Below are 72089 nucleotides of genomic sequence, written 5' to 3'. Positions count from 1 at the left end.
CCTATTATTACGGGTTTCCTCTCTAAAATGTGAACGTAGGTGCAAAAGGGGGACATGACTTTCTTTTTATCAATTTTGCTTTTTTTTTCTCTAATGGCTAGGAAGCCATGAAAATTTCAGATAAGCTGTGTCAGTGTGATTTCCTGGGCAAAATATTGGCTTCAAAGCACTCAGCTTGTTTCTGAGCACGGGACTCAACACAGCAACATGACTTCAAACCACTGAAGTCTTTCATCTAAAGTCTGTACTCACTACTGGAACTCTCAGAAACCAAACCACATGCTAAAAACGTGAAGGCTTTAATTTCAGCACAGCTGAAATGGTACACTGTAAGCAATTTACTCCAGGTGACAAGGTAAATAGTACCTATGAACCTGAAAGGAAGAAAATCATTTTAGGTATTCTTTTGTGGTTTATTTTGTTTACAAGATGACAAATATAAACAAGAAGAACATGTACAGGGAATAACCTCTTTATGCCGTTGAGGAAGATATTTATACTTTGCAGAATCCATTAAAATAATACTTTGTTTATGTTGTGTCTTTGTAAATTCAACTGGTATCAACAACAGCAACAAAAACTAACATAGACAGCAAATCTGAAGAATGTGGATGCATTAGGCATTCCACACCAAAAAAAACACAGAAGCTAGGAGGTTTGTTGCGTCCAAACTACAAGACAAACAGTACACTTCTGTGGTTGTTCAGTTGCTCTGAACAGAAATATTTTTTTTGCAAGTCGACAAACCTTTCCTAAGGAAAGCTGTACTGACATTGGTATATGAAGTCCTTAATATTAAGTAGCATAATAATTACAGCTTCTTCTGTTTTACTGTCTTTGCATAGGAAGAGCTGAATGCCATAGAGCTGCATTTTGACAGATTTTTCTATATTTATATTTAGTGGTGTTGGAGGGTAGGATGTTTTTTTTTTTAGGTTCCGTCTTTTTGTTTGTTTGTTTTACTATGCACATACTCTCTGGAAATAGTAGAACTAGCATAAGTCAGCCTCTTCTTCAGATGGATTCTTCCATTGTTGCACAGATTTCCATCACAATGGAGAAATAAATGGTTTTCAGGCCTCATCTTGGTCTGTCTTCCAGAGCTTGATGATGATCTGTTAAGACCAGTATGGATATAGAACAAAATACATCAGCAGGCCATTGTGTTCTTGTGGAATGCAGTGCAACTTCCAGTGTTTGTTTCATATTCATGTGATATTGCTATGAACCAATATACAGGCTCACCACCTTCCAGTGGTAAGAAATCACCAGAAAAGTTAGGAAACTACATATATAAGAAGTGTTATGTGAGAGCAAAGTGTCAGTAAAGAATGCAAAAGAGCTTTTAAAGTTCTTTATGTCTGTCTGCGCATGCCCCTTAACTGTAGCATGAGGTGGAAGCACTGTTAAAAGAGTAATAGAATAAAGAACATCTGATCTATAAAAAGGTAGGGAAGGATGATTAATTAAAAGCTAAATGATAAAAATTTGGCAGAGATTAGGAAACTTTCTTAAAACATATAAACTTCACTTAATAATTGCCTTCACTATTGAGGAACTTGTCTGCCTTACATCTTATTGCTACTGCTCATTGTGTTAGCATTGCACTTAGGAAATTCAGTCATGAATTTATCAGGGCAATCAAATACTGCACTAGATATTTTGTATTTATAGCAGAAAGATACTGCTGTCCCAGAAGAGCTGGCAATATAAGAGTTAGACATCTAGAAGACAGCATATTTATGGGCTCAGAGAGAGTAGTACAAGCAGTAAGACATATCCTCCCACTCTTCAAAAATACTAGCCAATGTAATGGCAAAAAAAAACCATATGACACTAGCTTGCTTAATGTATGATTTGGAAAAATCAGAAGAACAAGCTTCTATGAAGTTCTTTTGACATGATGCTACAGAAACAATCTTCTGAGTAAGTTGGGAAAGTGTTTTGCATTTCAGCCTTTACCAAATTATTATAATCATGTATGTCTGTAATGAATACAGATCAGTTTTTGAATATGAAAGTTCATTCTTGGCTAGTGGATGTTCACTCTAGTTTGTTTCTGCTAATCTTAAAGTCTAAAAACTAAAAAACAAGATTGAAATAGACATGAAAAGGGCATCTAAATCACCCATCTGCTCCAGTATAGGACTGGCAGTCTATGGCTATTGTGGAGAAAAAGAGGGTGACAGTGGGGATTGCGCAGTCTCCTCAGCATTGTGTTCATGCTGGAATGCACTTGCTGTTAGGTTGCTCCTGATAGCAAATTCACACATTTTCTCTCACAAATAAAGCTCACCCAGGTGTTCTCATTGTTCCAACACAGTATATTAGAGTAAAGCTGCACTATTATTGGTAGAAAATGCAGTAAATTTTTAATTATGTTTTCCGTTAAGACCGTTATTATTTTGCCAGTAGGAACAGTAATGCAAGTAAAAAGTAGGAAGACTGTCAGAATTCTTTAAATTAACACTTTTTTTTAATTGAGGTGCAACTGAAAAATAGATCAGGAAAAAAGAAAGTGTAGCACTTAATGGTTTCTGCTGCTACTGTTAGGATAATTGCAGTACTCTAATTGCATTCTTCTTAAGTAATCAAGCAGAAGTATAGTTTTCCAAAATAATTGCTATTGGCTATAGTCATCTCTTCCCTAAAAATTATAGCTGCAGTATCTACTTAGCTGATTAGAATAGCATCAGGTAAAAGCAGATTTTTTTTTTTTTTTTACACTTTTTGATAACTTCTTTAGAAAATGTTAAGGCTGAAAGCTTAGTGGAACATACTAGATTGAAAACTAGTGATTTTTATCTGGTAAAATGTGTTTTTATACAATGCCCAAATATCTTGTATGTGTTCATTTCTGAACCCAGTATAAAGGTTTCTGCATGAATTTATAATTTACCATTTCATTTTCTTGCTGGAAATTTATAATAAATAAAATATTTAGAAATATGCAATGTAAGGTTGGTACTATACAAAAACTGCACCATCTCAGTGAATACTACAGATATATCAATTTAGCACAGCATTTAAGGATGTGCATAAAACCTTTGACTTCATTGGACATTAAACACTTTAAGGTACTTGCTGAATTGAACTCTAAATCTTAATACATTTATAATTTGGTTAATAGCCATTCTGCAGTAAGGAAAATCTTAAAAATGCCATTTAACCTAACTCGCAAAATTCTGCAAGCGCGAAGATAAATTGTCTCTTGCATCTATCCATGACTGTGATACTTGTTCAGGATAAAATAAAAATCTGCAGAACAGCAGAAGGTAAAAAACACTGCATCCTAACTGTCAGACTCTAGGTACTTGTTCTACAGTCTGGTAACTGTTGAAATAATGAAACAGATTGTGCTGTTCTCTTTCCAGTATTTCAACAGCAGGATAGGGAAATTAATGATATCTCAGGCTTTAGGTTGCCAGTGGGTGAGCCAACTTCAGTACGTTCCTCAGCTCCATGATTCCCATTTGACCTCAGGCAGATTAATTTTCCAGATATAAAACATCTCCCCATTCCTTGAAGTGTTGTGAAATATTGTATCAGAATCTCATTCGAATGAGGATGCCAAAAATATTTCAGAGAGATGGTAGGTAGTATGCCTTCTAGAAACTTAATGTTGGATGATAATTCAATTTAACATTCCAAAAACCATTTCTGTTTAGATATTTGAGGGGAGAAATGCATTAAAACAAAAAAGAAAAGTAGTTGGATTTTTATTGTAGCTTAAGCCACTGAAGAAAAGTATTCTTATCAGTAGTGTAATGCTAGTGGAGTGGATGTAATTGGTGAGCAGATCAAGCTTTCTAGCAGAATAAAGATTTCAGTTGTCCAGCTTTAAAAGGCCAATATTTGAAACATGATCCTCTAAATTTCACTCTGATTAGCGATTCAAAAGCAGCTAGTTGAAGGCATTAGTCCACCTTGAAAATCTTGGTCTTCATTTTAGAATTGATCACTGCATTCAGATGAATCTGTTGCATTCCAAGGGCTCTTCTTACTAACTCTCCTTCAGAAGTGTGGGACATGACAGCTAGTGTAAGCAGTTTCTACAACATAAGTCATGGGGATAGATTTCAGCTTAGACACAAATTCTGGTACTGTTAAAGACCTGAAAAATGAGCACAGAAGAGAAGAGCTGGCTCAGTGTTAACCTTCTGCCGTTCAATCAATACCGTAATACAGACCCTCTCTATGAGACAGCATCACAATTCCCGATTGCACCTACTTTCCGAATGCTGCAAGGCACTGAGTAAACGCTCCTATTACCATTACAGGAAAGAAAAAGGAATTAAGAAAAAGGAATTAAAAACAGAAATGAGATGGAGTGGTTACCTTGGGGCTATTTTTCTTTTCTTTCCTTTTCTTGTTTGAAAGGAGGTATGTTACAGTCATTAGAGAAAAACTTACCCATTCTTTCTTTCAAAATGCAGTGGATAAGAGAGAGATCTTGCCTTAGCCATGCAGAGTGAATTCTCACACTGCGGTGGTAAAACTCTGCTTTTCCTTTCTTCTTACAAGTTTAAGAGCCCTAAAGTAGGAGCAGACTTGCAAATTTGATGAAGAATGCAGTAGACTCCCTTCAGGCTCTGGGATCCCAGAAACTTACCAGGAAAGTTGCACAAATCATTGTGTGGTGTGTTCAGTGCTCAACCAAACAAAAACACTAGGTCGCTAAAATTATTTTTCTTAAACAGTTTTAAGTTTTTGGATTTCATTTTCAATTATTTTCCAACGTACAAAGCCATGTCTCTTGTTAATGCATATATTAGTCTTTTTAATTTTTAGATTTCTGCTTGAGATTGAATATGTTCTGACACTGCATGTTTGGTTTTTCTTACACATTTTTTATTAATTTTGTCCTAAAAATTTAAATAATTAGTAGAGTTGTTTCTCTTTATGAGTTTTTATTAAATATATCATTCATCTTAAAGCTGTGCCTCAGTCTGTTCAATGGTCTATTTAAAATGTGTGTGTTCTCTGACCAGTCTTTAGCATTACACTCTGCCTTACACCACTCTTAAACAAAAAAATCACTGTAAAAACTGATTCCATTATTGATAGTCTTCCTGAGCAGCTCAAAGTCTGAATGTACTGGTGGGCTGATTAGGATTCTAGAATGGTCATGTTTCTCATCTGCAAAGGTTGGCTCATTGGAAAGAGACTGAAGAGGACAAAGGATGTTAAAAAAATGCTTTTCTTTTGTCATACGCACTTACTGTGTTATTTTTCATTTCATGAAAACATAGAAATACACTTCATGGCAACATGGCATGGCAACACAATAAAAGCTATGACAAGATAAACCATGATATTTTGAAGATTTGAAATAAAATCCAGTACTGTAGATCTTATACTAACTTCTGATAAAATTGGAGATTTTTTTTTCATTTCAGAATTATTTTTGTAATGTTAAATAAAAGCTTAATGTGTAGTATTGATTTTTAAAATATTAAGAAAATTGTGCCTATTTAATAAAGCAGTATTCATAAGAAGCCATATTTAAAATCAATGTAGCCATTAAGGAAAATACAAATAATTAACTCAAGTAGATCATGTTTGTTTCTTTTTAAATTTTACTCTCAGCTTTAATAATTTCACCCATAGACATTTAAAATGCAGATTTTTGATTCTAAAATGAATTTGCTAATTTTCTCCACATCTCAATCTCCTTTCTGACTTCAAAGTTATTAAAGAGAATGTTCCTATTATTATAAGGATAAGTTCATTGAAACACTCTGTCTCTCCTTACACCTTCATCTCTGCTGCTTCAACTGATACACTTCAGTAGTTTAATGAAGAATACCTCATGTTGCTACAGAGCTGCCAAAGTGATTGTTTTGCTTAGATGGAAATCTCTTGTTTTCAATTATATTCTGATTTGTCAGACAACATTCTCATGTCTTATTTTGTTTGTTTTTTAATTCTTGTGCTAACTAATAGACTCCATGTAAGAAATTATTTTTTTATGGCTTCTAAGAAGGTCACCCATGTTACTTCACCAATTTTAAAAACGTATCTGAATAATCTGCTTTTGTGCTCACCATGTCTTTTCCATTTAAGAATATTCAACATCCTCCTGGATCCCATTGGAGACCTTAACTAGTTCTGGGTCCTAGTGTTCCATCTCTTACTCAAAGTTGTTTAATTACATGATTCAACACCCCATGCAAAGAATCTCATTAGTCCACTATTTACTTTCAGCTCAAAGAGCTGTTTGAGAGTAAGGATATAGCAGCAGCATAAGAAAGCCTGTTGTCTATATTGTTTACCAGCAGACAACATGATGTTCTGTTACAGAGGGGCTTTTTAAAGTCTCTACCCTTTGCCAACTACAAGCCAGGAAAGAATGTCTTGTCCAAAGTCAGTATGAGAGAAAAAATAGATGCATATTGTTGATATGTTTTTTTATTTACTATTTTTTCTGGTTGTATAATCAATGAAAATTATATAAAGGAATATTATATAATTTAATAATATTAAGATGTTATAATAATGAAATAAGCAAGAGAGTTAGACACAGCAAGACAAAGAGAATAAACAGGAGGCTTACCCGTGTTGTGGGCTTGCTCAGGAAAGACCAGTGAAGTGGATATTCCCAAGAGAGAGATCCTTCCCCACTGGTGGTCAGCTCTTAAATGGGTCTAGGAGAGGTGCAGCCAGGCTCCACCCCTTCCTGCAGCACAGGTGAATTGCTTTCACCTGTGCACTCAGGGATGACTCATTGCTCACCTCAGGTGACTAATCAGAGGTTCAGGCCGTGACTCAGCAGTTCCCATACACTGGTAGTGGTCCCAGTGACTTTGACCCAATCTATAAGCACTTTCTCAAAACCTGTGAATTATTTACTTAGTAATATGCAACATATGTATGCACGTATATCCACACACATATATCCATATGTATATATGTACATGAAACAAAAGGTATTGTATTAGTCCTCTAAAAATAATCTTCGTCATACAGGCTTCGCCATCATAAGAAATGCTGCAAGCTGTATTGAAATAGATACACAGAAAGCTATCAAAGTAGTTTCTTTTGAAGCAGTCTCATTTGAAATAATAGATTCTTCATTTCAAAAGAAAAAGATTCTTGAGTGAACTTAATGATGTATGATTGTATTTAAGAAATGAAGTGTTAAATTTACCTAACAGCAAAAGCTGTATTTATTACTCTTCCATTCATTTTGTCTTTGAAATAAGTAGATGAGGAGAAGAGCACAAAGTGGACACATCAAGATTCCAGACCTGTCTTTTTGTCTTAATCATGTCAGAAGTGTATGCTTACATTTCAACATGAAAAGATAAAAGATATTCTCAACGGTCTCCATCTCCAACTTAAAAGGTCTCATAAAGCATCTGTATCTCACAGCACTTATAAGAATATGACTGTAGGTTAAGCATACTTCATACCACAAAAAGAAGGCAAGGCTCTTTGCACCTGGGGAACTGACCATAGAGGAAGAAGCTAGACTTTGTTTTTCAATGCAGTAAAATATCATGGCTATTATTATCAAGTGTGCATTATTACTTCACATACTAATACTGGCTGTAAAGTGTGTCTGACAAAGTGCCACAGCTACAAACCATGTGCAATCTGTAATCTGTACTTACAGCTCAGCAGCCAGATAAAAACTCCATGACAACTCTGTGCAAAGAATCCTAAAAAAAAAATAAATAAAAAAATAAAAATAAAAGGGGAATTTACTCATTGAATTATCATCTAATAACAGGACATTTGAGTCCCCCTGCTCTGAATTGTATTTCAGTCACCCCTGCTGCTCTCATTTCATCTCTCCAGAGATACCACACATATTATAAATCCATTGCACACATTTTCAGGCACTGCAGTTATTCTGCTACAACTAAGTTTCATTTAAGTTTTATGATTTTCACACCCTCAGAGACAGCATTTTTCCAGTGAGAGAGAGTGCAGGAATAGACGTCAATTTCTACCTATGTTTAATGACTAATGAGTAGATGTAAAATCTATCTGACTAATATGAAAGGAATGAAAGACCAACTAACACTTTAATTCAGAATTACCATATAGCTGAGACAATACCTAGCTAGTAGTACAGAACTGACAGCTTTCATGTTATTCCTTTTTATATGACACATTTCATTCATCAGAATCATGGAAAAGAGTCGTGGAAAATTTTCCATCATAATTCCTACCATTTTAATTACCTTTAGTTTCTTGACTTTTTCTCTATGAGTAATGCATAAAATTTGATCTCAGAGAGAAGTGGTCAATAGCAAAACTCTAATATTCTTCTATATAATGAAACTTTTTGTTAAAAATAAGAATTGTTTGATTTATAAAAAGTACTGTAAAATGAAGTAAATAGTTTCTACAGTCTATAATAAAAAGCTTAAGACTGTTAGCAGAAGTATTCTGAAGATCTGTGGCTATTTTGAAGTGTTGAATAGTTTACTTTCCCTTTTTTAAACAAGTTAGTGATAGTTTTAGACAAGATGATCTTTTATTTTGCCTAAAAGAAAGAAAAATAAACTTGCACCTAAGAAAATACACGGCCCACGCTTCTTTTTGAAAAAGTTAACTGAGTAATTATTTCTGGAAATCTGAATTGTTTTAATGGAAGCTGGATCTCCTGCCATCATTCTATTTTCTCATTACAGAAGTCTGCAATATTCAACTTTTTAACTATGTACTCTGATATTTTTTTAAGGTATGTTTTAGCAAATGGTGTTTTAATTAATTTTTTCATTCTTGTTTTAGTCAAAGAATAAATATCTATTAAAGATCTGGACCAGTTCCTGTTTATATTGAAGTTCTCTGAAACAAATCACTTCCACATAATATACCACTACAGAGGTGCGGGATTCTACTGCTTTCCCTGGCAGGCTCTGAAAGGCAGTTTGCTTTGAAGGTGGGTGTGAAGATTTTCACACTATATGGGAGATTCCTGCTCTGCTTTGCTCATAGAGCAGAAGTCTTGTGAAACACGAAGTAGTGATGGAGACGCATTGAACAAAGCAAACATAAAGGGTTAAGGTCGGACTGAGCTGCCAATGAGAACTTAACAGGAGGTGGCTGGAGGGTTTAGAAGTTGAGACAGTTGTGATGGCTTTAGGAATCTCAAAATTTTTACAGCAGTCTCTGAGCACAAAATTCTAATATGCACTTGTAGCATTTTGTATTTGTCTTACTCAGTTAACACTAGTAAATGGTAAGTCAGCAAACTAAGAGGTGGAATCTGGCTCAGTCATTTGTCTTAGGTTACTTGTGGTTTTCATTAAATAAGGAAAAAGATACTTCTCCAATTGAGTCAAATTCTTTGCTGACATAAACAGTGAAAAATCCAGAGAGGTCATCTGGCTTAGTGACAATATAGGATAACATATCTTCCAGTGCTTAGAAAATTTTGAATCCCTGCCTAAGAAAGTTTACATCCCTATTTAGAGAAAAGAGTATACAAACAATATGTTCTCTCTTGCATTCCACTTTAATTAGGCTGGAATGTCTTCCCAGTGGCCATATGTCTGTGTGTACAGCTAGGCATCCTCCATCAGAGAATGAAGAATTGTTTATGTTATGTTATGGTCTGTTACAGCATAAAACTAAACAATAATTCAAAGTCCATAAAGGGGTAGGTGATACCCCTTCCTAAACTGGAATGTTAAAATTATGCCAAACTGAACACTGTTGAAAATTGTCCTGTATTTCTCAAGCCATTTCTCTCCACTAAGGCTGTTTGAAGAGGGAGAGAAGTAATTTTTCCTTTCATTCAGTGCTTTGCAAATGTCATTTCAAAGGGCAAATTAAGCATCTAAAAATAGTGAGTTTCAGAGGTATAAAGCAGCTGTGTACAGGAGGCTCAGCCTGAGGCCCAGGTGTTAGGACTGCAACAAGTGCCAATACTTCCTGCTCACACTCTGCACCATTTTATCCTTCATGTGAATGATATTCCATATACCTTAGGCATTTGAGTAAAAACTAGTACCTTTTCATTGCTATTTTAAACATGTTTTCAACTACTTCTACAATACAAATTAAGAGGATTGAAAATGATCCCAGTGCTTTTAGCTTGTGATCAGCAAATATTCTAGAAAGAAAAGAGTTCATGACCACAAAAAATAGAACATTGCTGAAAAGTAATTATTGTACTTTGCTCTCAGGTGAATTGCTTTTAAATCATATCCAGTTCACCCTGCTCTTGTCATTCAGCTGCTGACATCAAATGGACATTTTACAGTTAGTTACCTAGACTACGTCATAGATGTATGTGTCCCAGAAGAGGCTAGCCATACAAAGACAACTTAGCAAAACCAACAAACCATTTATAATTTGTCTCAAATACTTGCTGGCTTTTGTAATGAAAGTCCAACAGCAATCCCTACAGTTACAGGGAGCTGCAGAGTGTGTTTCTGGCTTGGACAGTAAGAAGGGTGGTTCATTCTTTATAATCACTGATGTAAAATCAAAGCACACTTGCAACAATGCTTTACCTATGTTTGTGACAGTATACTTTTTGGTTTGTTTGTTTGTTTTAATTTGTATTGTCTGTATGCATTTATGACCATTATAAGAATGCTGGATCTAACCCCCTGTTAGTATATGTTGAAATCAGTGGAGCATCTGACCTATGATTACAAGCCACTGAGTCTTATAAACAAACTTTTATATGTTTTGTAGACAGAAAGTTTAAGTGCAAAATTTTGAAGATATCTTCTAGTTAAGAATGAATCAACCACAGTTTTATGGTGCTGTCCTAATAAGGTTATTGCTCCTACCTCAACCTTCCCCACTGAGCGTGTGTTGTGTTCTACAGTGCTGAGATGCCCATGCAGTGCTGCTTCTCCCACTTTGTCTGGGCAGCAGCTGCTCAAAGCCCTGCAGCAGTGGCAGGGTGCTCAGCTGTAGGAGCCAAGGAAAAGTTTTCTAATACAGTGCCTACAGCTACATGCATGTAACTTGTGTTGTGCTGTTCTGAAATTTTATCACCCCAGCCCATATTCTTTTTCTCTCTTTCGTTGTCATTTTCTCCAAGAAAATTGAACCACGCTCATTTTAATTGAGAATGACTAGACTTCTTCAGGAAAGAAATAGATTCAAGGTGGGATTTCACAAGAAAAGCTCTGACCCTGTAGTCAGTCAGTTCTACTGACTGTATCAGCAGGAAGCTAATTTGGGTAAATGTGCGATTGCTTCTCTTTCAGGTCAGTGAATTTCAGCTACCACAGCTGTCCAAAACAGAAGTATCATTTTGTAAAAGGTGATGACCATAAAGGCACGTCAGCACGTAGCATGACAATAGGATGCATGTCTGGAAACCAAATCTGCTTCAGCAGTATATTACAGCACATACTGAAGTAGAAAGTCTTTTCATTTGTTCCTGATATTTTATACTGACAGTTATGTGAGCTCTGAGAAGTGAGTAATAGGAGGAAAATGAGAATGCTCTAAACAAGGTGGTTTGGTCAGTCTGGACTCTCAGATTAGAAAAAGATTGGCTGCTGTGAGTTCAACAGCACAGGAGTCATGGTAAGCCATGCAAGCAATGACTACGGCAATGACTGGGGCTAGACCACATAACTTTCTGTTCCTTACTTCATACTAATCACCTTGACTTGTCCTGTGCAGTAAATCATGATTATTCACATGTGTACACCATCTTTGTCTGAAGAGAACTAGATTCATGGTACTCAAACTGCTGTTGCACAATCACATGGCTAATGGTATTAAAATAACAGTCATGTTCAGAGAGACTATGACAGTCATAAATTAGTGGATAGCTGTGATATCTCTGGGTAGACAAAAAGCATCTCTGTGCCCTTTACAGTTGAATTCTGCAGTTGCTTCAAGGATTTCTTGACAACTGCTTTTTTGCTCTGACATTATGCAATGCCTAGCATATTAGAGAACTGATGCTGCCTCTTTCTGGCTCAGCTGCTACAAATAGCACAGTAATCTCTTTAAATATTATCAGCAGTAGACTACAGATTTCCATAGTACAACATGGTACATCAATACCAAAAGTGTGTGGAAAGAGGTGAGAGGCAGAAGGAAATGCAGTCACAATAGGAGAGTAATAAAGGAAAATGACAGGGTTGTAGTATTATATGTTGCCTTTAAAGTAATGACAATGGACAAGTCATTGACAATAAAGTGACAGAGAAGGGACAATCAGTAAGTTAACATGAGGAGATGAGGAGAGGAGAGGAGAGGAGAGGAGAGGAGAGGAGAGGAGAGGAGAGGAGAGGAGAGGAGAGGAGAGGAGAGGAGAGGAGAGGAGAGGAGAGGAGAGGAGAGGAGAGGAGAGGAGAGGAGAGGAGAGGAGAGGAGAGGAGAACTGTCAAATAAAAATAAAAAAATAAAATAAAATAAAATAAAATAAAATAAAATAAAATAAAATAAAATAAAATAAAATAAAATAAAATAAAAATAAGAGAAGTCTGAAGACTGAGATTATGGATGCCATTGCTAAAATATCTATAGGTACTTTGTAGGTACTGAAACCTTCTAAATTTTCCTCTGAGCTCCTCCTGCATTAATTAAGCTAATTACAGATAGGAGAACTAGCAAGATTATGCAAGCTTGATTTTGATTATTGCACTGTGCTCAGAAAGTATTGATTTTTGTGCTAGTCACAGAGGAATGTATTTAAGAAGTTTGTATGAGCCAAACAAAGCTAGAAAAAGGAATTCATATTTTTTCATTAATGCACGGGAACTGTGAAGCATCCTCCACTAAATGAAATACAGAAAAAAGAAATAACTGCAGAATGATGAAGAGTCACCCTGTTTTTAATTAGTCTGTCATTTGAGACAATGGCTGATATTACTGTTTATTTCCATTTCAGTCAAGTTGTTTTGCAAAATTCTGGTTGGCCATAAATAATAACATCATACAGGAACTCTATAACCCCAGAATTTATTTCTCTGCCTGTTACTCTTTACTGTGCTGGCTTCTTCTTTGCATTTGTGTAAGCACTTTTGGGCTCATTGTAATCTCAGTCACATGCTGCCAGTATTTCAACAAGTACCTCCCACAAAAATGTTCCTGTGTACTGTGCAGCAAATCCTGAGTCCCTCTAATGCACAGAAAAGGAGAAAAAAGAGGAAGAAAATAAGAAAATTGGAGCATTATGATTGTTTTTGGAAACAAGAGTGAAAAGTGATGTTTTGTGGAATGGGCCATTTAGTGCAGGGAAATAGTGTGCCTTTTGGGGGGCAGAGGGGTATTTCACTAGCATTTGCAAGAATACACTCTTTAAAATGTAACTCAATAAGTAAAACTCACAGAATACAGATGAATTTGTGTATACAACTGAGATATTTTAATAGGTCCAGTGAAAACTATTACTACTGTATTTAATGAAGGTCCAGACTATCCTTAGCTTGTACACAATTTTTAATGAGTCCCTATTGCCTTAATGAGAAAAAGAGAGGGCTAGGAGCAGTATTCTAAGCTAATGTGATCCACAAGGACACAGATAATTGGAGCTGAGAGGAAAAAAATATGCAAGGCCAGTCTCTATTTGAAGGCTTGTAGTTTCAAAATTTCTCCCTTAGATTAACTAGTCTGGGATATTATTTGCCTACACCAAAAGAACCATTCAGCTTATCTGAAAATTATAGGTAAAAGAAAGCTGTCTACATTGGGAGTGATCCAATTATATAGTAAAATATGAAATAATATTCCAATTAATAAGATGCAGTCAAAATTCTTGCAACTGCCCAACCTAGACATGCATCTCACATTATCTAGAAAAGAATCTTGAATTATTTAACTGTCATTTTTTTTTCCAAGACAAATTTGCTGACTGGGTGCTACAGTCTCAGGTCTTACTTACAGTTGCGTCTGATGCAGACAGACAGAGGGACTCTTTATCAGTGACTTTGTCAGCCAAAGATATTTCCCAGCTTTTATTTTTATTGGCCTTATGTACATTTCCAAGGCTGAAATAGAAGAATTACAGCAGTTAGGATTTCTGCAAAAACATCCTGTCTCTGAAGTCCACTCATAAGTGAACAAAAACAACTCTTACACAGTTTTACCTCATTATATTTTATGGGCTGTATTTGCAAGAGGCCTCGTCCCTCTGCCCTAAAGGTCCATCATGGGCCTTCATGTAATGTAACCGCTAACAGGACCACCCAAAACTCAAACCCTATGTCTGAAAGCATTGTCCAAACACTTCTTGAACTGTAGCAGCTTGGCACTGCCCTGGGGATCCTCTTCCATGCCCACCACTATCTGGGTAAGAACCCTTTCCTAATACTCAACATAAACCTTATTAACCATATTTTTTAACTAGCACACTAATTATCAATAAGCCAGATAACTACAAAGGCTGCAATGCTCAGTGAATGAGGCCTGAACTGGGGTTTGAAATGGATGTATCCTTTGAGTGACATTTAAAACAATTTTTCTATCCTCACTTTGCTGCTTGTGCTTTTTCTTCACTTTCTATGTTATCCAAAATCATTGTACAACAAATCTTCAATGCTTTGATGTCAAACAAACTATTGACACAATACTAATAGACAAAAACAGCAATCATCCAAGTAATAATAACATCTCTTTTTTTACCCTTCTCTCCTGTAGACACAAACTATGAAAAGGGCTTGAAATGTGTTAATAGGCTGTTAATATCTTCTGGTGGTTTTAATTACAGAATATTCCATGTCCTGCATTTTGTCATATTTTCTTTCTCTGGTAAAATAATGTGACATGAATTTCAGTACAAGTGCAATAGTTCCCGTAAGTTCCATCAACATCATTTTTAGAGTCCAGCACACTGAGTTTCTGTGCCATCAATACTTACCTTTATGGAACTAAATCTCCAAAGTATAATTGTACTTATAAAGTCCTTCGAAAAGACAAAAGCCACATGAGGATAAAGGCACTGTTAAAAACAGGAAACTGGCCTTAACTACTGTGATGTTGCTAAATTTCTTAGCTTAATTCATTAAAAATGTATAAAGTAGCAGGAAACCTGTGAGAATGTGTCTTTTCTCCAGAGTAAAAAATTCTCTCTCATCTTTGGCTTGTCTACAAAGACAAGAATATCACATGTCTGTGAAAGAGGAGAGCTTCACCGAGAAGGTTTTAGAGGGGTTAGCAAGCCAGGGAAGACAGGCAGCACAGATTGAAGAAGAGTCCACGTAACCAAGGTACTGTGAATGTTTCTAACCAGCATCTGCTGTGGAGGACATGCAGAGACAGCTCCTACACATCACTCTCTATCTATTTCAGCTGCACCATCTCTATTGTTTTATGGAGTAATATTTGTCCTTTATAGGCAAATAAAAATGAGGAAACAGCAAGGTCCATTTCATTTTAGTAGTTTGATACCAGTTTGATGTCTTGACATGCTGTGTATGCAGACTGCGACTGAAGTCAGCATGCTGGCTAGAGGTCTCCAGGTCAAGAGAGAGAGCTGTGTGAAAATGGGGCTTCCTTTCTAAAATCTTTCTAGATTCTTGCAAGCATATGGAGCCCATTCAGATTTCTGTTTCTATGAAATAATCCCCTGGTAATATGACTAAGCTTTGTAATTTATTCAGGAAAATTTCCCAGCTCACTCTTGCTTTGTAATATCTTCTTGCAGGAGCTGCAGGGCTTCAGGTGTTTTTTTTATTTTTGGTTTGTTTGGGTTTTTTGTTTTTTGGTGGTTTTTTTTTTAAGATTTGATAATCCTATTTAACAGTCTTCCAAAAATGACTCCAGAGAGAACTTTTCAGTTACACACAATTAGTTTTACCAGTAGCATTATTAAACCATACATTAACTGCTTTATTAAATCTCCTTTATTAATAATAGAAGCTTTTGTATGAAGAATAGAGGGTGGCATCATACAAAACGGTTTCAGACTCCAATACCAACATTTCCTATTTGTGAGTAGAATTATGAAATGAGCCTTCTCATGTGAGATTTCTTTTCAAATTTGCCTCTCCTTTTTCCCCTACATTCTCCAACCCCTTTGTGCTTTCCTCTCAGATGCAGGACATAGGACTATAGAACTGTGCTGGATCCTGAGAGAGAAAAAGACCATGGGGCAAGTCTGACTGGGTTGCTATTTCCCTGCCTAGACTTCAGCATCCAGGTCAGAGGATGGTAGCTAGTTCCAACCAGCTGCTCTTGGCATTTGAAGCAATGGACCAGGAAAGTGGCCATGATTATTGCAGAATAAAAGCACAAGCTATGTCCTGTATGGAGGCATAAGAGCAGTGTAAAGGAGTATGCTGGCATGCAATGGCCACGTAATGGTGGTGGCTTATTAGAGCAGCAGGAGCGTCAGGGTGAAAGTGGGTGCCTGCCTGCTCCAGCCCCACAGCCTCCAGACCAGAGTGTGGAGAATACAATGAGTGTGGGATGTGCTTCTCCCTGCTGCATTTCCACTCTCTGACTTCGCGTTGTACTCAGCTGGTGGCTGTACACAAACCAGCACCTCTATATGGCACTTTTTTCCATAAATTTGGCTGGCTGTCTTTTGCACCCATTTATGGATTTGTCTTCAAAAACTTCCTGTAACAACTCATTCTGCAATTCCTTGCTGTGTGAAAAGGCACTTCAGCTTATTTTTAAACCCACTGCCTCATATCTTCACTGTTATTAGACATGTGGAACAGTCATTGTTTGTTCACTTCCTCCCTGTCAGTCCTGATTTTCTTTTTTCTCAACATAATGTATTTGTCAAGACTACATTTTAGATCTTGTTCTGAATTTACCAAGATTGTAATGCTTAAAATGCTGCAGTTATGGAATGGAACTGAATGACCTTTGTATTTCCCTGTTCTTGGGACTATTGTGTTGCCCTCCTTCTTCTGTGCAGGCCAGTTCATTAACATTTTAAAACCTGGGATTTAGAATGAATATGTAAATGCACTTTCCAGTCAGTGTAGTAATTCCTGCCACTTAGTTTTAAATTAAAATCATGATTGTTAATTGAGCATTGGAGATACAGACTGTCTAACTGGACAAGGATATCCAGTAAAAATATGATTTGAGAAAAATGAGATAAATATATAATTAAATCTGAACAGTGGTATTATCTCTTTCTTCCAAATGTTCAGAAGCTTGTGCTAGTTTTGAATGGTCTTTTCAAAGATCCGCCTTTTCAAACTTGCCGGCATGATTCTACCACAGAAAGGAGCGCGTTCTGGGACACATCCCTGCGAGGGGAACAGGCTGCCCTGTCACCTCTGCAGATAGCCCTGCTCTCAGTAGTTGGTTCATTCTGCTGCCTCAAGGAGTGATATAAGCCAGTTACTTCTGCTTATAAACAGGCTAAAATGAGTGCACATCCATATTTTTAGCACAAAACTTTCAGATGAAGGAAAGTATATATGGGCATCACTCATTTCTCAGGTATTAACAGATCTGTAGCCTTTGACCTATCTTCCTTGGCTTACAAAAATAACATAAAATCCGTACAAGATTCCAGTGGATATCATCATCTTTCCTTGTTTATTTTGTTTAAAAATATATACTGTTAGTTTAAAAAAAAAAAAATAGATAACATATATACATCGGCAACACATACAAAGTGGCACATATGTACTAAGAACAATCTCCAGATTATTTTGAAGACTACGTCCCATACTATCTGTAGATATTACTGACAGAAGAAGAGCTATAAGGAACAACACAACTGGACTAACATTTTCTTTACACATCTACAATTGCTGTAGAACTTCTCCAGAGGCTTTAACAGACAGGATGCTCTCTCACATTAATGCGCAGAATTCCTTTTGCTACATGCTTTTCTGAGGGGGAAAAAATATCCAACCCTCACATTCTCTGTTGCATTATCTTTTAATGGGCATTCTTATAACTAGAACACAAACAGAACAAAACAGCAAAGCCTTCTGTTTGTATTTGGTTCAGCTGTTCATTGGATAAAGATGATGGGAAAGCAGAAAGATGAGAATGAGACCAAAATGCTTTAAGAATATGTCTTTACAGCCAATTCAACACACACACACACACACACACACACACAAAAAAAAAAAAAAAAAAAAAAAACAGAGTTGCTCCTTTGGAGCTGCTTAGTATTTGCTTTATATGCCACTCAGTTTAATAAGAAAAATACTGTGAAAAATCAGTATTTTTCACAAAAAGTGACTTAAAGGAGAAGCTTGCTCACTTCTTCCCATTTCTTTGGCCTCATCAGGAGAGGGGTAGCTGCTGCCTTCCCTTTTCCTCCCTCGATGAGTCCACAAAAAAATGTCCATACTCAGCCCACAACCTAGAGGCTGCCCTGGGAAGTAGCCCTTGCTTATATTTTAAAAGAAACTTCCCTATTCCTATCTATACATCTACTTTCAAATAAAAAAAAAAAAAAACAGTGAAACCTAAGGAACTGAGTCTTTCTAAAAACCCAAATGGAGAACAGAAACCCATTTACTTTTTCTCTCCTGTTAATTTAGAAACACGTCACTGCAGTGTGCCATCAAATGGCACAGAGCTGAGTTATCTCTGCACTGCAAGAACAGGAATGGCTTCTTAATTGAAAAAAAAAATAGCATTTCTAGTGCGAGTGGCAGCTGGACTTTCTTTACTGCTGCCCACCATGCAGTATGCCTACCCCTTTCAGGGGCAGACAGAGCTGCAGCAATTATTTTTCCAGTTTTCATTGTTAGGTGAAATCATAAAGTAATTGGGTGCTCACGCGTTTTTCATCTGTTTAAGAACCGTACCAATCCAGATGCTAGAAGAATAGTGAAAGGGTCTTGTCTGCCTACACATCCAAAGGGAAATGGAACGGAAACTGGAAACAGAGGGTCATTTAAGGCAAGGACTGGGCTTATTTTGCCTTGTCTCCTCTCAGAGAGCCATTAATCTCACCCGCTTTGCAGAAACCCAGGAAGGTATGTATGCAGGCTCATGGGAAAGCTGTTTTCTCTTGACAGAGTGGGAAGAAAGGAGAAAAGGTCAAGAACAGTGTGTTTACCAGACCCATGTGCTCCTCTATGCGTGCTGCTGCTGCATGCAGCTGCTTTCACTCTCAGCTGGCATTTTGTGGTTTTGAATACTAGAGCACTAAATAAAATATGAGATTTTAATACCTATTATTTCATGTATCCAGTGTGGGATGCTAAAGTAAACAGAATATTGCATGAGTGCACATTTCATTCATATGAGCAGAAGCTTAAAGCAGAAATGGGGAGAACAATTAACAGCCAAAGCCCACAGTATACAGATCGTGGGGTACAGAAAAACTACAGACAGATATAAATTTCCTTTTAAAGAAATATACTTGAAAGACCAGTTGCTTAATGTTGTAAGCTAAGGAGAACACTGACTCACTAAGTCAATATTTACTAAATCTACCAGGCCAAATTCAACTCTTGTTCTTAGCAGAAACAATTTTACTGTTGTTTCACATCAATGAAAGGAACTGGCCTAGAGACCAAATCTGGAAAATGTTCAAAAACCTTCATCAGGGCATGCAGTGCTATGTTTAAGGATTATTTTAAATAATTTATTTTAATTTGATTTCTATTTTTAAAATTTGTAATTTTAATATTTCAATTTGGCATTTTACCGATAAATAAGCACCTTTTTTCTTATCCAGCAGCACGGCAAAGCTGATAGATGCTTTTTCGTCTTTGGGGGGCTTCATAACTGCAAGCAGGGAAAAACAGCTGGTCTCTGCACAGAATGACAAGTTACGAAGAGAACGTGTTTTATACTTTCTTTGCAGCTCTTTTTAAAACTAGAGGAGACAAGGTACGAAATAGGTGCTAACAACTTAAACAACAGGAAATTCCAACAATCTATATCCTTTTTCTCCAGGTTTCATTGATAAACAAAGACAACTAATGCTCTGTAATCTGAATCCCTCAATCTATTGCAAATCAAGAGCAAGTCCACTGAAGCCAAATGACTTGCATGCATGCAAATTCAGTCATGCCTTCATGCTTAAGGGACTTTTGTTGAGCGAGTTTTTCAGTTACTGGAGCAAGAGTTCTTTCCTCAGAGTCTTTTCTGAGGTATGAATGCAATGAGAAAGCTTAAAGAAACGATAAAAGAAAGCAGGTTGGAGGGAAAAGGAGAGGAAGAAAAACGTTTACACATGCTATTTGGTTTTAGAATCACAAAACCTTCCTTGTTAGTAGAGGTCTTCTAAGAAAACAGCAGAAGCGAAGATTCTTAACTGTTGTGCTACTCCTTTGTGATACTCCAGAAAGAATTTGGCTTTGTCTTGTCAACAAGTGATGACAGAACCCAGATTTCTTTTCTCCCAGCTGCCATGAGTATATGCTAATGTTTCTGAATGAATGTTGCTAAAGATGCTTAAAATGGCTTTAACATTTTGAAGCTTCTACTTAACTAAAAATTTATTTAGAAGCTCATGATAAAAAATAATAATTACAATCAAGTCTGTAGCTATTATTCAGCCTGTATTTTCTGTATTTATAATAAGCTACCTAGTAATTGCAAGACTTTTACTGATGTCTAAGTAGGGTTCTTTATAGAGCATATGACTAATGAAAATTAATTGCTGCAAAAAAATTCTAGAAAGCACCTCACTGCTAACTTTTTTTTTTTCTTTTTTTTTGATTTATAGCCATCACTCATATTCCTCATACAGTAAGGTAGAAAAGAATGATCAACAGAAGAGGTTATAAACAGTTTACAGCCCTTATATCTACCAAGCCAGTCTTCCCTAATTAACAATAACAGAGGAAAAATATGCAAATGATCAGAGGACAATGTACACCAAGAAAGCTTCCTGTATTTCTAGACACACACAAAAAAATAACCCTTTTAGAGTTACATCAACAAACCAACTGACCTTGACTACTACATTGCCTGTCTCTTTTTAAGACTCCATAAAATGAACCAAAAGCTGTTTTGGAAGGAATGCACTGCACAAGCCTTTGCTTCCAAGTGTAAATAACTGCTGAATTACTCTTTTGGAAGAAGATTAATTTTGTCCCAGTTTAGGACAAAGAATCCTAGTTTTTCTAGGTTATCCTGTACATATTCTCTTAGAGTTGAAGATTTGGGACAGCTATTAAATTGTTTTAAATATTTAGATTTTAATGCCCCAGTGAAAACAATGTAAACATTTTGCCCCATGGGCTGCACTCATCCATACATGGCTCTGTTTCTAGAACTAATTCCCACCTATATATAAGTGCAATCAGAAATAGCTCCCTGTAGAAAGCCTGTAGTATTCAAGTCATTTTTGATCTCACCCTTTTCTTACTTCTCAGTAGCTATGAGTAAGGCCTGGCAATTTTGAATGGCTACAGCTGAGAACCATGGGGCTAGACTCAACACCAGCAGCATTTAGCCCTGCTCTGCAAGCACTGTCGAAATACAGATAACAGTACAGTTTCTAGATTTTCCAAAAATGTGTCTTGATAGTCTAGTTTTATTCCTCCATTCTGGAGAAAGCACTTGCTCTCAAAACTTCCATGCAGTTCACAAGAATCAACACTCCAGTTAACTCTCGCCACTGTTTTGTTACTGGATTTTTCATTTTATCCAAGGCTGATTGCAGATCTTGTAAGACATCCCTGTAGCTGTCTCCATAATGGGCAGCCCATGTGTAGAGAAAGTCATATGCAGGTTTCCACATCATCTGCAAATAAGGGAAAATTATGAGAAATCTTAATTGCAGAAATTGAACTATTGCAGGAAAAAAAAAAAAAAAAAAAAAAAAAAAGCAAAATCTTTGCAACAGTCAGAGAAAAGAGAAAGAAGAAAAATAATTATTTGATCCCTAGCTACACTGACATGCTTTATTATATAAGGCATATTCATTAAAAAATCCAGGAACCTTATGTACTTCATTGATATGAAATTCTAGAATACTTAGAGGAATAATAAGAAAAAGATAAAGTTTTCATTCATATAACTATCACAAAGTGTCTGAAAGTAAAACTGAAGGCACAAGGGTCGAAGGAAAATGCTTTTCCCCTTGATTATTTTTGAAACATAATCATCTAACAACAGTTACCCCATTTAGAGTTTGAGTTGTGCTTTTGGTGGTTGAAGATTCCACTGTCCCCCTATGAAGTCTGGAACATTTAAACATAGTTCTTATCTACACTAAAATATTTTCACGTGACATCAACAGAAAGATTTGCCTACTAATGGAGCAAAACAAAACAGAAGCAGACAAACAAATAAAACTGCTCAAAGAGCAGGAAAATCAAAAGTTTTTATAATTAACTTCTTAAAATTAGGGCATGCTATTTTAAAAACTATCCTTCAAAAAATAAAGGAAATAATAAAAATTTAACATATATATATATAAGAAAAAACAAGTTACCAGTGCTCCTTATTGCAAATTACAATATATGTTTAATTATTTTATGCCTAACGCATATGGAGTAGATCTTCCCCAGCTGTAATTTGTCATTTACCTTGTGGCATTAATGCAGATATGGAAGCATGATTCAGATACCAAGTTCGATTTGCATCTTTCAAAGTGCTGATGTACAGAGTAAATTTGCTCTTGTTTACAAACAGAAAGCTTTTCTTCCCATCTGCTGCTTTTGAAAATTTAACTTAGACAACTAGTTCCCTTTTTCTCATTGGCAAGAAAAGAGCAATTTAATTATCAGTTATATGGATGATACACAGAGCCACAAATAAACCCTTCACTTTCCTAAATGTACTGTCCTATGGTGTTTTGAGAGCAATACAACTTATGCACAGTAATAAGAGCACATGAACTGATGTGTACACATGTATATAAACAAACAGAAGTGATCAGAAGTCACTTACTTCTAAAAGGATTTTTTAAATCTTTTTCCCTTTTTTAATGGTGAGACAATTGCCATGTTTCTGAAGGATAATTCAGAAGGAAATTGGTTATTTCTTCAATATCCTGTCCTATGAATCTGCAATAGACAATGTAAAGCTCCACTTCCTTACTTTGAGCTCTATTTATTTGATCATTTGAGAAAACAAGTAGCTGGAGGAAATTCCTTTGCCTGTGGTTCTGAACTTTCCTCCGTATTTGGGCTAAGAACTCCTAACTTACTCAAATATTAACTCTACTGTAGTTTCTGTCAACATCTCCCTCATCTTCTACTGCTTTTCTCCTCCTTAAATGCAAAAATCCATACAATTAATCTCCCTGGTAGTATACCTCACAGGCTGATTAGTTTGATTTCTGCCTTTGGTGTAAGCCATAAGAAAGTGTCAGTGCTTTGGGTGAAGTTTGTCATTTAAACTTCTTAAGTTTCTTTATTCTTACTTCTAGCTTGATAAGCAACATAGCCAACAAGAAAACTGGGATTTCCTGATATGCTACTGCTGGCTATGTCTTTTCTCTGTCTCCTGCTTTCTTTTCTTATAGCCTGCTGGACCAGACTGTTTGAAAGATTATGGGACACCTTTCTCTGGTGATCCTTACTAGTATTCAAAAAGACAGGGAGTATTAAAAGATGCTATGCTTTGACTTACATTGAAGGTCAGTCTGACACTGCACAATCAGAGAATTGCCTAAAATACAAACTGTGCTTTTCTCAACTGATTTTTTTTTTTTTTTCCCCAGGACAAAAGAAAAATGTAGACAATCAAAAACTTTATGAACTGGTCATCAGTAATGCAACAAGGCAGTAACCCACATATTCATCACACCTAACTAATACTGCAGACCTGGCTTCTGAGGTAAGTCCTTCTCCACAATCACACACTCTAATGCAACAAGCTGAACTAAATCAGGTTTGACACTGCTGAATTTCAACAAAGCAGATTTTTAAGGTAAACTATTAAATCACTGCAGTATGCTGGGCAAATCACATCTCAGCTACGTGCCTGGGTTTTCCCTCTGCTCCCACTACCTCTGCTGAGTAGATAATAATGATACCTACATTCCCCATAAAGTGATTTGGAATTTACTGATGAAAAGCACTTCAAAAGCAAGGCATCAATTGTATGCACCTCAATTTGTCTTTGTGATCATCTGAGAGAAGATTTCTCCCACTAAGAAAAATACTCTGATTAGAAATAGAAACATTTTTTGTCCAATCAGTCCTTCTGATGAAGAATAGTCTTTGATTAATGAATTGGTTAATGTTTTCAGACAACAGTAATTAGTCACAGAATCACAGAATCGTAGAGGTTGGAAGGGGCCTCCAGAGATCATCGAGTCCAACCCCCCTGCCAAAGCAGGTCACACAGGTAGGTGTCCAGGCAGGTCTTGAATATCTCCAGAGAAGGAGACTCCACAACCTCCCTGGGCAGCCTGTTCCAGTGCTCCATCACCCTCACCGTAAAGAAGTTCTTGTGCACATTTGTGCAGAACTTCCTATGCTGCAGTTTCTGGCCGTCAGAATCATTACGCCTTCAATTTTTCGTAATTTTTCACTTACATACCAACAACTACTTTCAACAACAACAAAAAAACATTTCAATTGGTAAACTCCAGGATAAGATTATTTTAATGGTGTTTCTTTTGTAGCTTCTAAGTAAACATGTCGAACAGCAACTGTTCTGAAATAAATAATCAGACTAACACTAACCTGGTAAAAATCATGGGGTCTTTCCCATACAGGTATGAATATACACCGTGTTAGCTATATTCATTTTGCATCCCACATAGGCACTTCCACTAAACATAAACAAGAAATTTTATAAGCAGATTACTGTTTTCAGAATGCAGAGGTTCAATTCACTAGACCACTGAGAAGTTCAGGAGATCTGTTACTGGCTTTATATGATAGATATATATAGAACTTGACTGTACTATCTTCAGGCATAAGATGATGTCATGGGAAGATGGAGAATCTTGTAGGTGGTTTATTTTACTATGATTTATATTAGGTGGGAATGTTCATAGATGGATATATAATGCCTATATATTTGAAGCAAAGTAAATATGTATACAACAAATTAAATATCGTATATATGTGTGTGTGTGTATACATTGTACACATTGTGATGAAAGAAAGTGTCTTAAGATTATGTTGGTTCTACTGTCTGGTAACTAAGAAAGGAGGCCAGTGGAGACACACATTGCTCAGGTATAATAAGCTCTACAATTCTTGCTCAAAAGAGCTCTGGTTTTGTCAAACAAAGGAAGCTTAGCAAGTAAAACAAAAGTCTAAGAAGTTAGACAAGGCACTACAAAAGTTAAAAATGGAAGTGACAGTCATTCATATACTAGTGCAAAAATAGAGCTGATAACAACGTGACTTTTTTTCCACTGGAAAGAGAGTAGTAGTCAAACTGGTAGAATTTCATAATAACAAAAAATGTAAGGAGAAATGTGCATCCATGCACAAGTAATGTATCCAGAACAACCAAACAAAGCAAAGCCTTGAAATAGCTCAAAGAGAAAAGCAAGATTAGAGGAGCAGGAAATGTTTTCGAGTAGAAATGATAGAATTTTGCAGTAAAGGCAGAACACTGTATGTGAATGTATGGAATCTGAGTCAAATATGGGTCTGGAGCTGGAGCAAGGCATTCAGAGTGAGTAAGAATCAGTGGTTCATGATCAGAGCAGAAATCTCTTGACAGTAATCACAAAACAGATAAGACTAAGATTAAAGATTCAATGGATTTAGACTGTAGAAAGGAAAATATGCTCAACAGGAATCAGGAAGAATCAGCTACAGGGAAAGAAAAAGGAAGAAAGAATATCTTGAGCTGCTGTGAAGGTGTGAATGGCAAATAGAAGCAATTTGTTAGGTACCAAGATGTGACAGAAAAGGGATTCAGATTGGATGATGTGCATTATCTGCAATAATCAAAGAATATTACACGCAAATGGAGAGTCAATCCTGAATGCAAAAGCCCAAACAGAAAAGTCACATTGAGCAACATTCAGTTATATACATAAGAGAATGTTCAATGTTAAACCCAGTCTGAGAACTATCAGTTGTCGGCACATAACTCTGTGGGATACAGTGGATATAGAAAGTAGAGAAATGTAGGAAGAAAGTTAGCTGCCCAGGCTAAGGTGTGTCAGGAATACAGGCTGGCCCTCAACTCAAAGGTGTTGGCATGAGCCCAACCTAAGTCTTATGACATATCTGTCACATTGCATGGATGCTGTGAATATCTCTGAGCATCTTCAAATAGCACTAGAGATATACTTAGGTGCCTAAATTGCCTCTTGACTGTATACACACTAAAATACATCTGAGAGGACAACTTGACTTTTATTTAGAAGTCACACTTCTATTTAACCAGAGTGCTTTCACAACAAAGGGCAAATATTATGAGCTACATGGCAAACCATCCAATTAAAACGGGGTTTGCCATATTCATATAAAAGGACAGAGGTGAAACTGGTGTCAGAGATTGCCTTGTCTGAGTTTGATGGTGACAAATTTGACACAGACAAAGAAGAGGGAAGTGTTAATAGTAGAGTTAAGCTTGTTCTCAGCGGAGAGAACAAAAAGCTGTACTGAAGGTGATTTGAAGGGGCTCCCTGCAAGGACTGGATGGTCTTCCTTACTGCAACTGAAATGACAGCAGCTGGGAAAGAGAAAGACAGAGGAGTGTGCAAGACTAAAAATGAGATGGCAGGTCAATAAGGGACAGAAAGTGACTCTTGGGATGGAAAGTAAAGATTTGAAACTCGAGATAGAGAGATACCAGCATCTCCGCAGCAAATTAATTTGGCACAACACTACAACCGGTCTCAAAGAAAAATCTAAATAATTGTAAGCAAAACTTGATGAGAATTTCTTGTCCTTTGAAGAGATTACAACTAAATACAGAGGCAGTAACTATAAAAGGAAAAAAATACACACTGCAAGGAAGAAGAAAGGTCCCTGAAAAAGAGCAAGTGTGCACATTGCATTACCCAGAACTTTACCTCCAGAGCCACTGCTCCACTTTTCCCTTGATGGGGTACCTCATAAGCCTCTATTTGCTGCTTCGTGAGCCGGGCTAGCTTCTCTGCGAGCTCCCGCCAGTATTTGCCAAGCTTCACAGCCGATGTCAAAATGATGGTGTCCTGGGTAAGACGGGCCACTAATCCCTGGCAATCTATTTTCAAAAGCGCCTGCAACAATCATTTTCATTAATGTCCCTTCACAAAGGAACTTCCTACCAACATCAGTATCATTTGTCTTCAAAGCACTAGTCCACATTTTTAAGCTGACAAATATTTTTTCAATAAAAATGCATTGCCAATAATTTCATAGGAAAGCTCCCCACAAGCCTAAGAAAAAATTAGGCTGGCATTCAGCTGCTTCAGTGTTCTGGTGTCACGTGGATATTGCCCAGCTAAGGGATCCTGAAGGAAAAATATTTTTCTATAACAAAAATATTGGGGCCATCAAATTATCTTAGAATATGACATGGAACTTAAAACTGAAATTGAAGTACTGTTGCACTAAGATGTGGTCATTAGTCTACTGCTTTTCCAGAACACAGACTACACAGGCCAGCACCCTTTGATTTATTCCTCTCATATAATGGAAAATTTGCCAATCATCACACAGAAATGTGAAAATGAAAGTCTTCACTTCCCCATGCCAAATGATCTTTCAAGAGCAAATGAATTAACATGTTTCCAGGAGCAAAGTCCTGAAAGGCTGCATTCTCATTTCTTATTTTTTCCTCAAGAAATAATGAGAAAATGGATGGCAGTTATTAATTTTTTTAACAGAAAGATGTTCCATAGAAAATATCGGCTTGCCAGTGCAATATCAAGAACCAAAACCAGAAAAGTTCCTTGGTGTTCAGATACTGATTTTTTATACAATAGCAAGCTTTTTGCCTGAAAACAGCTACTTGTATATTTTAGTTGAAAATGTTCATTAAAAATCCTCATTGAAACAGTACAAATTCTGGTAGGTAAGATGCTTGGCTAGTGTAGCTAATAAAAAAATATTATGGATCCAAAATTCTCCCATACTAGTGCCCAACTAGAATAATATTCTGAAGTCACACTACTGAGAAATAGACAGTAGTATACAGTACCGACCAAAACCCTTTACACTTTGGCAAAGTGGACTGTCTGCTGCCATCTGTCACATGGTAATAAAAAGTAATGGAATATTGCCAGGAAAGTTCAACCTTTAGTGCCATACCACCAACATCATCTTCTGACTTTATGGGCCAACATAATAAAATAGGAGGTATTACTTTCAGAGCAGCCCTCATATAAGTTGCTACCACAGAAAATAAATTCTAAAATACTTTCAGTGTTGTCCTTATGCAGATACAACACTGAAACTGTCAAATGTGGACTGAAAATCTTGTCTTCAACAAACAGGTAGGTCACAAGTTCCCTTGCTTTAAATATAATGCAATCTTAGACATACATCTTATGGCAGAAATGCTATAACAGTTCCCCCACTGTATGGTTATTAATTGCTTCTAATTAGGACTCTGAATTACTTAGGTAAATAATTTACTATTGATTTGTGACTTCCATGACAAAAGACAAAACTACTCCAACCATGGCCTGTCCACATACTACATGAGCAAGATTCCTGGTATGTTTACAGAACACTATTTAAAATAAATGGATTAAAGTATTATTTTTCATAAGAGTCTGGATGTGTTTTCCATCTATAATTATCTGCAAAAATTAGTAGTATATTCAGGTTTGTAAAAGTTCCTGTGAAGGTGTAGGATAACATTTTCTTGTTCATGTTACTACTGACTAGCCTCTTGGCAATGCATTCGCAACAACCAAGTTAGTTCATGCAATACTTACAATAATGAGCTCATAAAGGAATAGTCTTTTTTTTTTGTTAGCATGGCAGTCTTCCTTTAGCCTTTTTACAACATGTGCAACTCTGTCTGATTCTTTATCACCATGTAACTCATTAAAGTCATCCAAAGATATATGTGAATATCCTAGCACCTCAGCCAAAGCTCTCCAATCGTAAACACTCTCTGATACTGTAGATAAAACTACTGAGTAGATATAAGTCAGTTTTTTAAATGGCAATGTAATATGTTCAACAAGATTCCTGGTTGTCAGTTCGCTGTCAGTTGTGTCCATAGCTTGCTCTTTGGAAATCACTTTTATGTTTTTACAATGTACAAGACCAATCTTTCTTCTGAGAACTCCTACATACCACTCTTTTATCTTAGCTTGTCCAATGGCTTTTACTTTATCTTCACCAAGAAGTGCTATTGTGTCTCCTTTAAAATATTCCAGCAAATAGTCAATTTTATTTTGACGTAGCACAGTTTTCAAAGCTACTCCATAAGTATTAACATTCAAAATTTTGTCTTGAAACTTTGGGTATTTAACTGTCGGTATTAAAAGCAAAGGTGCAGACTTGATTTCTTTGCGTTTTTGTAAGCGCTGTGGTCTACTGATAATTCCACTTAATTTTGGAGCTGGATCAGGGGTCGTAACATGGAATTGTGTTATTTGTCTACTTTTTGAGACTTTAATCTGAACAAGAAAAACAAAGAAATGCATCTCCCTACATCCTAGCATGGAAAACAGGAATTGTTGGCGGACCATTTCACCAGTTTTCAGTTCCTCCTCTTTAATATCTTTGCCTTCGTCTTCCATCTTCACTTCATAATCTGGATCACAGGATACCAAAGAAATGTTTAGATCTTGGGGCTTGTCAAGCAGAAATGTATGTTTTCCCCACAGCTGAAACACTACAGGGGGCATATTTTTCCCTCCTTTTTTAATATCACAAATAGTAAGTTTTCCTGGAATGTAGTTATGACCAAACACTGCAAAAACTGCTGTAAAGGATGGATGAATATATTTGGGACCATAAATTCCAACTGACACAGTTCTATGAATGTAGTCCCAAACGTTAGTGGCTGGAGGCTGGAGTTTGTTTGCCTGTACTGCAATCACTGCATACATCACGTGACTTAGGTCTGATAGCTTCACTTGTATAGTATCTTGATAAGTGTAGCAATTCTCTAGCTTCTTAAAAGGCCCTTCTTTATTGAGACTAAAAAAACACACAATATCACTCATAACTTGACTGAGAGGATCATTCTTCACTTTAGCTGCAACTTTCACCTCTAGGAAAATAGCTTCCTTCGTGTTGAGGTTGCTCAATGTAAGTTCTATCAGAGGACTTACAGTGCTAGACAGCTCATTGTTAAATGACGATGGAGGGTTAAGGATAGCCCTTAAACCAACTTCTTGGAATTCTCCAGGTAATACATGACCCACAGGGACGTGAACATTGATATCAGAGTCAGGTAGCTGTACTGAACCCCCTTCATGATTCAGTTTACAAACCACATGAATGTCTGTAGCTTGCGTCTGTGCCCATCCAGGACTATGGCTCATGGCTTCTAAATCTAGGCAAGACCGAGTGAGTTGTCGGTGACTCAACCAAGCCATTTTGTAGGCTTCACGGTCAATTGGAAGGCATGTCATGTCAGAAACTGTAGTTTTTTGAGGTATTGGCTTATGAGGATTAAATCTTCGGTTATCAATAATATCCAAGAAGTCAGAGACACTCTTGGATCGTCCAGACCTTCTTGTTGAGCTCTTTCTTAGAAGACAGTCAATATTTAGCTCATCTCCTGAGGAAGCCAAAGAATCCCTGTCGCTAGAAACTTTAGAGAACAAATAGGACTTTTCTTTCAAGATAGAGAAGTATTTATTATTTTCATTTCTGTTGGAAGCAGCTATGTCATGTACAAAAGGATTGGAGGATGACAGTTCATTCCAGAAAGGGTTAGTCTTGGAAACAGTATAGGTATGTTTGAACAGATCAGACCACTCAATATCCAAATCCATTTTGCTTTCATTGACATCTGTTTAAGAGAAGAAAAAAAAAATAATAATAACCATCAAGTATTTCCTAAATCACAGAAATTTGAGACATTCCATTAGTTTCCAACCAACACTCTTAAAATGACTGACAGGTGACTAACTTTATCATCTTAAAATGCATATGGATCAAATTGTCAAGGGATATATTCATATGTTTTTACTTCAGATCATTAAAGAGTATCAATATTGACTATCAATGCTTTTAAGTAGCATTAAGAATTTTCATTAATAATAATAATATACTAACAAATCAGCACTGAAGGATGTTAAAAATCTTCTGCAAAGTTCTGATTACTGTGAACACCAAGAAATGTTAATTAGTATCAATCATGCTAAGATCCCATAAGGTTTAATTCACAGAAAATTCACAGAATTTTTTTTTAAGCCACTACATTTCAGTAATCCTTGGTTTCCTACAAAATTCCATGGGTTGCTTTCTTTTGTGAATATCTCTATGCAAAAATTAAGCAACCACTGTTTCATTTTTCAGACACTGTGGACAGTATGGATTATTTTTCATGTTAGAGCACATGTATTTAATTTATATCAGCATTCTTACAATTTATCTCAGTGTGAGTGGAATTTGTTCTACCAGCTTTTCTTTTAAAAATTCATTGGTATAATTTACGATTTTTTTACAATTTGAAATTCAGAAAGAAATGATTTTGTGGCAAATAGTTTTTCTGAGATTGCATTTAAATAGAATAATAGAATCCTAGAATCATTAAGATTTGAAAAGACCATTGAGATCATCTAGTTCAACCTTCAGTAGACAAATAAATAGTAAATAAAATGTAAATAGACAAATAAGGATATATAAGAGATATTTAAATGTGTTTTTTATAAGAATACTCCTCATTATTGTCTATTTGCTGTGAACATAAAATGCCCTAATATTTTATATTAATAACAGTTCACAAAAGATGGCTTATATGTTGATTGACTCACACTTCCTGCAACAGTCTCTGACTTTTTTCACTAAGGGTTTCTGTCACTAATAGTTTGTCACTATTCTATACAGAGGTTATACCATCCTTTCTTTGTACTTGCTTAAAATCCTATCAGGGATTTTAATTTTAGAGGTAAAACTCAGCATTTCTAATAATTCAGCATGTCTATATTCTTCATTATTACACTTCCCATAGAAGTTTTCAAGGTTATTAATTATTGCTGAAGCACAGGAATGGCAGTGCACTCAGCCAAAAAAAGAACTGAAACACTTGTACTTTTCAGTTCCAATATTTCGTCAACTGTGACAAAAAGCCTGAACAGTAAAATTTTTCCACAGTTCCAGTAAAATCCCAAATGAGAAGAACCAAAATGGAAATTATCTGTTCTTAGCTGCCCATCTGGAAGCATTGTCTCAACCAGACTCTTTGAAAGGAGCTGCCAGCAGGAACGAGTATAAGGCCACCAGTCTGGGCTGGGCTGCTCAATCACCAATTGGCCTTTCATTTCTGTCCAGTGTCCAAAAGCTTTCCCTGCATTCCAATGCTATTACAGTAGAAACGTCATATTAAAAAAATAATAATAATATCTGAAGTAAAATTCTATAAATTTATATATATTAAATATATATATATGTCCCAGACTCCATCTTCTTAAGAGGTGTGTTTCCATAGAAGTCTGAGCAGAAAGCTCTAACAGAGTTCATTTTGTTAGTTTGTTAGTGCAGTAGGTTAGCAAGGAAATCATTCCTACCCCCCAGCTTCCACAGCAACCGTGAAGCTCACCATTAGTCACATCTGTAATTGGACAAAAGTTAAAGAGGTCTACCCTGTGGAGGGGAACATTACCTCAACTTTTGGTTTAAAATAACAGTGAGATTAAAGTAATTGTGGTTTTAACTCAAATTAGCAGATGACATTCAATCCAAAGTTTTCTACAGTCGAAAACTCAAGTTGTTAAGCTGGGCTAATGTCAAAATTCCCTTTTCAGATTTCTGGTATTTTAAAGAAACCCAAAATTAATGAAGTTTGGTTAAGACTTCTCTCTTCTCCCCCCATCTCCATCCCTAAGAGCACACCCTAAATAGCACTTATTCATATGAGGATAATGGTTCCTCCTAACCTGGCTGAACCATATTTGTCATGACAGGGAACTTCTCTTTTGCTGGCAAGTTTCTCCTAGGGGACAGCGAAACAACACCTGCGCTCTCACTCCAAGGACAGCCATTATGGTTTGAGCTGCGCAAAGCACAAGCAATACAAGAAAAACAAACAAGACAACTGTTGTACAGGGATTTACAAGGTAGCTGTAGCTCTTAACACTATCAAAAGTTTTGTAGAAATACAGGCTTGAGGTGGAAAGCCTTAATACAGAAAACAGCAGAAGAGGCTTACTGTAAGTGGCTGAGGGTATCCGGTCATCCACATCAATCAGAGTGCCCTCCGACCTGCTCCGTGGGATCTCTGAGTTATGGAGGGAGGCTGTTCCACTACTGGAAGCATTTTCCTCCTAGGAAACAGTTAAATGTGTAAAACATCAGCAAGCTGCAAGAGGAAACTGTTGAAGAATAGTTGAGTTTTGCTCCTGTGATAGAATAAACGAAAAAACGTTGTAAGTGACATTATGGTTTAATTTATGGAGTTTGCCCAAGAGCACTGCAGTCCTGAGTGAGTCTTACTGTCTAATTTACAGCAAAAGCACCCAATGTAACAGCTGCAATACAGTGCAACACCCCAGCATTTTGGGAAAACAAACAAATCAGTTAAATGTCTTACAAGTAGAATTGAGCCAATTATACAATAATTTCCATTATGAATGGAAATTGTATTGTATAAAAACTTTATAAAAATAATAATAAACATCTCAATTCCTATTTTCAGTTAAACTTGACAAGAAACACTGAAGCAGAAGATCTAGGTCTGTTCATTCCTCTGTCAAGTAATATAGAACATTTCCAGCCCTATATTGTTGTAAGTGATGGCAGCTAGTAAAACCATTATGACACACGGAATTTTAAAAATAAATAAATAAAAAGAGGGAAAGGGAAGGGGAAAACCACAGATTTTTTGTGGTCCATCCACAGGATACAACAACAGTCAGCTTTGTTCAGGAGTCTAACGTACTGCATTCTGCCACTTCTTCAACAGAAACTGCAGCCAACTCAGATCTTGTTTTTATTGTGATTAAAAAGAAGAAAAAAAATGCCTTGGGGAAGGTTTTGCTGTGGTTATTAAAAAAAAAAAAAAATCAGTTACAGTTCTAGTAGGTAAATTACGGGAAAAAAGAAGTATGCTTTATACTAGAAAATTACTGAATGAGAAGCTGGAAGCTGGATGACTGTTTCCATTGTGCACGGTGCAATGGCTGAAGATGTGATTTTTTTTTTCCACTGCAGATGTAACTCGGTACCTTTTATTCTTATAACAATGGTACCTTCAGCAAATGGCCATCTGATCAGATGGTGATTTGCACTCAGGCAGGATGGAAGGCTGATGTCAGGCTAAGGCTGACAGCTAGCCAGTGGCTTTGCTGTCATGGGACTGCAAGCACTTTAAGGTTCCTGCTACCAGAAATCTCAGCCTTCAGCTTTAGAAAGGCTGATTTCAGATAACAGTGGAAGCTTGCCTCCTAGACTAATAGTTTGTAGCTTCTGCTATTAATGCCATACCAAAACCAAATCTAAAATGCCTCTTTCACCCTGACACTGTAATTCCAACAGCTGACATCCCATATCTGTATAAAATTATCACCATCTGCCATAAAGAGCAGTATCTTTGATAATGTATCTGCTTTCCTACAAAGTAAATGTTTTTCATTGCTGCTGCATCTTGAAATGCTGAAAAAATGAAAATGTTGTAGAAGTATGCCAGATTTTTATCTCAGATTTCCATTTCAGGTATTTGGGATGTTTAATCACCAGTCTCAACTGTAGAGACATTATTTTGGTATCCATAGTTTAAATTCCCAGTAAGTTTACAAAGAAAAAGTCTACTTCTTGTAGCATCAGCGTATGCATTGTCAGCACTGAAATCTGACTGATGATTTATTGACATATTAATCTAAGAACAGTTCTTTGAATAGTTAATAAAAAGAACAAGTATTCCAGTAGCTCTTTGAATGGGGATGCAGTAAGTTGAGGATAGAGCAAGATAGGGCAAGTAGCTGCAGAAAGACTAAAATAAGAACTCTTAGGGGAAGAGAGAGAGAGAAAGAAAAACAAATCTCTTACACAGTGGGTATATATTGTCAGAGACATGAGAACAAGATTGCATATTGAAATCTTATACACACTACAAACTTCTGCAGAAAGAATAAGCCAGTTCCTAAAAGGTTCCTCTGGGAACTCGTTAAAACCTTACCACTATACTGGCACAAAGACAGTAGAGACAGATACTGAAAAGGAAAAGCAATCTCAAAAATAAGGCCTCTCTCTCATGATGAGGGAGCCCTTGTTATTTAGGTGTATCTTCAGGCCAGCCAAAAAGAGAAGGAGGGAGGGGGACAACATAGATGTCTGTTTGCAAACATTGACCACATTTGGTCAGGATGCCACGGGATGTGGGAAATACCAAGGACAAGCTGTACACATACCACAGGGTACTGTGCGCTGTCCTTCCTGAGCACAGTGATGTGATCTGACAGCAAGGCTGGATCCCATTTCTTCTCTGTTTCAGCCTTAGTGCTGGGAGTGCTTAAACTCCCAGTGCCTCTGTATCAAACTCTTGAAATAAGAAAGCCCAATGCTTCCCCTTCTCTGTATGAAAATTCTGTGATAAAATAGCATCCTGACAGAAATTTGGATAGGGCAGCCCTATTAATTAGAAACGTACCTCAGTCAATCCAAATGAACAATCATCTGCATGAGAGGAGAGATCAGTGTACATGGGATGAAAAACCATCCTGAACAGGAGCGAAGGGAAAAGTTATGAAAAACCTTTGCTGCAGAAAGAGGGGATTATATATGGAAAGGAACAGAAGCTATGCTTTTCATCTGTGGTAGCTGCTGAGTAAGAAAGATGTAACCTGACAAGTACTTAATGGTGCAGAGAATTATTTGACTGATAGTATGTCAGCTCACAGCGTGAAGTGAGCAGGAAATGAAGAAGTAAAGAAGTTGGAAAGAGATCATCTACAATGGTGACCAGAGAGCAAACCTGACTGTAGAGAGACATGACACTTTTTCCTATGAGAGAAAGAAATAGTTAGTCGGGTGCAGACTGCTATTACATCCTGGAGGGCCCTGCTCAGCCCATAGGGGAGGGAAAGCAGGGCCACAGTGCTCCTGGTAGGCACTCTGTCACAAGGGAAGGAAAACACATTAGAGGGAGTGGAAAGTCTCAGGTAGAAAGCTGAAATTTTCAAAAAAGCCAGGAGACAGATTTGCTGCAAACAGCATTTTTGCTGCATGCAATGCCTCTGGAAATGTCTTCCAGGTCTTTTAAAATTCAAGTGCATTTTTTTTTTCTTCCTCTAGAGTCGCTACCAAAGAAAACATGTCCTGCTGTGCTTAAAATAGTGGTGAGGAAAAAAATAAAGCAAGCCCAAAAGCAAACACTTCCCCACTGCCTCTGCCCTCAAAAACAAGACAGAACACATTCCTTTATGTTTTTAAAGTATCAGCATCCCAGAATGAGACACCAGCAATATGCCTTTCATTCAACCTTAGCCCTGTTTGGCCTCCTTCAAGAAGAGTCTGTGTTAGCAGCAGAGTTCTACTGTGGCAACGTCACCCCACAAATTCCTTGCACGTGTAGTGATATTCAGGCTCTATTCACAATGATTCATGGCCTTTGCATCCAGAAGATGAAGTTTTGTCATTTGCAAAGACAAGACAAGCAACACAAGCAGGTGATGGAGATGTACTACATTCCTCAGGCCTATTCAGCTGTCATGAGGGATGATGACTTGCTAGTTGCAGAGGCTAGATTATTAGACTTACAAGTGCAATTCTGAAAATGGTGCAAGGCCTTTTTGTCAGAGTGTTAAATACAATATTCCTGACCTAATCAAGTGCACAGAATCGTTTAAATTCGATCAAATGAAGAGAAGAAAAGGATTTCTAAAGAGAAAGCGAAACAGAGGAGAGAGATGGTTTCAGAAGGTACTATACATTATCACAAAATCTAAAACACCTCCTGTTTTATGCAAATTAACATGTCTGCAGCTGAATATCAGTTACATCAATGGTCCCTTGGTAGTCATGGTCTGCAGACAGGTCATTGGATATGAGCCTACCAATCTCTTGTCCACAAGGCTGAACTATGGTACTGTAGCTAATGGCAGTACAGGACAATGACCAAAGTTTTCAGTTGATGTGATACAGTCTTCATCTTACTGTCTTAGCCTAGGATATGTGAGACAGTTAAAGAATTGCATCTGTATCTCATTTTGTACTGAGAAAGCAGTGGCTTTTAATGTTCAAACTAAAGATCTCAACCATATATTCCCTACCTTACCAATACGTGGCAGCAGCAATGTTAGTGCCTTAGTATCATCCTATCACTTTGCCTATAATGATAAGAAAATGTTTTCAATTGATATATCTACTAACTTATTCTGTTTTTAAATAGTTGACTCACTTGGTACCTACTTTTCAGTTCTGTAAACTTATGATAATGTGATTTGCAGACGCATTCACAGTCCTGCCTGAATCCAGTTTTTAAGGTTTCTGCAGATCTTTGTGTGGTAATGCTTGTAACTGACATAATCGCTGCTCATAATACTTAATCCAAGCTAGCTTTAAAGGGCAGAGCTAGTAGCCTTAGTGCAACAAAGAGCAAGACCTGAAGTGGGTCATCCTCTCAGTAGATTTCCACAACTTCACTAGGGGCTTTTTATAGCCTCCACTTAGCTCTGCACTACCCAGAACTTGCTGCTTTGTAGTCAGTTTGGAGAATACTATGCAAGCGAAAAGTGCCTACACTGCCTTTACAAAGCAAACACCCTTCCTTTTATTCCACACATCTAGACTACTAAATTGCTTGTTGTAAGCATAAGGGCAATAGCCTTTATTTTTTATTATAAACCTTGCATTTGGGAACATTGCTTTCCAGAAACCTCAAGAATGCTTAGATAAATCTTGATGTTTATTTTGTTTCAGCTACCACGTTGAAATAAGTTATGGTTTCTCTTTGGCATCAGAAAATAAAAATATATATAGATAGAGACATTGCTTTCCACCTGTATTACCAAATAAATTTTTAAAGAACTGAAAATGGAAAGTAAGGATATCCTTAACAAATTAAAGTTACCAACTTTGTGCCATTAAATTGCAATATTACATCTTTATTCTGAACAGAGAACTTCCCAAGTTTATTTCCTTAATTTTTCTAAAAATGCATTTACTTCTTCTCAAAAGTCTCTTAAAACAATAATAGTGGTTTTTTTTAAAAAACAAGCAAGCAAACAAGCAAAACAGATTCTCGTGTGCCATGTTTAGATAAACATACTGTGGAAGCACAGTTTCTTCACTATTGGAGGTCCAATGAAAACATTCCCAGATACTTCATAGGGCTTACAAGTTACTACTGACAGTAATCCCAAGAGTTATTCCTTCAAAAGTGATGTTGGACACCCTCTGAAAGGAGCATCTTTTATTTAGCAATCTGATTATAAATTTCCATTGCTAAATGATGCATTTTTCTTTTTTTGTGTTTCAGTGCCACCATAATATAAGCTATATTGCACAGCAAAGGTAGGACTTCTATGTAAAGAATTCTGCATGTAAACCACAGCCTTGCTAACTATCCTGTTCTTCTATTTTTTCCTAAGATTAAACCATCAGTAATTTTTAATAACCTAGAAGGATGAGAGCAACTGGAAACCCCAGAACTTCTGCTAGCTATGTATGTCCTTGTGAGCTACAGCTTTTATGTTATGATCAGTTTGTAAATACAGGATACCTCCAAAATATTAAACATGTTGAACATTTTTCCCTTGCTTTCATCTTTTTCTGCTAATTAGACTTTTTCTCCTACCCAAGCCGCATGCAGAAGTTACACTGGGTCTTTAATTGAACACCTCACCTGCCAGTGGAGGGTCTATGAGGCTTCAGGCACCTATACACTGCCTCTGCTTGGACAGCACTTCCAGCTTTCCTGCATAGTGTTTATTATGCTTTTCCCAGGGAAAAGGCTCTGCCTTTTTCCTATTCTTGCCAAAAGGCAATTTGCAGAGGGACAGATATAAGCTGTGGTCTGTTTGAGGGCAGGAAGCAGTGGTGGGAGGAAAAGAAGCAGCAATAACATTTACAGTAGCAAATGATTTACAATCTCGTGGCTGACAGAATAGTAAAGGACACTTTAAAAAAAAAAAAAAAGCCTATGTCTTGGAGTCACAAAGTCATGACAAAAAAAATAAAAAAAATAAAATAAAATTAAAAAAAAAAAAGAGAGAGGCTTCCTCTATTCCAGACACTGGGTTTTGGCAACATCTAAATGTTTGACGTTCTTACAGTTACATATGGAAAACAGCATATTTGCTACCCACCCAGAACATAAGTAACGATAACAATTTCCAGAAAATCCAACTCAGGAAAAGTAGTGAACTTGTTTTTTACTAGGAACCAGCATTTGTGCATTTCATCAAGTTGCATGTTTCTCAAAAGCAATTAATTGAATGGCTGAGCACAGGCAGGGTAAAAATCCCTCTTGACTTTTAATATTTAATTGTCTCATCTAGTCCAGTGGTGTGATAAGTGAAATCCTTCAAAAGCTGTGCTCTCTTCATGGCACTAAGTCAAAGCACCAAGGAATCCACCTGCAGAGAAAGGCCATTGTTTCATTCACTGACAGTGCTTCTAAGCTCTTAACTTTATAATTAGAATCAACATTAACGAGTGATTTTAAGCACCTATATCAGCTGGACAGGTTGCAAAGATGTAGGGTTTTTTTTTCTATTCCAAACTAAAACAGATACAATAATACAGTGTGACTGACACTGTGCCTGGACCCAGTCTTGAACTTCCAGCTGTGAAACTGATGTACCTCCCTGGGTACTGAACCTGCATTTTCTACAGCAATAGATTGAAGATACCTTAGCAAAACATGCAGCATGAACTTTAGAGTAAATTCTGCTTGATACCCATGGCTGTATGAGGCACCTTTAATCCCCTGGTGCTCTCATTTCAGGAAAATGAGGTGATTGCCTGAAGAAAGACCTCAGCCTATGTTGTCATATGAATCTAGTTTAGAGAGTTTCTAACCATAGCATAATCATTCTCCAGCACACTCACAAATTACATTTTGTTTTACTTCTGCCTGTGTAACTGACACATGAATATGTGACAGAACAAATAGCATATCTGACAAATTATGATTTTTTTTTAATTATTTTTTTAAGAAAAAGCAGATGCCTATTTTTTATGCATTGATCTGTTTTGACCGAAGAGCTTGTTTAATGGTCCTTGGCATTTTAGCAACATGAAGAAGAGGGCATCCAATGGAGTCTTAATCACTGTGACTCTTTCCAAGGTATACTGCAGAAAGCCCATGTTTTCTTTGTTGCTTTTTATGGCAACCATAGACCACAAAACTTGGTCAGAACTTTTTCTCTGTAGATGTCATTTCATTTAAAACATTTGTGCCTTCATTGCTAGTAACAGGATACCCATTAAGTTGCACCTGCCAATATTTTGAAGTTATTTTTGATATTGTTTGCTGAAACTGTAATTTTGAAGGGAAGAAGGGCAGAGGATTCATAAAAACAGATTTTGTTCTCTAAAAGCCAAACCCCATACTTCTCATTATATTGCAGACACTCCCTTTACATAGCAATTACAAACGTTCTTGACAGGCAAAAAAAATCTTACTTCTATTAAAAAGGATTTTTGTTTAAATGGGTAGTTTCTCTACCAATGAAGGATCTTTTAATCTCCAAATTGTACTCTTAGATATTTATCAATAGATTGTTAAAAATGACATACTTTTACTGAAATAATACGATTAATATGAAATAATAGAGCCAGATAGTTCCTGAAATGGTGATGATCCAGCAAAAAGAATTAAGTCAGAGGAAGATAAATTGTCACATAACATCAGATCGCATTTAATAATCCATTTCTGATTGCAGCAAACTAGGTATTTCAGAATTAAGAAGTGCTACAGATGAAGACAGAGGAAGGGCTGCTTTTCACATTGCTGGTAATTTTAAACGCGCATGTGATGCTGAAGACTGCACGTATGTTATTCTAAGGAAACATTTGAGTTCAAGATTTGAGTCAACAAGTTCCCAAAAAATTCCATGCCCTTATGTGTCTAAATTTTGTTCTCAAATCTTGCTGCTTCACATTTCATTGACTGAACTATCTGTTCCTATCTATAGAGATGAGGGCCCCTGTACTTCTCTTACTTACTACTCAGTAGGACAGCATGCCCAATGGTCATCCATTTTTATGCAATGATGACAAAGTCATTCTTCTAAGGGAGAAATAAGTGAATGTAAGCACTGTGTGAGCTCATTGTTCCAGCTCTCGTCTTCCTCCAATCCCTATGTTCTTTAGTTCTTCATTTTCTCCATTGCACTGCCATGTCCAACTGGCTTTCCAGCAGCAGTTCTCCCTCTTGCAATGCATACCCTTAGCATGGATGCAATACCTCAGTGCAAAACTATGTTTCTCATTCAGGAAAACCACGTTAATTCAGTACTGCATGTAGCGCTTACCATTGAAAGCACGTCAAGTGTGTATATTCCTTTTTCAGCCTCCATGGACTGATCAGAGGCAGAAATCATTCCTGAAGTCCTCAACAACATCTGACTGACCTCTTGAATGGATGGATTAATTACTCATGTGACAAATAATAGAAGGCCATAATTTAGCCCAGACATTCCTATGTTGACTTCAATCTCTTTCCTTCTACTCACTTCCAAAAGCAACAGCACAGCTCCAGCTTTCACTTCCTAGGCTACTACAGGCACCCTACCTCCACCCCCACTTATTCCAGCTCTTCCATCTAAGACAACATCATTGACTTCTGAGGGCAAAATTTGATGAAGCAGATGAAAGCTGTAGTGGCTCAGGAGTAGCTTGAGCAGGTACTATACACAGGAGGCTGCCTGCCCATTCATGAAACTTTCTTCACTCAGCTCTATTTTTCCATGCCATTTGCCATGAATAAAACACTTTAATTTTCTTTCTTCTTTTTCATTAACATGGCAGTGTTGAGAAGAAAAAGACAACAAAGCTGTTGCTACTTTCTTACTTCCTAACCATACACAGGTGATTTGTGACAGCAGTGAGTGTTAGAGATGCAGAGGGAATGAGCACAGGACGAAGTGAAGGGCCAGTGGATCAAGCACTAGAATAAACGAGATTCTCCATTCCAGTCAGAATTCAAACTGGAGGGAGGGACAGAAAAATATTCCCCTAAATTGCCATATGTTTCATTCTTTCATAAACAAAAATTAGTCAGTTTACTTGAATAAGTTTTCATCTATATAAAAGTTTGGCTCATCCAACAAAGAAAAATAATGGCTGAAGTCATGCAGTTATAAATTCATCAGTAAATACCAAGTATATAAAAATCCCTAACAGCGGGTCTCAGATAATCCTGCAGAAAATCTTCAGGAAATTCATTCAGAAATTTTGTGGATTATACTCTACCAATTCAAATGTGTGCCCAGATTTCTATTTCATTTACTATTTTTCATCACGGCTGCAGTTATTGCCTTTCTAACAGAAGTGGAGGGCTGCTGATCAATAACTACTGATCACAGTAGTTCAGTACATTGCCTCCTAATTCTCTCCCTCAAAAAACAAACAAACAAAAAAACCCTACCAACTCCAGTCAGTAGTCTCATCCCCCTGTCCTGTCCCCGTTCTAGATTTTTTATATTAAGTACAATCATTTTCTTTAATAATACAGCAGCTACCGCAAGATTGAGCCAAGTCCAGACTTGTGAAAATCTAGGTTCCAACCCTTTGTTTTGGCTCATTCAATATAGAAACTGAAAATATCTCCGATTTCATATAAATGAAACAAGTTCAGTATTTTGTAATACTAACAGTCTCAAAAGGCTGCAGTTCTTTGACCTCACTTCTTACACAGATAAGTCCTGTGTCTCATTTGCCATCTAAAACCATCTCTGCAGCCATATGATGCTCCATTCACTAAAAAGAATAATCACCTGGCATATGAAGTAAAGCAGCTATGTAAGCTATTGCCAGCCTACTGTTATCAAGGAAAAGTTACAAAAAATTGATCTGGGATCACTAGCATATTTAAACACTCGACAAAGATTAATTAATTTCATATATATTATTTTAAAAGGCAATCTTCATACACTATCTCAAGTTGAGGTTCTTCTGACACTGTTCTTGCAGAAGGGTGGCTAACCTCTGCCTGCTGGAGGAACATGACAGCAGTGCCTCATACGTTGGCTACAACAGACTGGAAAGAACGGAACGACCATCTCAAGTATCCCTTAACCCTAGGCTGGGTGCAGGCCAGTTGCCCATTCAGTCTGATCATTGATAGCAGAATAAAGTTCACTTTGAACTGAAACCAGGTACAAGGTTACAAATAGTATAAGCTGAAATTCAGACCACAGTTATAGTAGCTTTCTAGAGTTTTGATATTCTTAGTTAGGAACCTGAAGGTATCTGCCATGTGCTAAGTCTGAGGATTCAACCTATGCAGCAACACCTTCCAAACGCCATCCCTAAATAAATTTTTTTTGTTTCATCTTTGTAAGTTTGCTGTCCTTGTTCCACATGAACTGAAATATGGGAGGAAGCATTCACATCTTCATCATAATGCCATTGCCTTTGATGTTAAAGCATTTCACTCCTTCACAGGAAGTCTAGAGTTTTGCATCTTTAATAGGCTCCTACTATTTCAGATAATAAGGGTTTTTAATTTTAATGAAATTTAGTGTTTTATACATTTTCCGTAGCAATCAACATACAGAGCACATGTACATTTCGGCTGAAAGACATTAGACCAAGAAACTCACTGCCACTACACGTGTATCCTTGCCATTACTGTCAGGGGTTCCTTGCTTGAAGTATACAAGTGTCAAAACATGCAGATATCATATTAGCATTTAACTTGTAAACATCAAACATGGACCTTGATGTGTAATAGCAAGTTACTTTGCCTAAGAGGTTTTATCCCTTGGCTGCAGAGAGACTGGAGATTCCTGTTACTTCTCTTTGCTACAGACATGTGCAAGCCTGTTTGTGCCATTTATTATACAAGATTTTAAGTCTCTTTTTATGGTAAGAAGAAAAGACTTCCATCTTTCACGTCACTGATGACAACAAGCAGATATTTATAGAACATAAGATTCTCCAACCAAGAGCTATCTACTACAAAGAGCAGGAAGAGTGTGGAAGTCAAAATGCAAAGGACATGTTCTGCTTCCAAAGTTTCATCTAAACTCTAATTTAGCAAGTATTCTTGGAGATGTATTGTCCAAATGTTTAGGCATAAACTTGGTTTAGATTACAGTGCTTTTCTTTTAGCTATTGCATAGCTATCCACTTTCATAAGAAAAAAAGAAGAAAAAAAAAGCAGCAGTCAGTAAAACATCAGTAACTACATTTAAATATATTTGTCTGTTAGTGAAAGTTATTATCCTCAGAATTGCAATAGATTGTGTTGAGCTTCACACCATGACTGTATGTTTATCGAGGCAGTCTGAATGTAGCTGAATAGCTTGTTTTGCTCTGCAAGCTAGTTCAGATTATTTTATTTCATTTAGGTGAAATCATTAAATTCATCTCACACTACTGATTTTTGCAATGCTGAGTCAATGTCTGTCATCTTCATTTGGTATGCTGAATCACTAACGTGCACACATACTTTTGTCTTAATGTTCTTTAGAGATTAGTATTTAAAAAAAAAAAAAAGGCTTAGAGCATAATCCATAGAGAACATTTTGCGTGCAGGAGAAGAGTGAGCTTTCACTCCACTTTCTCTGTATTTAGAGAGAAACTATTTACCAGCCAAGAAAAGTATAAGCTGCTCAAGACACAGACCTACCCGTCCCACTTATTCCAAGAGAAATGAGGCCTGAGACACATGGACTTTAGGACCATGGGCACAGAAACTCAAAAGCTGGCGACTTGTCTATCTGTTGGATTCTTTCAGAATCACTAGATTTGATTTATTCACAGATTTCAAAGCCAAAAGAAACAAAGCAATTGCCTTTACTCTTCCTATGCAGAACCAAGGACACAGACACTCACCTTCTTATTATTCTGCCAAGCTAAATACACTTCTATTGAATTGGGACAGTTAGAGAAACATCTGATCTCGAGACCCAGAGCTGATGTTTATATTATGGTGGGACACAAATGAGGGTTATAGTTTAGTTTTTCACTTATATCCTGGCAGCCTAGCTGCAACAGCAACCCTCTCCTAAGCTTTGTACAAATATACAGTAAGTCCATCCTGGTCACAAGGATCTGATTGTTTAATACACAAGACAAGGAAGGGCAGATATAGAAGACAGTAGGAGGGAAGAGTGGAGAAAACCGGTTTACAGACCAAAAACTAAAACACAAAGAGATTAATAGGCACATTACTATGTCTTCCACTCCTACCATAAGAACGCTAAGCCCCTTAAAAATCTGGCTCCAAACAACCTGTCCCAGACTACACAGGAAACAAGTGACAGAACACAGGATGGTTGAGTGCTTTGGGAAGAAAGCTACCGCTGCAAACAGGGCTTTGACAGTCACTGCATAAATATCACAAGAGCCCTTCACTTTCTCAAAATGCTCACAGTCTGAAAAGGCAATTAACTCAAGAACAAGGCAAGTGTTAGAAACATCTCCTGAGAGAGCGTTGTAGCATGGGTAGATCCGGCCTTGCTTTTCAGCTATCAGAAATCAGAAGCAGCAGTTATGTTTAACAGGTGGTAGAAAATTATCAATATAGAGAGAGATTATACATATTCACCACTGTTTTTCTGGTTCTTTCATTTGTCTTGTAGAACAATTGATTTTATTACTTCATAAAACAAAACAAACAAACAAACCAAAACCAAACCAAAACAAAAATAGTGATGGTGAATGCAATTTCTGTTAAGTGCAGCCTTCAAGAAAACTGTCCAATTATGATTTACAACTAGATTTATGAACCCTTCGGATGTTTCTGAGCACCTCAGAACAGCAGTTATCCCAGGGCTACCATGCTAGCTAGCTTCTCCCACAGTCTCATAGCTACGTGGAGTTTAACAGTGGGGTTTTTCAGCTCATTGAATTAATGTAACCCACAAATTGGCCCTATGTACTACCTAGCTGCAGGACTGGGAAATTATGCTCCATGCCAGCTTATAGTAGTTTGTCCGATGCATGGAAAGTGAGGGGCAAGGTTCTGCTTAGCTGTCCTCTTCCCACCCCTTGAGAGAGATACTATGAACACTTGTCTCTGGTGAGAACTGCTAGATGTTTCCTTGGATGCATTCGTTGCATTGCTCATTTCACTTTTATAATATATAGTATAAAACTTACTGGAAGCAAGTTAAACAGACCAAATTTCAAATGGGAAATCACAAAACTTCACATACCCACATGCTGAGCAGAAGAGCAAACAGCCATTACTCAGGTTCAAAGCACTGTAATTTCACAAAGAACAACAGGTGACTAATTATGCTGCAGGAATTAGGGCAGCATTATGAGTAAATGGAAAATTCTTGTCTCCCTGCTATGTTGAACCCCTCATCTTTACAGAGACCCTTAAATTAGGGGAAACGGATCAGAGCAAATGAGCTAAAAAATGTGTTCACCACACTATAAGCTTCTCATCAGGGCTCAGAGTTAGTGCTGCATGAGATCACCTATGAGTAAAGCTAATCACCTAAATGTCTTGCATGTGGTCCCACCCCTCCCCTTGGTTATTTCAGGCTAAGTCATTTCCTTTTAATTATGCCACTTAGTGCATGTAGAAATACAGTTTCTTCTTCTTGTAAATACATATCCAGATTCTGATCCCAATTAGATCATAGGACTGAAATTGGGCTGCAGGATCTGCCAGCGATGGATCACAAGCTTTGAGCCTACTAGTGAAAGTTTTGATCTTGGTAGACCCAGGCTAAGGTGGGAACTCAAACAACTCATTAAGTCACCACACAAATGTTTTCTTATACAGCTTACTGCAGCCAACAGGCGACGAGATGTTTGCTTTGGTGTGACAGCAGGAGGACTGGCACAATGGACAAGCAATGCCGTTAGCTGGTATGACTAGTAAGTAGAAGCACAAAAAGAATACCATAATTTGTTTTAACTAGAAATCTGTGGAAATTGAAGTAAAAGTCCATTACATAGGTCACTCCACAATTAGTGTCTCCTATTAATTTCTGTGGAAACTGCAACAACTGCAAAGAGCTCAATAGCACTAATTGATAGAGCAAATTCTCAGTTACAAAACACTACTCTTCAATACTGTCACCCCCCATTAGCTATGCATTTTTGTAAGTGATGAACAAAAGCCTGCATGTCGCACTCCTTAAGAATCTATGCCAGTGCAGGTGATCCATTGTTACTGTCACTACTGCTGAAATGCACCACCCCACCAGCTCACTGTGCGCACACTTTCACTGTTTGGTCTCTGTGAAGTTTCAGCAAATGTCAGTGAGTGTCAGTGGGTGCCATTTTTTCTGCATACAGGAATTTAATTCCACTCCTTTGCTTCATCCAAGCTTCCGTATCAGATGCCATTCTGTCAGACTGCTCTCCTGCTGCCATCTGTCTCACGGTAACAAAATGTAAAGGAATATTGGCAGGAAGCTTCAACCTCTACTGCCATACTACCAGTATGTGCCTCTGATACTTTGGGCCAACATGACAAAATAGCAGGCATTAGTTTTGGAGCAGCTCTTTCATTTCAGAATCATCTTAAATATTTGTGAGCCCCCTATTGGAGCAAGTGAGAATTATATGCTTCCATGGAGAGAAAGAGATGGACATCAGAGTATTCAGAGCAAGCTCGGGATAGATCTAAGGTCAAATCTGCCAAGTTTTTAAGACTTTAAACAAGAGACATGATCACATGGCAGTTGTGCTTAAGGCTAAGGCTGCTCTTGGGCATGCCACTTGGCTGCAGGGCTGGCTGTTCCAGAAACCAGCAGTCTTACTGTTACTTATCTGGTCTCACAGTGAGCTGTCACAGCTGGCACCGATGAGTCAGTGTTTATCTGTGCTGCTCCGTAGGATGTAATAGTAAGGTGAGAGAAGTGGGACTACCACATTCAGCAGCAGGTAGCCATTAGAGCAGCTTGAACGTAAAGCAAGACCCTACCCAAAGTAAAATAGCAGCTTCCTATCTCTCAGGTATGTTTTAAAGAGGAATACAAAGATCATTTCAAACTCAGATTCTTCAGTGGAAATAGGCTTCCTCTAAGAACTTGAAAAGATCCTTTTCCCATTGATAAAGCTAAAGAAAATGGCTGATTCAACTGTTTACATTTTGGATTCCTATAACTGTCATCCAGAGTCTTTTATAAATACAAGCAGAAGATCTAGAAGTGCCTGTTGTAGGCTGCCAAAATGTTCACTGGTTTTCAGAACAGTCACCCATACAGTAAGAAGGCAGCATCCTCAGATATATAACAAAGATTTCATCCACAGCTGGCTTCCTTCTGAGCAGGCTGGCTCAGGGAAGCTCAACTGTGCAAGTAAGGGACTCCCATCATTGCAGTATATGCCCCCTATAAGATTCCTTAAAAGGAATGCCTGGACACATCCAGACCTAAAAACTTTTCCATCCACACAAAGAGTACAAAATATTACTCCTTCACTTCACTTTCCTGAAATTTTTGGTGGTTCAACACCCTGCATCAACTTTGCTTCCACCCATCAGTATGCAGCGCTCCTGCGGCTAAGTATGTTGAAGTACACAACAGACACTGAAGTAGACACTTACTTTACTGAAGTAAAGTTCTGTTGGGTGGGAAGGAAAGGTCAGTGAAAAGTTGAAAGCATTTGCTCACAAAGCAAAGTTCTTTCATTACTCATGCTCTAAGGGACTACAAAGAACTACCAGAAATTTTAATTGAACAGCATAAGATTAAGTTTGCTGCATATAAGAACATCAAGTGGCATTTTTGGAGGAACACTTTTTAAATGTTCGTATGGATTGAGTTCTAAACTAGTTGCAATTTCTTAGGAAAAGTTTACTTATAATCCTGGACACGTTTGCCTGAAGTACAGAGATGCCAAGAAATCAAATAAGATACAGGACTGTACTAAGAAGCAGATGAAAATATGGAAAAATATTACAGAGCCAATACATATATATGGTTCATATAAATTTATGACCTCAGCTTTACTCTGGAGTTCAGTTTCTGAAAAAACTGTCTATTGAAAATAGAGTTGAAGAAGATGAACTGAAAAGAGTTCAAGAAAGGGAGTGACATGAATGAGGAATGCTACCCTAGAAGAAGTTAAAAAGATATAAGGTTAAATTAGTCTAAACTTCTTGTAATAGCAGCAGAGTATGGGGATATCAGGACAGAGAAATTGTTGAAACAGCTCCTTTCCGGTTTTCCAACCACATTCCATTTCCCATCGTTGGATCTGGGAGGTAACTTAGGATCCTATGTAGTATTTTGTAGTAAAAGGTATAGAAGAATCTGTAGTTCCAGATAGAGCTATGCTTTCTATGTTTTGGGTTTTTTTTTCTTCAAGTACACAGCATGGAGTTTGTAGTGCAGAAGTCTGACATACCACAGCTGCCACTGACAAATAGTTCAGATATTTATACAGGAGATCCTTTCATGACCATCAGATTCCATTGACTGATCAACTCTTCAGATTCAGTCTTTTGGTTTTTACATTAACATGATTTATATTCTTTCACTTTGTGCATTTGGAGTTTCATCCACCTACTTTGCATTCATATTTTAAGGCTGAACTTCCCCAAACAGGACTTGTGCCAAAATTTACAGTAGCATGAACGTGGATAGTTTCTAAAGTTTATCTGCTATGGAAAAGAGAAAACAAAAGCATCTGATGTGAGAGAGAGTGAACTTCAAAATTTTGGCTTCCCTATGGTATCACAGGGATAGATTTCTACATAGAAATCGCTCAGAGAGAGTTCACCAAACACTAACATTCTTGGGCCACAAACTCAAAGTCCCTATGGCAGAGTTAAGAGAAAACTGTGTAATAGAAGTGTGCAGTTGAATACAATTAACCATTCTCATAATGAGGGGAGAGGAGAAAACAGAGAGGAAGAATAACATTTTAAACTAAACATTTAAATACTCAGTAAGCCTTCTACTGCAATATATAATTAGCTTGTTGAACTCATTCCCAGAGGATATCGTTGCGCTAAACAGTTTAGTGGATACGACTGAAGGTATTCCTCATTTTTAACGTGCTAATTGTAAACACTATTTTACAGCTTTCAGAAAGACAGTAATCAGATTCTATTTGTGCTGTATATCTCCTTGTATGTCACCCATCCAAAACAGTTTCCACCATCAAACTAGTTTCAATGTGTAAGTTCTTCACTGTCAACCTCTGTCAAACATATGGTTTTGGGCTACGAAGATTGTTGTTTCCAACATGATAATGTGCGCCTTCCAAGATCTGCGCACTAAAAATGACCCCCTCCCTCACTTACTCAGGAAGACGCCTACTTTCAGTTCATAATAAATATACCCCCACATGATTCTCAAGCTTTGTAAGATTTTGAACAGTCTCCTTTAAAAAGAATTTTTTTTAATCAAAGCAGAGGTGTTACTAGCTGAGCAGTAATAACAGGTGGGAAGAGAACAAGAGCTGTTTCTTCCTTGTCATACATTTAAACGTGCGGTTGTTTTGCTTGTGGGGTTGGGATTTTATTTCATTTAAACAGACTAGCCAGCTCTACTTGTCATATTTTTAGCCACAGAGAGAGTTTGTTCAAGGTCTGTCAGCATTTTCCTACAGTCAGCCTAGAGATACAGCCTTTCAAGAATCCTTTTAATACAGAACAAATATGTTAAATGTCAGAAATATACATGCTCTTCAAACTCTGTTTTTCTGATTTCTAATAGCTTTCTTGTTAACAATGAAGATGCTGACGTGGTGTTCAGTACACTCTTTTGCTTGTTCCAGACCTCTCTCTGACAAAGCACTGCGGGCCGGAGCAACTGCTACATGCATCAACAGGAATGTTTCTGTTCATACAGAAGAAAAGAGAAACAGAAACAGAAAGAAAGAAAAATAGAACCCAACAACAACAAGGAAGTAAATCAATAAATAAAAGCACATGCCCACCCAACCAGCAGAGGCTTTATTCACAAAAGGAGAAAGACATGGAAGGTCAGCTTAATATTGACTAATTTAAAATTTTAAGGGGCTTGCTATTATTTGTCCTCTCCAGAGTGGCAATCACTTGCACTTAGCAAGCACAGTACCTTTTTCCACACATCTCAAACTACCTTCAGGTACAGTATCGTGCAATACAAAACATACAAAGGTTCTGCACCTTCTTCAGAGGTACCTGGCACTAGCTACAACCAGAAACAGGGTAACAGACTGCAGCATTACTACTAAGTAAGCAATTACTGCAGTACCTCAGACTCTCTGAAATATTTTAAATACAAGCAAAAATATTTTATATATTTGAAAAAAAGAAAAAAAAACAACTCACCATTCTGCAAACTAAGAGACTTCTCTTAGATCCAAATTATGCTGTGGCTCAGGACATCAGCCCTGTTGAAAGAGCACCTATTTTTCGCTCTGGCTTTGAAAAATTCCAGCGTGCTGAGGGCTGGGTTAGCTGCTAGGAGCACACCTGGTGTGTGCCTGTCTGTGAGAGGTGCTGAACAATGCCTGCTGGAATTTGCAGTCCAGCAAGTACCTAGCACCACTTGTGCAAGAAGTCAGAAGAGAGTGAAGGAACTACATTACCCACAACTGCCTTCAGCTGGTTTATGATTACACCTGAAACGAGAAGAGGTGGTGTGGGAGTTTCGCCCTAGGGAGGAGTGATAGGCACACGTGGAGAAGAAGAAGAGAATGTGTTCTCCTTATGCACCGCCAGAAGCCGGTTAAGGTTTTCTGCTTTCACATGCCACATTACAGATCTGTTGAATGTGCTGGGAGGGGGACAAAGAACAGGCTTCTGATAAAGTTCAGGGTTAGAAATAATTAGATTTACAGGCAATGAATACAGCAACCAAAATTGCATGAACCTGTAGGACCGGTTTGGGGATCTCCTGCAAATAAGGTAATCAGACAATTGGGTATGAGTAAGCAAATGAACAAGGGGCGGGAATGGCTTGAGAAGGCATCTACAGATGAGCCAAAGCAGAGACATTCCAAGCAGAAATATTTCCCTTTGGCTCTGTGACCTTTGGGAAAACATGTTTTCCCAAGTGAGATATCACAGTTGCTGCAATACTTATTTCAGTATTCTTTAGGATGTAAAGACAAAGATCATAGTCACAGAGAGATATGATAAATGGTCTTTGAAGCAGGCACATCATGGGGAGTTGGAGAAGGTATGATTTTCCTGTCCTGTTCTTAATTACCAGCAGTATTTTAGTAGCACTTAAAATTCACAGCTGAAGATTTCTTTTAAAGAAAACAAGCTTTACAGACTTTCTAAGCCAACCCTCTAAAAGCTGAAATACAAACCAAGATGAAAATTGTAGAAAAACAGAATCCTGGAGCAGATGGTGTCAATACTGGTGGGCAATTTCCAACAACAAAAAAAAGCTGTTTTTTGCCAAAATATGTGGTTCTGTTCAACCAGGGCTAGTAGAAAAGTGAAATCAAGTTCAGCAAATAGTTTCATCTGCTAAAAATATAGGGGGAAATGTATTAGAATGAATAGTACCAGCATCATTTCAATGAAAAGGTCACTCCATTGCAGCCCTACAATTTTTCAGATCCTTCAGAGAATTCAACACTTTCTCTTCTACCTGCTCATCCAGAAGATAGCCTTTCCTAACTGACTTTATGGGATTGTGAGGTGGGAATCTCTTCTATTTCATATAATAAACTGAAGTGGTGATGGTGACAGAAATTAAAAAGAAGAGATGCTCCATTTCCAGGTGTCCTAACTAACTAATTATATCATTGAAAGAGCTCTGCTCTGCTGTCAGAAGCAGGTTAAACTACAGAAAGCTTAATTGATTTCTATTTCCACTGCCTTTTTGAACATCTAGTTTTGAAACTCAAGGCCTGGAAATAGAACACATAGTTCAGAAAAAAATTTGTCAGGAGATTAAGGGAAACATGTCCAGGGACATTTATTAGTTTGCTTGGAGATATTGAGAAAGCAAATAATTTTTGTTACGTATTTCATTTTCTTGGTGGATTTTTTTTTTTTTTTTTTTTTTTTTTTGAGTTAGGTACTACTATCCCTCTCTAATATAGAAGACAATGACACCTCCAAACAAGCTGAAATTCATTGTTACAGTAATATCATTTAAATAGGAATGAAGATCTTGGTATCTTAATCTCTAAATTTCAACCCCATTTCTATCATCTCAGATTATTCCTTAAAATTTCTATTTAGCTAAACTATCTTCCGGAGTCTTCATGTCTCTGAGTAGATCATCATTAGCTCAGAGAAGAAATGTTAGTTCCCAGTAGAAATATTTTTAGAGCCATATGTTTTTGACAATCTGTTCTTTTGTTTGAAAAAATAAAGGTATTTTACTTAAACAGAAGGACTGATTATTTTTAATATCCATTTTTTCAGAGGAATGTATGCGAACTCATTCAAGCTAATCTGCTTCTCAACTGTTTCTCAGCTAGGAAAATGCTGTAGAGGATATCTGTACCTATAGCTTTTTTGGACCTTGCTGACCCATGTAAAACACCTACAAGATTCCAGGTCAACTTTTAACCTCAGAACAGGGCTTGAGTAGTAAACCCAGTTTATCTGGGTGTTCTGTAGAAGGGTGACCAGTTATGAGTTCCCACATTATTATTATAGTTTGCTACTTCTGTCATGTTATATAATAGAGCCTGCCATCTAAAGTAAGTGTTTAAAAGACAATGCTGCATACCCTATTGCCTCTCCAAAACCAAATCTGACTGGTCTGCTTTCCTTTCCAGACTCCACAAAAACTCTGCAGCAACTTTTCTGTGAAAATCATTTGGTGAGACACTGTAATCTCCTGCAGCTTGACTCATTTTCAAAGCAAAAGTCTTCCATAAAGATTAGCACTGTTAGGTTTTAGGAATGCTAAGCATTATGTGGACAGTTAGTAAGCAATTTTGTGAGTTTAATTAACCACACAGTTTATGCACAGGGGAAACCCACATGCTGGACACACAGACAAATGCAATAGCAGATGTTCACAGACTCATTTGGTAATATATTTTTCACTTTTTTTTATTTTTATTTTTTTTATTTGCTAATCTCAATCTACTTCATAGATATGCTTCTGTCTTGAAATGAGAGGAATTTGAGGAGGGATATTTCAGGATATAAGTGGGGCCTAAAAGGGAAGATCTAAAAGCTGAGAATACCTGGGCTGTGCAGAAAGTCTGGGGTGCAAGCTGAACACGATGTGTGAGCTCATAGGAACACATTGACTAGTGTAGAAAGGGCAGAAGAGTTGTTCAGCAGCATGCAGAGCTGCAAGCTCCAGGGTACAAGAAACATCGTGGGATACTTACCTCACTTTGGAATGGGGTGAGTGCCACCAAACCACATCCTTTGGCTTTTGCAACCTTACTGGTAGTGGTGGCAGGATCCTGGAAAGCCTGGGAGCATAAGCCGTCACATTTTGGCTTGATGTAACATAACACATATGGGAAGTGGCCACCATGTCTTCACTTCTTATTTGATTACAAGTATGCGCCTTACACTTTACTGACTTTTCCTTTTTGTTTTTTTAAATGATTACATATTTTGATGTCTAAAACCAGCAATGATTACAGGGTCAAAGAGGTCACTTCAGCTCTGTCTGTAAACATACATTGTTTTCAACAAATTTAATAGTTGAGCAGAAAGCAGAGTATCTTTTTTGGACCTGATCTCAGTTTTGCTGCAGTTCTTATCAGAATAATAAGCACCAGGGTTTTAAAGTACATTATATATATTGTTCTTCCCGTTTGCTTCAGTTATTCCTAAAGCTTACAAGAGATAAAATATGAAGCCCCTGCCCGCCAAGACATTAAAAAAGAAGAATCATAAATACCAAGCTACAAGACAGTAACCTAATGGTTTTCCTGAAGATTAGCTGTGGTCACTACGTGGTTATTTATGTATACACATAACAGGAAAAAAAGGTACAATGTCAGGTCATTCTGGATATAAATAAGCCACTCACACGTGGCCAAATATAGGGTTTTTTTCTCCCCCTACCAGTGAAAAGAAAGCTTCCATAACAGAGACTATTCTGGCCGAAGATGTTTACATATGGGGTAACAGCTTGCCTACACCTACTAGCGAAATAATATTTAATAACTAAGAGAGATGTGGGGGTGAGAATTGATTTTCTGCCAGGTCTATGCTAGAGCACCAACATACTATACTATAATTATAATGGCAGGAAAAGTTTTGGCTGGTTGTACTGATTCCAGAATGTTGAGTATAGTCTATACCAGCAAAAACACTGATGTTGGCAGTTCTGCATCCACATTAGGGCTTTTGCCAATATAGAATATTGCCAAAAAACACATTCTTAAGGGACATTACTTATGCTAACAAAAGTTTCTAATACAAAGCAGGCTTTACACACACTAACGAATACTCCACCCAGGCAGGCAAAACTACCTTTCTTGATAAACAGTGAAGCAGAGATATCAGGAAATTCTGCATGAATGTATGTAAGAATTTCTTCATGGTGAGGGTGATAGAGCACTGGAACAGGCTGCCCAGGGGGGTTGTGGATTCTCCTCTGCAGATATTCAAGATCCACCTGAACGCCTACCTGTGCATCCGGCTACAGGGGGCCTGCTTTGCAGGAGGTTTGGACTCCATCATCTCTGGAGGTCCCTTCCAGCCCCAACATCTCTGTGATTCTATGAAAGCTTTTACCTTTATTTCCAAAGGGCAGGATATAATCCTGGGTGGTGTTAAATAATCAGAAAGCTCTCAAATCATGATATATCCATAGCAGGACATCTTAGAATTCAGCCAAGGTGAAGATTTGCTTTTTAAAAAAGCATCTGTTGTATTTTAATGAACACAGAACCCGTGGAAAACAACAGCCAAAGTCCATAGCAGGAATGTATACTAAAACTGCTGAAGGCAATAGGCCCAACTGAAACAGCACTGTGCAGCACAGAATTTAGTAGGGAAAACATATTGAATAGCAGGTGCTATACCTATGTTTGTTATATCTACTTGTACTCTGAAAAAAATTGAAATCAGTTCTCCACGATGATCTGGATCGAAAATTGAAATTTGTTAGAAAACAAATCAGAAAGTCTTGGTGAAAACACAGTTGTTCTGAGTAGAACATATCAATGAGAAAAACATCATGATTTTCCTGTAGTATTTATGTTAGTGAAGGAATGAGTATAACATGCCCTTACATGAGTGGAATGTTATAAATATCTTATTAAATTATTTTTAAAAGAAGAGTGGGAGGAATTGTTTGTTTCATTTGTGTTATTATTTAGTGAATGAAAAACTTTAAAAAGAATCATCCAATCCAAACATTAATGTGAATAGCTAGCTGGAAAATTGGACTTAAGAACTTTAGGGCGAGAGCTTTCTTAAATGAGGAGCATGTGGTTGCCAAAAGGGACTTGGAAGAAGGCCTCTGAGAGCGGCAAAGGGAGATGAGAGATCTCTTTCTCTCCTGAAATAGCAAGAGCATTGAAACTTGAGCTGTAGGCAAGGACCCACAAAATGTTTTTGTGACATGGGAACATTTGTTTCCTTTCTGTAAATACAACTGTTTAGTTTGGTTAGTTTCTAGATTACTTTATGCAAAATCTGTTCGTTAAAGAAACAATTTCTCTTTTGTTTACACCATTCTCACTCTGTTGCTAGTAAACCTCTCTTCCGCAGCAGAATCTGTTGCCCTCCACAGAGAAAAGTCACTTACAACATTCCCACAGGGAACGCACACAAGGTGACTTCGGAGAAGGAAAACAAATTTGGCTTTAGTATGCAAGCCTACAGCCTCAGTCAATAAGGCACAGACAAAGGCTCAGGTGACCCAGGTGTTTTGGGGAGACTCATCATAGGGAAGTGCTTGCAGTAATGCCTTCAGAACCAAGACAGGAGCAGCAGTACATAACAGGGCCTTGTAACACTTTTTTCTGTTAGACTGGGAAAAGAATAACAACTTTCAGATCCGAAAAGGCCTAGTTTTCTCCCAGTTCCTCATTAAATCCCCTAGACTAATAAAGAAGGATCTTTTCTGTTACAGTGCTTGTCAACAGTGAAAATTATTTATGTGACAGTAAACAAAAATCCTGCACACTGGACTCCAGGCCAAGAAGCTCAGGTATTCAAGATTAGTCAACGGTGAATAAAGAAATACTTTTTTCATTTTAGAACATTTTCTTGCCTATTTAAGAAAGGATTATCTCACTGTATTCGGCAGCACATCGGTAGAAAATAACTGATCACTAGAGAAGTAAATAAGGGTTTTGTTGGTAGTGGTTTTACCCCAATTTCCTCAGTGTATATACAAGGTATATGCAATCACGTTATGTCATGTCTAAGATTGTGCATGCACTCTGGTTTTTTGTGAATCCATCATCCATTTCAGTTCAGTTCAACACAGTGCAGGGACAGAGACCTCAGACTTGGTAGAATGCTGCAAGTTTAATGAAGATAGTCATCCATGTAGAAAAACATAGTTAAGGATCAATATGGAGAAAAGGTTAACGTGTTATTAGGCATCAGAGGATCACACAGAACAGTGAATGAGGGACTGCTATGAAATCACATAGAGGTTTCAGGACTTCTCCTTTTTAATAGTGGAAAATCCAGTTCAAAACACGAATTTATGAGAAATTTACCTCCAGAACTTTCTATTCCTCATAGGTATACATTTTCATTTTTCTTTTTGTTAGTCAGTGTCTATATAGGGGAAGAAAGGTATTTATTTATACAACACAAACATAAACAATGCGAATCTAATCTCACTGTAGATCCCAAGCAGGTCTGTTGAATTAAGTAGTATGTGCCTACCTTTGACCATATAGGTTGTCAACATGGACCAGTTTTTCAGCAACTACTATGTTAAGAACTTGAAAATCTGGCCACAGATGCCTCAGTGGGAGTCACCAGATACTGGAAGCTTTCTGTAAGACAAGACTTTTTTAGTGGCTAGATAGAAAGCAGGCTCTTCTGAAAATCAGATTTTATCTAGCAGGCTAAGTACAGACTTGAGATAAGGACCAGGGATCTGAGCCCTCAGTTTCTGTGTAATCATTACCTAGAAGAAAACGTACAGCTCTTACTACTGGGTACAGAAGGAAAGAGAAAATTCTTAGAGCTGAGAGAAAAAACATCACCAAGAAAAAAACTACTCAGCTGTGTACCTACTCAGTTGTTCATTAAGTTTGAGTCAGCAAAACATCAGCTAATCTTACTGTTGATGCAGTTGATATGCATATTTAATTGTGTATTTTGGTGTTTTGCTGTTTAGGAATGACATTATCATACTGGCATTGCATATGTATGTGTTTTATCCCTGAGCTGGAGTCTAAGCTCTGGAGTACACATCTCACAGCCATACAAGCACTGATATGAACCAGACTGTGCCGCCAACCTGCTAATGCTGCCTCTCTTTTAATAACTGCAATGCAATTTCCTCAAATCTCTGCAAACAGTCATCAGGTCTGTAAAACTCTATTTCTGGAAATCTTTTTTTTTTTTTTTCTATAATAAGAAATTTCTGGTGTGCTCTGAGCATATCATGCTTCCTTGTAATGCAGGCTGATCCTGCTCCCTTCACAAAAGGCCTGGTTGTGTCATCCTTATGAGGGAAAGCTGGACCTGGCTTTAACTCCCAAGAGAACACAGGCAGTAAGAGCTGTGCAGACATTTGCTCAGGGATTATTCAAATGCTCTTTCTTCAGTGTAATTCAAAAGCAGCCTGGGAGGGCTGCCAGCAAAGTTTCCAGTTGTCCCTGTGTTGTGTGAGAGGATCTCAAAGCCTGCATAAGCGAGAGGCTGCAGCAGATCTTGGGGATGCTCCTATGTCAGGTCTGCATGGCCACAGCACAAGGCATTGAGACATCCACCACCACCATCCCATGCCTCCTCCATTGCTGAAATAACCTCACTTGGTTAATCTGAGATACACATAATGGCCCCAAGATCTTCCTAGAATGTCTTTAATGTTGACTGAGGAACTGGTTGCCTAAAAGAGAAGATCATTTCTGGCTGCCTTCAGAGCGGAAGGACCAGAAAGAGAATTTCAGGAAAAGAGCCACTCTAAGAACTCAGCAGCCTTGAGAATAGCAATTGTTACCTCTGAGCACATGGTACTTAAGTGAGATACTCTTATTCAGTATTGCCACCAGTCACACCTGATTACCAAAATGTGTTCAACCTACCCTCACCATCTCTGCTAATATAATGTTTTTAAGTTATCTCTTTTAAGGCTAGAAATGAATTGCTAGCTAAGAGAAAATCTGTTAGGTATAACAAATAGCATAATTTAAGTACAGAACATGCTGAGGATGCAGTTATAAAAGGGAAGTTTTGTCAGATCTTCAGCTGTTATTAATCATAGCAACTCCACTGAAGCAGGGAGAGTAATTCCAGGTTGCATCTGTGAAGGATCCCACTCTTATATATGTTCACCACCATTGTTGAACATGGAACATTTGTTTGGTGGATGAGTAACTGAAAGCTCTGGAAATAGGAGTATATTTGGTTTCAAGGCCCAGAGGCTTTCATGAAACCTGTTGAGAAAGGTGGGTTCTACAGCATGCTGAATATATTCAGTGCTGACAGGCTCAAGGGAACACTCAAAAATCTTGCAAGGTTTGTTCCTGTTGTCTTCATTTTGAATGTAATGAATGTTTTTGTTGACACCTACAGAAGCAGGATAAGATCAAGTGATAAACTACTTCAGATCTCATTAAAAGACATGGGTGGTTTCAGGAAATGTTTTCCTGCAAAGCACAACCAGCAGTCACTTAACAAAACATCTTCCAGTGCTGTACCCAATTTCACCTGCTTTTATTTTTTTTTCACCTCCCAGACAAACTTAGTGAGGAAGGTAGGTGATAAAACCACACCAAAGCATTGTGAGCTTTAGTGCTCACAACTGCAACTTCAGAGCAGCAGTGGCACTGCCCTGTGGGTGGTGCACAGCATAAGCAAAAAAATTTTAAAAGGCTGTAAATTTATTACAAGAAGTAACAAAATATTAGTTGCATTTCAGTAAACCACATACAGTATTGAATCTCTCTGTGAAATAAGACGGTTTCAAATACAGTTTGGATCACAGAGGATTCATGAAGATTCCCTTTGCAGGTCTTCTTTGCTGAAGGTCTAGTTCAGGAACATCCGTAAACAGGGCAATGATGCTGATGCATTTCAGTAGAACTTCTAGACTGTAGTTATGCAAACACAAAACAAATTAAAAAATTAAATGTGCTCATACTTGCATGCCTACACTTTTTGATTTCATATATATACTCTTTCAATTTGATAGTTTATTGGGATTTTGGACTATAATTGTATATAAAAAGAATTTTTGGAATAGGAATTTAATATCTCACTTCATTAATAGTGTACAAATTCAGTCACAATAGAATATCATCCATTAAGATATTAATTTTATAAATATGAGGGAAAAAAACAACCAATTCACAGATCTGAAGAGTTCCAGTGATCTTCCTGATTTGAAATGGTTTCTTCAGCAACATATGCAAGCTGTTATTGTTTTTCTCCTCACAGACACATAAAACGTACAAATTCAGTCATGATTGTTAAATTGTAGATCAAAGACCCAGTCCATTACAACAAAGAGAGTGCTTAAATACACGGACAGACACCATTCATTATCAGTACTGTCAAGCCCATTGTTACCACCTTCACTGCTTTTGAAACCAACTTGTACTTGCTTTTGATTAAATAAATATGCATATTTCTGATCTGACATTGATAGACTTCCTGTGAGCTCACACTGCCTTGCAGGGATCAACTCATACTAACCCACCAATTCCCATTCACTGAGAGGGAGTCTTAGGCTCATAACTCCTTTCTTCTGATCCTCAGAAGCTCCTTCTGAGCTATGACTTCTGCGCTGACCATGAAATGCTTTCACCTTGATTCCTACAGAGTAGGTAAGTGTGCTTGGATAAGTGCTAAAGTTGATGAGAAGATAGGTGTTTCCTAGTAGTTGTCACATGTGGAAAGACTTCTTTTGGGACTCAGTTTTCTGGTCTTGTTTTTTTTTTTTTTTAAACAGTGCTACTTCCATCCAGCCCTTTTGACCCAGGTTTCAACCTCGTGTCCCCCTTTCCATCATCCAGAATTTCTCTTGCACATTGAAACAAATGAATCTTAAGGGAACATGCTGATAAAGTTGGAAAATTAGTCAATCGTGTTTGCAATTAGAACCATTAAGCAAAAGTATGTCTGGATGTTTCTATTCAGGTTGACGTCATTATAAGTTTCCAGATCTTAAATAATTCGTACCTCTTTTGTTCAGTGATTGGTTGATTGGCAAATATATTTACTTGAGATCCACAAAAATAAAAGTAATGAAATACTTTGTTGAACTTGACAATCCAGCTTTGTCTGCCCCACTTTCTTTGGAACTTTTCTCTTCCTTGGAATCTCAAACACATCCTAAAATTTCTCACTTCATATCTTTTTGGGGATGTCATAGAATATAACCGTGGGCAAATTGTTCCTGACAAAATGTCTGTGTCGGTTCAGAAATTACACCTTTCCCAGATTTTTATCCTGGCTTCTCTGCCAAGAATTCTTTAGTTACAGCTCTTCTGGCATAACCTATCAGGTGAATGCTCCTCATTGCATACATAATCTGTACTTATGAAAATTTTTTTACTGCAGTCCTATTCTGCCATTTGAATTACAATGTGCTAATCTTTGCTTGATATCTTATTTCCAGTTTTCAGCTATTTGAGTGGACAGAAATAAGATTTTCCTTCTTTTGCTGCAACTTTGATTGGAAAATAGGTCTACCTTGCCTGGAAATTTTCCATAAACTTACAGTAAAAAAAGAGTGATTTTTAAAACAATACTTTGCAATCAGCTCAAACAATCATATTAAATTCTTTCTCTACATCTCTCCCAGTTTTCCCATTGTACCACGCGCTAGTCAGCTCAGAAATTAAAGCCACTTCTCCCCCACACATATACAATTCTTTTGGTCAAATTTCTAATGATGTCATCATTACTCTTCTTTATGTGGCCTGAAGAATAATATCTCATTTGTATCAAATTAAATTTGGTAATTTGGCAAACAGCTACAGGGATATTAGATATAACAGCAGTATTTTGCTTTCTCTACCCAAGCCAAATTCCTAGCACAGCCATTGCAATGGGTAAATGGGTCTCTTGTCTTCTTATTTTCATTCCTTTTTATGGTATGGATCTTTCCATAGCATTGAAATCCTCACAGAAGATTTCATGACAGTTGGTGAACCTCAGGACTGAATAAATTATCTTTACCATTGTAACTACTTCTCATTGAGTAATGTATTGGACTCTATATGAACTTTCTGTCATTATCCATGTGGGCTTGCACAAAGTCAGTTGCTTTTTGTGCAAGAAGTTTTCTGCTTCACCAGCCACAGTCAGTTACTCTTTACAAGAAACCATTGCGAAAACACTCCTCACAATTTGAAAAGCCATGATTTCTGTTATCTCATTTTGAGTAACTGGAATTGCACATTTATTTTGACCCTTTTCCAGTTGCTGTAATTTCCAGGATCACATCTGTTTTCAGAAAGCAGCTGAATAAAGTTGTGTTCAGCTTCTGAGTAGCAGTTGTGTCTTCAGCTTGTTTAGTCCAATGATCTCACAATACAAATGTTGGTCTTGGAAGACGTTGAACAACATTCAGAATTCTGCTATCATTTTCCTTTTCCCTTATTTCTCCTATGAATACTGAAAGCTTTACTGATGTCCTTTGTGGCTGCTTGAAAAGTAAGACTTTTGATGCCTCATGCTTCTTTTTCCACTTAGATTTATCCAAGCACAGTAAATTCTTCTTCTGAGTACTTAATCAGAAGTAATTCAGAATTAAAAACTGCATGACCACAGAAATGAAGTGCATGGTCATGGACTTCAAAATCAAACCCCTGAAAATCCTCAAGTTACAGTGAGCAGAGGAGTGGTTTCATCTTCCATTGTTACATAAAAGGAAAGGCTTCAGTAGCCTCTGATGAACTGGTTGAGATATTTTACTGAAATCAAGCACTGATTCTTATTTTACGTGATTATAAATATAATCCACAATTACACCAATAAAAAAGCTCATGTTTTTTGTGAATTTCCTTTTTGAACAAATAACATTTTAAAATATATTTCACTTTAAATATATGTCACCTTATCTTCTAAGGAAGCTTTAGACTTCTCACTATTGTGTTCAATAACTAGAAGTTTTTTAACACTTGACAACTGAAACTGGTTAGCTGATTTTGGATTTATCTCTTAACTGTTCTTTGCAAAGTAATCTGAAGTACAGGAGAATGAAGAAAGGAAAGCTAGAAAGATGCATCTCTATTTATGCACAGAATTAGAAAACCCTGAAATACGGTTTTTTATGATGGCGTGAGGAATGAACAATTCATTTTTGTTTGTTTACTGGAAATGTTAGTCTTGTGATTTGGTAAAACAGTGTTTTACCACTGACAAGGCATTTGCTTAAACAAACAAATAATATTCTGTTGAAATTATGATTTGACAGCACACTTCTTTACCTCTGATTCATCAGTATTTCTGCGGATGTTTAGAGCCACAAAGGAATATTTCACTTCTGGTGGTATTACTTTTTCTCGTGGAAATAAACTGGAATTTTTTGGCAGAAAATCTCCTACAGCAAGTAAATAGTAAGGTGTATTTTTCTCCCTGCTCTTTTCATTCCCCTTCTGATTTTCCCAAACTATCCTTTGCTTGGTCATTGTTCCCTAAGAGGAAAAGTAGTAGCTCATTTGTAAGAAAGTAGAGAACCTTGTGTTGATCTGTAAGTTCAGGAGTTAATAGAGATCTAGGTTTCCAGTTTCTAATTTTTAGATGTTACTAATGTGTTACTTAACAAAATAAATGGTCACTTCAGCATGCATAATGATTTCATATACATCTTAAGAATTTTCTCAATATTGCAATCTATTTACTTTTGTTGCTGTTTCTCTAAAGATCTTATCTCAGTCATGGGTGACTGAATTCACAGTGGTACCTGATATTTTTTTGTTACTTGAACTTCTGGGGCATAAAAGTTTTAAATTATACATCTAACTTGAAATATTTGTATTTAATTGAAATGTGCATTTACATATCTTTGTGTTGCCATATATTTAAGCAGAAAATGTATTCAAAATTCAATTCCTACAATAACATGCATTATTTTAGAAGTGGTCTATATTCAGTAATAGGTGTCTTATGAGATGTTGAACAAAAATGTGATTAAGTGATTTTAATCTACAGCAACTTGCTTTCAGATTATTGGAATCAAGAGATTATTGAATGTGAGCTGTATGTAAACATTTGAAATCAGGGTTAACAGACATCTTTAAAAGAAAATGCTCTAACTTCTTTTACAAATGTTTCCACTGACAAAACACCCATGAGTCATATTTTAAAAGCTTTGCAATAAAAAAGCTGCTATAACAGGGCTCTATTCCACACGCACACACAAAACCATTGGAAACTTACATCTGTTTGATAGTGGAATAATTCTATTCCAGAACATATTTTTTGCCAGCTTTTTTCCTATGGAAACAGCAAATCTTTCCCTGTGAAATATAAGGCTGGAAACAAAGTGTACTCAATCACCAGAAAAATGTGCAAATGTATAGATCCTCCTTCTAGGAGGATAACACAAGTAGAAAGAAAAGCATACTTTGATTTACTTGCATGTCAGACCGTTAACTCACTTTTTAAGTGTAGAACTTTTGTCTATTTTTAAATGAGGGATTAAATATTACTGACAAGAAAAAAGATAAAGTGAAATAGAAGTTTCTAAAGAATTTTCTAAAAACTCAGTCTTTGTGTTGGTTGCATAAAATACTTTCAAAATTTACATTTTAGATCACTTATTAATTAATGTATGAAGAAAATTGAGTCAATTTGTCACTAGCTTAAATATTTTAGCTAAGAATGAAGCTGATGGATATAAGTATTTCACTCTGAAAGTAATTCCTCCTATTTATTTCCATGGAAAATACAGCAGATACAAAGAGAAAAGAACACTATTTGATAGAGCAACTTCTCAGCTACAAAATACTATTTTGTAACATAGTCATCATCATTAACTGATTTGCATGGGTAAGATGATCAAGATGCACTTTGTTTTCCAGTGTGACAGCTATGCATTGCTGTCCAGGACACGGCTTGCCTTTCACATCACTGCCTCCTCTGCTGAAATGTGCTATCTATCAATTCACTGTGCTCACATCCACTGTTTGGCCTCTATGAAGTTTCAGCAAGTGTCAATGAATGTCAGTGAGTGCCATTTTTTCTGCGTGGAGGAATTCAGTTCCACTCCTTTGCTTCATACATTCTTTCATGTCAGACACCTTTCTGTCAGACTGTCCCCCTCTGCTGCCATCTGTCTCAGGGTAACACAATGTAATGGAATATTGGTGGGAAGGTTTAGTCTCTACTGCCATAGCACCAACATCTGCCTCTGATACCATGGGCCAACTTGATAAAATAGGAGGCATTATTTTTGGAGCAGCCCTAATAAATGGTACATGGCTATGTTTTGCAGCCCCTTCTCCAGGAACAGACATTTTTAAGAGAGCAGCAAAGAGATTCTTTGTGCCACAGTAATTTTCAGGTGATGACCTTCAGTATACTCAACAGATCTAGGACTCTGCCACTGCTGATAAATCATACAGTTTGCTATATAGAGTTTTACTGTTGTGGTTCTATCAGAAAAAGATAGAACAGACAAGAGATAATAGTTAGAAAGTAAAGAAAGCATCAAATAAAAATATTTCCCTGGTGTCCTTGGGCTAATCTACCAAGAGCTATAAGGAAGACCTGGGGTAGATCCTCCATCACAAGAAAAGTTTAATGGTTCAAATGCAGTTATTTTCAGAGAAGTTTTGTGGATTTCTCTATCTGGGAGGCCATAGCACATGAACAACATGAACAACAGTGTCCCTTCTACCTATATGATCTATGAAAATAAAAAGGATCTCATAACCTCCAGAAGAGTATTTGGAACAAAGATATGGCCAAGCCTGTGAAGAAGCAAAATTTATGGAGTCAGGATTGGCCTAATATACTGTAGCAACAAAGAGCAGGCCAGAGAATGTTTGTACAAAGGGCACTGTGCTAACACAGGTAAGGGGTTTGGAGATAGGGTTGAAAGAAATCAACTCTGGAATTTTTAATAGATGAAAGATATAGAGGAGAGGTAGGGCAATGTGATAATTTCAGTTGAGTGACATGCACCAACAAAATATTTGTTGCAAAATCCTATCTTTAAAACACAATTTGCATGTAATCATTAACAACAATATAGTTTGGGTGGTTTTTTGTTGTTGTTGTTGTTTTTTATATATTTTTCTTTTTTTTTGAAAGATGCAAGGACTCATTTTATATCCCTTGGGCTTCAGGGAACAACAAACAGTTCTCACAAACATATTAAGGCTGATTTTTGGCATCAGAGTTGTGTCAAGCGTGAATTGTCAGCAGCTCCTCTGTAATGTCATTACCCAGCACAGTGTGTGTGCAGCAGGCACAAAATAAGGTTTCAGCACAAGTCGTGACACAGCCATGGGCTTTTGCAGCAGTGCCGGATTGCTGAAGTAACTTGAGCAGCTGCAGGAGCCAGTGATGGCAAGAAGAGTCTCAGTTGCCATGGCAGCCAGCTCTCATTAAATGGAAATGATCTGTGGGTTCTGCAAGTGGTGTAGTCCAATTATCAAACCAAAGTGTTGCTAAACATCTTTAAGTTAGGAAAGTCATGCTGTGTTTTCCTCCTTTTTCAGTCATCTTCTTTGATGTTCTGACTGCACATGTTATCTTAAGGGGGAAGGAAAAACTTTCTTCTTGTTTCAGAGCAGCTTTTCTGTTTTCTTTTTGTAAAACTGAGGATTTTAAGCAAAATAAATCTCAAGAGGTCATTTCTCTCTGTTTGATATACTTGATAGATACCAGATACATCATAAAGCAACTCTAGTGTTGTTCCAGAAAATCTACAGATATCTTGAGGATACCCATTTCATAACTGTATAAACTGTATGGTCTCATAATAATTATACTCCTAAAGAAGCAGACAGAAACAAGGAAGAGAATGAGGACATTTTGGGGGTTACCTGAAATGCTCCTCATTGGAGGAGTTACAAGATCTGAACGGAATTTGAGACCTCTTAGTTTCATATGTAATCAGGACTTGGAAATAAATTACTTCTTGGAACAAAGGTACTTTGAAATTATATAAGTAGAGATTTCTCTTGTATAAAAAGAATCTTTGTGCCAGTATTTCCTAACTCGAGTCCTTTATTTTGCAACGCACATTTTCAATGGAGCGCTACTGGTAGAGAGGAGTGAGCATGCAGACCACTTCTCTGTGCTCTGAGTTAAATGAAAACAAAGTTTTCTTGTGTCTGGTGGGGTATTTTTCTTGCCAATGTGGGATATGAATCATAGCACCTTGCCTTGTCCTAAGGGCTGTCTGAAGGAAACCATCACTTTTAGGCTCAGGAAAACAGTCCATCATCCATAATGCATGCTTGCTTCCCAGTTACGCAGTGACTTCCAGTGACTCCAACTTTTTAGAGCTGTTTCCTGGCTGCTATTAATCTTCACAGTTTCTCATGGAAAACTATCAGCCTTAGCATCAACTTCTACATTATTTGAGTACTCAGTGTTACTAACAATCGAGAACCAGCAGTCAGTAGACCACAGTTTTGGAACCTGTGGTTTAAAATACTGGCTAGGTTAAAAAAGAGCTGTACATCTTTGGAGGGTATTTCATCATTATTGACAGTTAAAAAACTGATTTTGTTAAAAAAAGTTTAACTGTGTGCTTTGTAGTGACAGTTTGTCATTTTTAAAATAGAAGTATAGGCCTTGAGAGGTGATTGAGACAAGTTAGGTGTTCTATTAAAACGTCCCTTTTTCAGAAAGATTGGCACTTGGCAACTTCTCACTTTACAGGAAAATGATTTCACTCCTAGACTTTTTTGCAGCCTTTCATCCTACTATCTCACATCTCTTTCAGAGGTCTCAGTGCCAAAAAAAAGTAACTGTTGTCAAAATTGTTACAGGGTTGTTACAGATTTGAAGGCAGATCTCTCATTTAAGCATAGTAACAGTGCTTTGTATGAGAACACTCTGTTGTACTCCTTAAGGATCAGACTATGGATAAAGCAAACTTGCTGTAATAGTGCTTTGAACAAGGTTATTGCTTTTCTTTTTAAGACTGCATCAAAATAGGTAATATACAATGGGGAGGCTCCAAAATAAGATAAATTCCAGCTTACTTTGTCACCAGGGCACAAGATACTGCAGAGCTGCCATACCTCCTAGATAAGCGTTTGCTGCTCAAGCTCCCTGGCATACAGAGGAGGAGCAGCGTTACCAGTTGCCTGACTGCCTGCTCAGCCTGCAAGAAAGGGCAAGGGGAACAGTGCATGACAGTCATAAGAATACATAGGAATGATACTTTATACTTGTGCCTATCTAATGTGTGTCTGTATGCAACGTATAATTCACAGGCAGCCCTGACAAAGCAGCCTATTACATATGTATAAAATGAAAGTGAAAGACACCAGAGCACACTGTACAGCCTCTACTACTCCTTTAGCTCAGCAGGTTCAAAATTGATAATAATCTCTCTTGGGACCATGTTTTAAAATAAAATCACTAATATGCAGTTATACACTTAGAAAGATAATCTTGTACATTGGGACTATTATTAGATTAGAGGAGACTGGAGATGAATGTGTTATTCACTTGCTGAATTAATATATGCCATATAGATAATGTGCAGAATAGCAAAGACCCTGTTGTACAGAGCCCTAGGAACTGTAGTAACCAAGAGACAACAGGCTTTCTTAACATTAGATTTTTGCAGTTTGGCCTTTCATAATGATATCAGCATCTCATAAAAGAAACATGCATAAGTAAAATGCATAGGATTTACATGCTTAATTTTTATTTTGATCATCTGTACTCTCTAAAATAATATAACCTTCTGAATACTTCATAAGGTTATTGCAACTATTCTTTTAATGTAGTTTTACCTCTAAGCATTCACAGCTGCAAAACCTTGAAGTCAGTGTTTGTGATGCTTTTTGTCTCTTGCGTTCAATTTGATTTCAAGAATGAAAAAAGGAAATTTAAAAAAAAAAAAAAAAAAAGTCTTTTTTTTTGTTAGATTTTCTTTGTTATGAACAGACTCAAACACATTCACTTGAAAAATGGTGAGGCCTAAGACCCTAGGAATCTCTGAGATGGGTGTAATTTGAAAAATCAAGTGACAGGTCAAAATCTATGAAAGGGAGTTGGAAAAATGCAGATAGAGAGCTCAGTTTATTCGGAGACAGAGCTGCAATTCAAGTACATGGGTGACAGCCTACAAAAAAGGATCCTTGAAACAGTGCACCCTGTAAAATGCATTTATTTGGCAGAATGAAAAGCACTCATATACTTCTGAGGACCAGCACAAGGAGTGAACTATTCAAGTGTGCTTGTAGATGAACTGACTTGTAACCCAGTCTTATGAAATACTGTATACTTTCAATTTCAAAAAAAAAAAAATAAAATTAGTTGGAAGTGAATTCAGGTTTAAACCATCATATAACACTTTTTTTTCTAAAGGACATGATCTTTCCTTGCCTTGCCTTGCCTTGCCTTGCCTTGCCTTGCCTTGCCTTGCCTTCTCTCTTCCTTTTCCCTTAGGGGATTTCAGTAATATTCTATAGCAGTATGTTACTGAGGCTATTATACAATGTGAGAGGGCAGTAGCCTGGAATTTGAGACCTTTTTCTCCAGATTTCCCATGTGAACCTGAACAAGTTATGTGTCTATATATATATATATAAAATAATTTTTATATATACATTATATATATATATATTAAAAATGATTATTTTGAGCAAAGTAGCTAAAACTTCTTGGAGGTCAGGCCTTAGAATCTCCTCTCTTCCATTTTTAGACCTGTAAAGTAGAGATAACAAGATTTTTCTTTCTTACAGTTTATAAGAAAAATAGATTAAAAATTATAATGCAATCAAATACTGAATAATTTTTTATGATTCTTAATGTAATATTGCACATGTAAGCTGCATATTTGTTCTTGCTGGGAAAAAATGATGAACTTACACAAGCTATAATTACAGACTTGTTAGTTCCTGTCTTTAAAAGGCACTACCCATAAATTGAGATATTAACTTGAAATTTAGTAAATGATAACTAAAAAAAAATAGGTTACTCTTAAATGTAATGACAAACCTGCTTAATCAGATTAACTTGAAGGATCTAAAATACAATGTATGTCATTGTAAATGAAAGATTGAGAATATACATGTAGACATGAAAGAGTTAGTATAGCTTCCTGTTATCACAGTCCCAACAGAACAAAGTATGTTCTGCCAGATAGACTATGGAAAACAGACATTTAGGGTGTGTGTGACTGGAAGTTATTTTTCTCTGGATTTAATATATATATGTATGGAAAAGTAAGAACCATGCACATACTTTCACATGCAACATGATTATAGAAAAGTTCATATGCACAGTAAAACGCTTTCAAAACCAACAACCAAAAAAAAATGCAAACAAAATACAAACAAAAAATCTCAGAATCATGAAGGCTTAAAAAAAGACAGGCAGATTAAAAATGTGTGATTTTTTAATTCTGAGAAAATGAGATATGGCTTATTATTTTGAGGGTTTGAGTTTGACAGAGGTGACTGTAATGGTAATAACATCAGTAGCTGTCTGTTTCTTGGAATATTACCTTGGATAGAAATGGAATCAGTGATTTGTGGAAGTATTTTCTCGTTTTGATTTAACATGAATTTAGAGTTTGTGGGGAACTGAAAGAATAGAGCCATGGACACACACACACGTGACGTATGTGGCATATAATGTTTAATTAAACCAATGGAAAATTGCACTGTAATTTATCCACAAATGATGGCTTCAGATCTACAGATTGTGCTTTTCTTTTTTTTTTTTTTTTTACTGTGAGAAAGGACACACAAATTCATGTCCTGAAAGCATATCCCTGCATTCTAGAATGGTAATATCTGCCCCTTTCCCAGGGGATTTCTTATTCTAATAACACAGCAGTCATACTTTTTACACATTCCTCTTCAGAACTTCACCATCTTATACGAAGATAAAATCCTCTTGTACCTCTCAAATTGCCAACTCTAAATCTAAACAGTACTATATCTTTAGTACGGAAATCTCTGATGTGTCTTTGTAAAATACAGAAGTCATATATTTCATAAGCCTAGTTTTCCATGCAGGAAATAAACTGAAAATTATAATGGCAGGCATCAATTTATTTAGCAGACTCAAATAAGGAAGAATTTTTAACATAATACACAGAATAAAAAACAGTACTAGAATGACATATCACGATAAGAACATTTAGTTGCATGATCAGTCAGAGAGTTTAAAATACGTACACAGAAATGAAAAATGGTGTCCTTTCATTCTGAAATACATCTTCAATTAGGAAACTAGAATGGTAGCTCTACTTAAGCTTCAGGGAATATACACGTCAGTATAACAAAGAGAACTTCCTCTCATGTATTCTGGTGTAGAAGATAAGTATCTTAAAGTCTAGCTTAAATTGAAAACTCCTGTATGAGTTGTCCAGGAGTGAATTCATTTGTAAATGACTGTGTGGAAGGAAGTAGGACAGTAAGAGTAAGCGAAGAAAGAGCAGAGGAAGCCTCTGACAGTTTGTGCTTGAGAGCTGAATATGAGTTTATTGTGATGGATTTGCAGTAAAGAAATGAGAGCTTGTACTGAAGCATCACTTTCTGTTTATTAAAACATGCCTTGACAAAGAAATTTGAACTGTATACTGTGTGCTTCTGTCATACAGCCTGTCTCCCAAAATCCAGAATTTCACGTTCCCACATGGGAGACAACTTTTTGTCACCATGGTCACACAACGTATTCTTTCACTACAACCATTACTTTAGGAATCTCAGAAAAGCACAGCTATTTGAGATGTGGTAAGGGGAAGATTTTCAAAGATATTAGAGGTGTTCCCCAATGTGAAAAATGAAAGTCTGAAAGATAAAAATCACCAAAATACAGAAAACTCTGAGGGTAAACCAGAGTTACTTCAGAGTCAATTTTTCTACACACTTGACATTTTTTTCCATATTCAATACTTTTTTCTGTCTCATATTTTCCATTAATTAAATTTTGATTTGTGTAACACTGTGCCTTTTTAA

At 37.0% G+C, this 72089-nt stretch overlaps 1 protein-coding gene across 3 annotated transcripts; it reads right to left on the bottom strand.

The window, feature by feature from the left end:
• Positions 1–21361: 21361 nt before the first annotated feature.
• Positions 21362–51641, bottom strand: MACC1 (MET transcriptional regulator MACC1). Of its 3 annotated transcripts, XM_031590034.2 has the most exons (5): positions 51217–51462; positions 33025–33139; positions 28625–30663; positions 26771–26959; positions 21362–21571 (listed from the first exon to the last, which is right to left on the bottom strand). In XM_031590034.2, exons 1-5 carry the CDS (start codon positions 51217–51219, stop codon positions 21362–21364), a joined length of 2556 nt encoding a protein of 851 aa, XP_031445894.2. In that variant the 5' UTR covers positions 51220–51462. The 3 variants fall into 3 exon arrangements, with proteins under 3 accessions (XP_031445894.2, XP_089998273.1, XP_089998274.1); XM_090142147.1 differs by lacking the exons at positions 21362–21571; positions 26771–26959 and adding an exon at positions 51477–51641 and having other exon boundaries at positions 28165–30663; positions 51217–51278; XM_090142148.1 differs by lacking the exons at positions 21362–21571; positions 26771–26959; positions 51217–51462 and adding an exon at positions 32753–32868 and having other exon boundaries at positions 28165–30663; positions 33025–33108.
• Between the last annotated feature and the right edge of the window lie 20448 nt (positions 51642–72089).

The sequence above is a fragment of the Phasianus colchicus genome, chromosome 6 (assembly GCF_987193195.1).
Source record: "Phasianus colchicus chromosome 6, bPhaCol1.hap1.1, whole genome shotgun sequence".
Classification (NCBI taxonomy): Eukaryota; Metazoa; Chordata; class Aves; order Galliformes; family Phasianidae; genus Phasianus; species Phasianus colchicus.
Note: the sequence above shows the minus strand (reverse complement) of the source record. Positions and strands in the feature narration are given on the sequence as shown.

What these genes read in the sequence shown, in the direction of transcription:
- MACC1 (XM_031590034.2), bottom strand. An exon ending in TCCTTTATGAGCTCATTATT is followed by an intron (nt 26,960 to 28,624) that starts GTAAGTATTGCA and finishes TGATTGTTGCAG; the next exon opens with GCGCTTTTGAAAATAGATTG. An exon ending in GTGGAGCAGTGGCTCTGGAG is followed by an intron (nt 21,572 to 26,770) that starts GTAAAGTTCTGG and finishes CCTTATTTGCAG; the next exon opens with ATGATGTGGAAACCTGCATA.